Below are 72,089 nucleotides of genomic sequence, written 5' to 3'. Positions count from 1 at the left end.
CTACTAATGTACCTTTATCAATGTGTTTAGTCACATCCACAAAAAATTCAATCAGGCTCATAAGGCACCATCTGCCTTTGACATATTATCATATTATCTTAATCATATTATGCCACTCTAAATGTTCATAAATCCTGCCTCTCAGGATCTTTTCCATCAATTTACCAACCACTGAAGTAAGACTCACTAGTCTATAATTTCCTGGGCTATCTCTACTCCCTTTCTTGAATAAGGAAACAATATCTGCAACCCTCCAATCCTCCAGAATCTCTCCCGTCCCCATTGATGATGCAAAGATAATTGCCAGAGGCTCAGCAATCTCCTCCTTCACTTCCCACAATAGCCTGGGGTATATCCCGTCTGGTCCCGGTGACTTATCTTTTTTTAATAGATTAGATTAGATTAGATCATGAGGACACTCAGTCCTCATTTATCGTCATTTAGAAATGCATGCATTAAAAAATGATACAACATTCCTCCAGAAAGATATTACAGAAACACAGGACAAACCAAGACTAAAACGGACAAAACCACATAATTATAACATATCGTTACAACAGTGCAAAGCAATACCGTAATTTGATAAAGAGCAGACCATAGGCACGGTGAAAAAAAGTCTCAAGTCACGACAGCCCCATCATCTCATGCAGACGGTAGAAGGGAGAAAGTCTCCCTGCCATGAACCTCCAAGCGCCGCAAACTTGCCGATGCAACACCATCGGAACACCCAACCGCAGTGGACTCTGAGTCCGTCCGAAAACTTTGAGCCTCCGACTAGCCCTCCGACACCAAGTACCATCCTCTGCCGAGCGCTTCGACCCCGCCCCGGCCGCCGAGCAACAAGCAAAGCTGAGGACTCGGGGCCTTCTCCTCCGGAGATTCTGGATCATACAGTAGCAGTGGCAGCGAAACAGGCATTTCAGAAGTTTCTCCAGATGTTCCTCCGTGCTCTCACATCTGTCTCCATCAAATCAGGATTGTGCATGGCACCCTACTTGACAGATAACAGACATCACCACCGGAGTGGCTGCTGTGAGCTGCGTTGCGCCGCCATCTTCTCCTCCCGCCTTTATACAGTATTTCTGTTTTTGCATATTTTTAAAAATCTATTCAATATACATAATTGATTTACTTGTTTTATTTTATTTAATTATTATTATTATTTTCTCTCTCTGCTAGATTATGTATTGCATTGAACTGCTGCTGCTAAGTTAACAAATTTCACGTCACATGCTGGTGATAATAAACCTGATTCTGATTCTGATCATCCAAAAGCTCCAGTGCATCCTTTTTCTTAATGTCTATATTCTCAAGCTTTTCAGTCCACTGTAAGTCATCCCTACAATCACCAAGGTCCTTTTCTGTGGTGAATACTGCAGCAAAATAATCATTAAGTACTTCCACTACCTCCTCCAGTTCCACATACACTTTTCCACTGTCACACTTGATTAGTCCTATTCTCTAATGTCTTATCCTCTTGCTCTTCACATACTTGAAGAATGCCTTGGGGTTTTCCTTAACCTGCTCGCCAAGGCCTTTTCATGACCCCTTCTAGCTCTCCTAATTTCATTCCTAAGCTCCTTCCTACTAGCCTTATAATTTTCTAGATCTCTATCATTACCTGGTTTTTTGAACCTTTCACAAGCTTTTCTTTTCTTCTTGACTAATTTTTCAACTGCCTTTGTACACCATGGTTCCTGTACCCTATTACCCTTTCCCTGTCTCATTGGAATGTACCTGTGCAGAATGTCAAGCAATTATCCCCTGAACATTTGCCACATTTCTGCCGTACATCTCCCTGAGAACATCTGTTCCCAATTTATGCTCCTGCCCAATAGCTTCATATTTCCCCTTACTCCAATTAAAGCCTTTCTGAACTTGTCTCTATCCCTCTCCAATGCTATGGTAAAGGAGATGGAATTATGATCGCTATCTCCAAAATGCTCTCCCACTGAGAGACCTGACACCTGACCAGGTACATTTCCCGATACCAGATCAAGTACAGCCTCTCCTCTTGTAGGCTTATCTACATATTGTGTCAAGAGACCTTCCTGAGCACACCTAACAAACTCCACCCCATCTAAACCCCTCATTCTAGGGAGATGCCAATCAATATTTGGGAAATTAAAATCTCCCACCACAACAATCCTGTTATTATTACACCTTTGCAGAATTTGTCTCCCTATCTGCTCCTCAATATCCCTGCTACTATTGGATGCTTTATAAAAAAACACTCAGTAGAGTTATTGACCCCTTCCTATTCCTAACTTCCACCATTGAGACTCCATAGACAACCCCTCCATGACTTCCTCCTTTTCTGCAACTGTGACACTATCTCTGATCAGCGTTGCCACGTTCCCACCTCTTTTGCCTCCCTCCCTGTCCTTCCTGAAACATGTAAAGCCTGGCACTTGAAGTAGCCATTCCTGCCCCTGCACCATCCAAGACTCTGTAATGGCCACAACATCATTGCTCCAAGTGCTAATCCACACTCTAAGCTCATCCGCTTTGTTCATAAAATAGACACATCTCAATCCATCCGTCTGAGCTCATCCGTTCTCTATCACCTGCCTATCCTCCCTTTCCCACTGTCTCCAAGCTTTCTCTATCTGTGAGCCAACCTCCCTTTTCTCCATCTCTTCAGTTCGGTTCCCTCCCCCCAGCAATTCTAACTTAAACTCTCCTCAATAGTGTTAGCAAACCTCCCAGCCAGGATATTAGTTCCCCTGGGATTCAGGTGGAATCCATTCATTTAGTACATGTCACACCTGCCCCAAAAGAGGTCCCAATGATCCCAAAATCTGAATCTCTGTCCCCTGCTCCAATCCCTCAGCTACGTATTTATCCTCCACCTCATTCTATTCCTATACTCACTGAAACATGGCACAGGCAGTAATCCCAAGATTACTATCTTTGAGATCTTGCTTCTCAACTTCCTTCCGAATTCCCTATAATCTGTTTTCAGGACCTCCTCCCTTTTCCTACTTATGTCGTTGGTACCAATATGTACCACGACCTCTGGCTGTTCTCCTTCCCACTTCAAGGTTTCGTAGACGCAATCAGAAACATCCCGGACCCTGGCACCTGGGAGGCAAACTACCATTTACCAGCACACGTGGCAACTTCGGTGGTGATGTCTGTTATCTGCCAAGTAGGGGACCGTGCACAATTCTGATTTGATGGAGACAGACGTGAGAGCATGGAGGAACATCTGGAAAACTTCTGAAATGCCCGCTTCGCTGCTGCTGCTACTGTGTGGTAACCGGAATCTCCGGTGCTGAAGGCCCTGAAATCCTCGGCTTTGCTTGTTTCAGCGGCCGGGGTGAGGTCGAAGGTGCTCGGCAGAGGATGGCGCTCGGGAGGTTGTATCGGAGAGGCTAGTCGGAGGCTCAAAGTTTGCGGATGGATGGACTCAGTGTCGGCTGCTTCCAAGGAATCGGCAAGTTGACGGTGCCTGGAGATTTATGGCAGGGAGTTTCTCCTTTTTGCCGCCTGCTATCGGGGACTTGGGAGTCGATCGACTCGGGGACTTTTGAGACTTTATTTACCGTGTCCATGGTTTGTTCTTCATCAAATTATGATATTGCTTTGCACTACTGTAACTATATGTTATAATTATGTGGTTCTGTCAGTGTTAGTCTTTGGTTTGTCCTGTTTTCTGTGATATCACTCCGGAGGAGCATTGTATCATTTCTTAATGCATGTATACATTTCTAAATGACAATAAAAAGAGGACTGTGTGTTCTAATAATCTAATCTAATCTAATCTGTGTTTCTTTCCTGCATCCACAGAATCGCCTGTCTGGCCCCCTGTCTATAGAGTCCCCTATCACTGCTGCCACCCTCTTCCTTTCCCTACCCTTCTGAGCAACAGGGCCAGACTCTGTGCCAGAGGCACGGCCACCGTCGCTTCCCCTAGGTAGGCCGTCTCCCCCAACAGTACTCAAACAGGAGTACTTATTGTTAAGGGGCACAGCTACTGGGGTACTCTCTAGCATCTGCCTCTTGGCCTTCCCTCTCCTGACTGTTACCCACTTGTCTGTCTCCCCAGGCCCTGGTGTGACCACCTGCCTATCGCTCCTCTCTATCACTTCCTCACTCTCCCTGACCAGACGTAGGTCATCGAGCTCAACTCCAGTTCCCTAACCCGGTCTCTAAGGAGCTGCAGCTCAACACACCTGGTGCAGATGTGGCTGTTCGGGAGGCTGGGAGTCTCCCGGACCTCCCACATCTGACACCGAGCAGAGAAAACTGGCCTCACACACATACGTTCTGTCTGTATTCTATACAGATAACCTACCTCGTCTCAACCCATTATCGCCGAAGCCCCGTTGAGCCAAAGCCCTCCTACTCTATCTCTATCTACTCCGACGCCCGCTGTGTAAATCTGTCTTCTTTTTAAACTCTTCTCACTGTTCTCGCTGGCTGATGTCCACATGTTTGCACGGTCGTTCCCCGTTCAAACCGCTGAAGAAACAACTGTCACCTTTTGAACTCTTCTCGTTTTGAAGTTCCCTCCATCTATGAATTGATTGGTCCACTGCTAATGCACCGGGCTCCGTGAAACGTTCCTTTTTAAAGCTCTTCTCCCCGACCTGTGAGAAGCTCTTTTTCTCTCTCTGCGAATCAATTGTTCCTCCACTAATGCAGACTTGATGGGCCAAATGGCATTATTCTGTTCCTATATCTTATGGTTTATTACAGAAAATATGTTATGAGGAAAGATTGAGCAAACTAGGGCTTCTTGGAGCAAAGGAGATGAGAGGTGACTTGATAGAGGTGTATAAGAGGCAGAGATAGAGTGAAGACACAGTGCTGTTTTCCCATGGTGGAATAAGTTAATATGAGAGAACATAATTTTTTTGTGATTGGAGGAACATATAGGGAGGGGATATCAGATATAGGTTTTTTACACAGAGAGAGGAGGGTGGGTAAGGAACTGTAACAGCAGTACCGGACAGACTGCAGGAAGAAAGACATTTCCCTTGGCTGAGAGTCTCGAGACAGGGCTCATGTGGTCAGAATACAGTTCGGCAAAAACGAGGAAGAAGTTTTCACCCGAAGAGTGGGGAATTGGCGGAATTCTCTGCCTCAGAGGGCTTTGGAGCTTCAGAGAAACACACACAGAATGCTGGTTGAATTCAGCAGGTCAGGCAGAATCTGTGGAAATGAAATTTGGATATGTCATAGTCATAGTCATACTTCATTGATCCCGGGGGAAATTGGTTTTCATTACAATTGCACCATAAATAATTAAATAGTGATAAAACCATGAATAGTTAAATAGTAATATGTAAATTATGTCAGGAAATAAGTCCAGGATCAGCCTATTGGACACCCTGAGCCAATAGGCTGGTCCCTTCAGCGCTTTGTGAGTGGCTACTGACAGGTGTTTTATGCTCCTACCCTCAGTGGTAGCAACTATTGGGATGGAGTAAAGCTCACACAAAGGACCAATTCTGCATTTATTATGCTCACCCTGCTTGTGAGATCAACATGCTTTTGTGCACTAATCAGTTGAACTTGCATCAGGCCTGTTTACATTGAGAGTGTAGCAGTCTTTAGGGAACATTATAATTCCATCCTGTGCCACCCTTCCTCAAGATTTCAATCTTCCATCCCAGTGCCATTCACCTGTCCTAACACCCCACAGTATTCAGAGCTCCAACCAACTGTCTGTTAACAAAGACTGAATCTTCAAATCATCAACACAAGAGGTTCTACAGATGCTAGAAATCCAGAGTAACACACACAAAATGCAGGACGGCAAATATGCAGTTGACATTTCAGACTGAGATGCTTTAACAGGACTGGACAACTATTCTGGTTACCCTCTTACCTCTTCTGCTCACCTGTCTATCACCTCTCTCTTGTGCCCTTCCTCCTTCCCTTTCTCCTATTGTCGACTCTCCTCTCCTAATAGATTCCTTTATCTTCAGCCCTTTCACCTCTTCCCCTCCAAGGGGACCACAACCTTGTCGTGGTTTGGAGACTTGTGTGCCTCAATGACCCAGAGAACATTGTTGGCTGGCTGGATTCAGGGCTTCCTGCTTTGGCTCTTGGTAGGGTCAACCAAGCCAAACAGGACAGAGGATAGAGGATTGACTAAGAGTGGTCCAGCGGTCCTCCAGGTTCAGGGGCTCAGCTCAGGGCTAACAACCCTGACTGGTAAAAAAAAATTGTTACAGAAACAGCAATGAAGAATCCTTCTAACATCTGAGTGTGGCCGTATTCCTGAGTCTCCACCTGGACTTGCACGACCAACAGTAGTGAAAACCGAGAAGAAGATGCTGACATGATGAAGGAAGCCTTGAGTACCACCAGCGTACGGGCAGTAATCTAATCTTTATCTCTTCCAGCTATCACCTCCTAGTTTCTTATTTCATTCCCCCATCCCCTAACTGCCCACCTAATTGCCCCCTCATCTGGTTTCACCTATCTCCTGCCACCTTGTACTCCTTCCCCATGACCCTCCTCCTTATTCTGGCTTCTTTCCCCCTTCCTGTCCAGTACTGATGAAGTGTCTTGATTCAAAATGTCGATTGTCTATTCTCCACAGGGGAATAAGCAGTCCACTTTTTGGGCCAAGATCCCTCATGGAGGCTAGAAGGGAAGGGCAGAAGCCAGAAGAAGTAGTCAGGAAGGAGAAGGAGTACAAGGTGACAGGTGATAGGTGAGACCAGGTGAGGGAATGAAGGAAGAAGCTGGGAGAGGATAAGTGGTTGAAATAAAGGGCTGAAGAAGAAGGAGTTTTAGTCTGGCTTCTGTCCTTTTCCTTTCCCGTCCCGAAGGAAGGTCTCAGCCTGAAACATGGACAGTTTATTCCTCTCCATAGATACTGCCTGACCTGCTGAGTTCCTGCAGCATCTTGTGTGCATTGTTTTGGAGTTCCAATTTCTGCAGAATTTCTTGTGTTTATGCTTTCCTGTGACCCCGGGTTCTCTGGTTTCCTCCCACAATTCAAAGAGGTACGGTTGGGGCTAGTGAGCATGTGATATCGGCACTGGAAGTGCGGTGGCTCTTTTCCTACTGCTTTGAATCAGTGGACTAGACAGTATTCAGGGACTCATCTTCGAATCTGGATGAGTATGCTGCAGTTGTTAGCAACTTCATTAAAACCTGTGTGGATGTGTCTGCCTACGAGAACCTGCTGTACATTCCTAGCCTAAAGCCATGGATGAACCAGGAAATTCATATGTGGCATTTAAGTCTGGTGACCCAGGTCTGTATAAGAAAATGAGGTATGACTTTTGCAGGGCTATTTCAAGAGTGAAGAGACAATTCCGAACAGGGTTGGAGGTTATATCAGATGCACGGCAACTCTACCAGTGTTCGCAGGACTACAAAGCAAAACCCAACAGCATGAATGACAATGATGCTTCACTACTAGATGAGCTCAACACCTTTTATGCCCATTTTGAAAGGGAAAATATAACTACAGCTGTGAAGGTCCATGCTGCACCCTGTGATCTTGTGATCTCTGTCTTGGAGGCCAATGTCAGGCTGTCTTTCAGGAGGCAGCAGGCCCTGATGGAGTACCTGGTGAAGCTCTGAAAACTTGTTCCAGACAACTAGCATGGGTATTCAAGGACACTTTCAACCTCTCATTGCTACGGTCAGAAGTTCCCACCTGCTTAAAAAGGACAACAATTATACCAGTGCCCAAGAAGAGCAGTGTGAGCTACCTTAATGAATATCATCCAGTAGCACTCACGTCTGTGGTGATGAAATGCTTTGAGAGTTTGGTCATGGCCTGAATCAACTCTTGCCTCAGCAAGGACCTGAACCCACTGTAATTTGCCTATCACCTCAATAGGTCTACAGCAGACGCAATCTCAATTGCTCTTCACATGGCCTTAGATCACCTGGACAATCCAAACACCTATGTCAGGATGCTGTTCATTAACTATAGCTCAGCGTCATTCTGACAGTCCTGATCAATAAGCTACAGAACCTGGGTCTCTGTACCTACCTCTGCAATTGGATCCTCGACTTCCCAACCTGAAGACCACAAACTGTGCAGATTGGTATTACTAACTCCTGCTCACTGACGATCAACACTGACACACCTCAGAGGTGTGTGCTTAACCCACTGCTCTACTCTCTATATACACATGACTGTGTGTCTAGGCACAGCTCAAATGTCATCTATGAATTTGCTGACAATTGTTGGTAGAATCTCAGACGGAGACAAAAGGGTGTACAGGAGAGAGATGCACCAGCTAGTGGAGTGGTGTCACAACAAGAAGCTTGCACTCAGTGCCAGTAAGACCAAAGAGCTCATTGTGGACTTCAGAAAGGGTAAGATGAAGGATCACGAACCAATCCTCATGGAGAGATCAGAAGTGAAGAGAGTGAGTAATTTCAAGTTCCTAGGTAACAATATCTCTGAGGCTGTAACCTGGTCCCAATATATTGATGCAGCTATAAAGAAGGCAAGACAGTGGTTATATTTCATTAGGAGTTTGAAGAGGTGTGGTTTGTCACCTAAGACACTCAAACTTCTACAGATATACTCTGGAGAGCATTTTGACAGGCTGCATTACCATCTGGTTTTGGGAGTGGGATGCTACTGCACGGGATCTAAAAGTTGTAAATTCAGTCAGCTCCATCTTGGGTACTAGCTTCCATAGTATCCAAGGCATCTTCAAGGTGTGGTGCCTCCGAAACGTGGCGTCACTGATTAAGAGCCCCTGTCACCAAAGACATGCGCTCTTCTCATTGAAACCATCAGGTAGAAGGTACAGAAGACGAAGACTCACACTCAGTGACCCAGGAACAGTTCCTTCCCCTTTGCCACCTGATTCCTAAATGGACATTGAACGCATGAACCTCACTTTTATTATTTCTGCTTTTGCACTATTTTAATTTAACTTCTTAATATGCATATATACTGACTGTAATTGGTGTACTTATTTTGTCCTATATTATCATGTATTGCAATGTACTGCTGCCACTAAGTTAACAAATTTCATGACATATTTTGTGTCTCTGATTCTGATTCTAATCTTATCTTCTGTTAGCCACTGGAACATGCTGTCAGTCCTTGGGTGAGTTGGAGGGTGAGAAAGAAAAGATAGTTTAATAGTTCCATTTAATAGAAATACATCCTGAAATAATTCTTCTTCATAGACATCCATGAAAACATAACAAAAGAATGAGTGATAGTTAGAACCCCAAAGCCCCACTTACTCCCCCTCCCACACACATGCAGCAGCAAAGCAATGTCCCTCCCCAACCCCTACCCACTTCCACAAAAAAACATCAGCACCCTCCACTCACCAAGCCACCAATAAAAACCATGATCTGCAGTACATGAAAAACTAATCATTCACCTGACAATTCGACATACCACAGGATCTCTCTCTCTCTCCCTAATAAAGGAAAAACGAGGTGTCCCCTTTCACAGCAAGAGGAGAAACAGCTTGCTGATTTACAGTGTTAGAAGTCTGTTGCAAACATTTTTTTCCGAGTTCTGTGACCCGAGAATTGGCACCAAACTCTCACCCACCAATGTGAGAGAGAGAGAGAGAGAGAGAGAGAGAGAGTACAACTTGAGAGAGAGAGAGAGAGAGAGAGAGAGAGAGTACAACTTGAGAGAGAGAGAGAGAGAGAGAGAGAGTACAACTTGAGAGAGAGAGAGAGAGAGAGAGAGTACAACTTGAGAGAGAGAGAGAGAGAGAGAGAGAGAGTACAACTTGAGAGAGAGAGAGAGAGAGAGAGAGAGAGAGTACAACTTGAGAGAGAGAGAGAGAGAGAGAGAGTACAACTTGAGAGAGAGAGAGAGAGAGAGAGAGAGTACAACTTGCTGAGAACAGAGCCTCCGACAGCTGATCAGCTGTTCCCGATGTTCCATTCTCTGTTGCGACTCTTCAGTTGACGAGAGCGTGGAAAAACTAATAGATTAATGTAAAGAGGTGGTTACTGGACAGCACAGACCCTGTGGGCTAAAGGTTCTGCACCAATGTCAGGCACATCAATATGTGTTGCAATAATTTCATAGGCAGGAAACAGAGTGCTAGTGCATGATTACCCTCGCCCACTATCCCTCCCTTTCACACAACTCTAAATGCTGGAGAAGTTTTGATAGTAATGCTTTGGAAACAAAGTTTATATTTAGAGACATCTTGAGTCACAGCAAGGAGAGACAGCTATGTTTCCATTCTGGATCGACTTGCGTGCTGGTGGCTTTGGAAAGGAAATGCCAGCATTGCACTGCTCTTTATTTGAAGCCAGATTTTCCTTCCCTCCATCCTCTTGCCAATAAATATTGTTTTAATGAAGTGGAAAGTGTGACTCAGTGTAGGGGAATGCCTAGAAATGATTATCTCTGCAACTATTATAAAAGAAAAAGCCCTGATTTCTTCAGAAAATGGGAGTGTGATAGTCACTAGGGAATGAAGAGTTTTTTTTTAATTAACCATCAACGTTTTTTAAAAATTAGCAGAGATCCTTAAGATTCTGTCCACAAATTATAAAATACAAAACACAATGTGGCATCCACACACAGAGCTGCTTGTGGGAATGTGTGTGCAACACTTTATGGGAGCTCATACACTCATACTCTACGAACACACAAGAAAGCCGGGGACCACCAGTCCCCACTTTACTAGCTCCATCTCTACCACTTCTCCTTAATCCAAATCTCTAATCAGCCCATCATGTTGCAACAACTCAATGCATAAAAGCATGCAGACATGGTCATGAGGTTCAGTTGTTCTTCAGACCAAACATCAGAAAAGGGAAGAACTGTGATCTAAGCGACTTTGACTGCAGAATGATTGTTGATTTCAGACAGGACAGTTTGAGTATCTCGGAAACTGCTGATTTCCAGGGATTTTCAAACATAACGGTCTCTAGAGCTTACAGAGAGGGGTACAAAGAAACAAAAAGCATCCAGTGAGTGGTAGTTCTGTGGATAACAATTATTTGTTAATGAGAGATGTCAGAGGAGAATGGCTAGACTGATTCAAGCTGATAGGAAGGCAACAGTAACTCAAATAACCATGCACAGAAGAACATCTCCTGTTTGAGTACTGTTGGGGGGGGACAGCTTACCCGGGGGAAGCAACAGTGGCCGTGCCTCCAGCACAGAGTCTGGCCCTGTAGCTCAGAAGGGTAGGGCAAGGAAGAGGAGGGCAGTTGTGATAGGGGACTCGATAGTAAGGGGGTCAGATAGGCGTTTCTGTGGATGCAGTCCAGAGACCCGGATGGTAGTTTGCCTCCCTGGTGCCAGGGTCCGGGATATTTCTAATCATGTCCAAGATATCCTGAAGTGGGAGGGTGAGGAGCCAGAGGTTGTGGTACATATAGGTACCAATGACATAGGTAGGAAAAGAGATGAGGTCCTGAAAGGAGAATATAGGGAGCTAGGAAGGGAGTTGAGAAAAAGGACCGCAAAGGTAGTAATCTCGGGATTACTGCCTGTGCCATGCGACAGTGAGAGTAGGAATGCGATGAGGTGGAGGATAAATGCGTGGCTGAGGGATTGGAGCAGGGGGCAGGGATTCAAGTTTTTGGATCATTGGGGCCTCTTTTGGCGCAGGCGTGACCTGTACAAAAAGGACGGGTTACACTTGAATCCTAGGGGGACCAATATCCCGGCAGGGAGATTAGCGAGGGCTACTGAGGTGACTTTAAACTAGAATGGTTGGGGGCTGGGAATCAAATTAAAGAGGCTAGGTGAGAGGAGGTTAGTTCACAACAGGGGGATGGGAACCAGTGCAGAGAGACAGAGGGGTGTAAAGTGAGGGTGGAAGCAAAAAGTACTAAGGAGAAAAGTAAAAGTGGCAGGCTGACAAATCCAGGGCAAGCATTAGAAAGGGCCACTTTTCAACATAATTGTATAAGGGCTAAGAGAGTTGTAAAAGAGCGCCCGAAGGCTTTGTGTGTCAATGCAAAGAGCATTCATAATAAGATGGATGAATTGAAACTGCAGATTGTTATTAATGATTATGATATAGTTGGGATCACAGAGACATGGATCCAGGGTGACCAAGGATGGGAGCTCAACGTTCAGGGATATTCAGTATTCAGGAGGGATAGACATGAAGGAAGGGGAGGTGGGGTGGCGTTGCTGGTTAAAGAAGAGATTAACGCAATAGAAAGGAAGGACATAAGCCAGGAAGATGTGGAATCGATATGGGTAGAGCTGCGTAACACTAAGGGGCAGAAGACGCTGGTGGGAGTTGTGTACAGGCCACCTAACAGTAGTAGTGAGGTCGGAGATGGTATTAAACAGGAAATTAGAAATGTGTGCAATAAAGGAACAGCAGTTATAATGGGTGACTTCAATCTACATGTAGATTGGGTGAACCAAATTGGTAAAGGTGCTGAGGAAGAGGATTTCTTGGAATGTATGTGGGATGGTTTTTTGAACCAACATGTCGAGGAACCAACTAGACAGCAGGCTATTCTGGACTGGGTTTTGAGCAATGAGGAAGGGTTAATTAGCGATCTTGTCGTGAGAGGCCCCTTGGGTAAGAGTGACCATAATATGGAGGAATTCTTCATTAAGATGGAGAGTGACATAGTTAATTCAGAAACAAAGGTTCTGAACTTAAAGAGGGGTAACTTTGAAGGTATGAGACGTGAATTAGCTAAGATAGACTGGCAAATGACACTGAAAGGATTGATGGTGGATATGCAATGGCAAGCATTTAAAGGTTGCATGGATGAACTACAACAATTGTTCATCCCAGTTTGGCAAAAGAATAAATCAAGGAAGGTAGTGCACCCGTGGCTGACAAGAGAAATTAGGGATAGTATCAATTCCAAAGAAGAAGCATACAAATTAGCCAGAAAAAGTGGCTCACCTGAGGACTGGGAGAAATTCAGAGTTCAGCAGAGGAGGACAAAGGGCTTAATTAGGAAGGGGAAAAAAGATTATGAGAGAAAACTGGCAGGGAACATAAAAACTGACTGTAAAAGCTTTTATAGATAGGTAAAAAGGAAAAAACTGGTAAAGACAAACGTAGGTCCCCTACAGACAGAAACAGGTGAATTGATTATGGGGAGCAAGGACATGGCAGACCAATTGAATAATTACTTTGGTTCTGTCTTCACTAAGGAGGACATAAATAATCCTCCAGAAATAGTAGGGGACAGAGGGTCCAGTGAGATGGAGGAACTGAGCGAAATACGTGTTAGTAGGGAAGTGGTGTTAGGTAAATTGAAGGGATTGAAGGCAGATAAATCCCCAGAGCCAGATGGTCTGCATCCCAGAGTGCTTAAGAAAGTAGCCCAAGAAATAGTGGATGCATTAGTGATAATTTTTCAAAACTCTTTAGATTCTGGACTAGTTCCTGAGGATTGGAGGGTGGCTAATGTAACCCCAGTTTTTAAAAAAGGAGGGAGAGAGAAACCGGGGAATTATAGACCGGTTAGCCTAACGTCGGTGGTGGGGAAACTGCTGGAGTCAGTTATCAAAGATGTGATAACAGCACATTTGGAAAGCGGTGAAATGATCGGACAAAGTCAGCATGGATTTGTGAAAGGAAAATCATGTCTGACGAATCTCATAGAATTTTTTGAGGATGTAACTAGTAGAGTGGATAGGGGAGAAGGTGGTATATTTGGATTTTCAAAAGGCTTTTGACAAGGTCCCACACAGGAGATTAGTGTGCAAACTTAAAGCACACGGTATTGGGGGTAAGGTATTGATGTGGATGGAGAATTGGTTAGCAGACAGGAAGCAAAGAGTGGGAATAAACGGGACCTTTTCAGAATGGCAGGCGGTGACTAGTGGGGTACCGCAAGGCTCAGTGCTGGGACCCCAGTTGTTTACAATATATATTAATGACTTGGATGAGGGAATTAAATGCAGTATCTCCAAGTTTGCGGATGACACGAAGCTGGGTGGCAGTGTTAGCTGTGAGGAGGATGCTACGAGGATGCAGGGTCACTTGGATAGGTTGGGTGAGTGGGCAAATTCATGGCAGATGCAATTTAATGTGGATAAATGTGAAGTTATCCACTTTGGTGGCAAAAATAGGAAAACAGATTATTATCTGAATGGTGGCCGATTAGGAAAAGGGGAGGTGCAACGAGACCTGGGTGTCATTATACACCAGTCATTGAAAGTGGGCATGCAGGTACAGCAGGCGGTGAAAAAGGCGAATGGTATGCTGGCATTTATAACGAGAGGATTCGAGTACAGGAGCAGGGAGGTACTACTGCAGTTGTACAAGGCCTTGGTGAGACCACACCTGGAGTATTGTGTGCAGTTTTGGTCCCCTAATCTGAGGAAAGACATCTTTGCCATAGAGGGAGTACAAAGAAGGTTCACCAGATTGATTCCTGGGATGGCAGGACTTTCATATGAAGAAAAACTGGATGAACTGGGCTTGTACTCATTGGAATTTAGAAGATTGAGGGGGAATCTGATTGAAACGTATAAAATCCTAAAGGGATTGGACAGGCTAGATGCAGGAAGATTGTTCCCGATGTTGGGGAAGTCCAGAACGAGGGGTCACAGTTTGAGGATAAAGGGGAAGCCTTTTAGGACCGAGATTAGGAAAAACTTCTTCACACAGAGAGTGGTGAATCTGTGGAATTCTCTGCCACAGGAAACAGTTGAGGCCAGTTCATTGGCTATATTTAAGAGGGAGTTAGATATGGCCCTTGTGGCTACGGGGATCAGTGGGTATGGAGGGAAGGCTGGGGCGGGGTTCTGAGTTGGATGATCAGCCATGATCATAATAAATGGCGGTGCAGGCTCGAAGGGCCAAATGGCCTACTCCTGCACCTATTTTCTATGTTTCTATCTCTGAATGCATAACACATCGGACCTTGAAGTGGATGAGCTACAGCAGCAGAAGACCTCAGATATACAGTCAGTGGCCACTTTACTAGGTAATATTATTAGGAAGTACCTAAAAAGTGGCCACTGGATGGAGACACACAGGTGTCCATAAAGCAGACATTCATAACTTAGTATATAGATTAGTAACACAGTATCATGAAACCGGTTGTAAGACTGGGATTTGATTCCCACTGATTTCTGTAAGGAGTGTGTACATTCTCCCTGTGACTGTGTGGGTTTCCTCCATGTGCTCCAGATTCCTCCCACATTCCAAAGACATAAAAGTGTGTGTCAGCGAGTTGTGGGCATACTGTGTTAGCACTGGAAGTGTGGTGATACTTGTGAGCTGCCGCTAACACATACCCAACGCATGTTTCAGAAGACAGGAGGCTCATCGTTAGCAGTTTGATTGGCAGGTAAAGTAACCAATCTGCAATCTGCCTGGCTCTTTCATCATCAAGGGGCCTTAGGACCCACGTCACCAGGTTCAGGAACAGTTATTACCCCTCAACCATCAGGCTCTTGAACCAGAGGGGATAACTTCACTCACCCAGCACTGAACTGTGCCCACAACCCATGGACTCATTTTCAAGGACTCTTCATCTCATGTGCTAGCTATTTAGTGCTTATTTATTTATCATTATTATTATTTTGCCATTTTTCCTTTCTGCATTTGAACAGCTTGTTGCTTTTGCATGTTGATTGCTTGCCTGTTTTGTGTGTGTTTTTTTCATTGATTCTACTGCTTTCCTTTGTATTTACAGTGAATTCCCACAAGAAAATGAATCTCAGGGTGGTATATGGTGACATACATACTTTGATATACACTTGCTTTGAACTTCGAAGTTTCACTACTGTCCAGTTCGATCTTTGAAGGCAGGGATTACCAAGAAATATAACTAATGCCCTGTAATTACATAACAAATGAATAATGCAGAGATCTGGACTAAACGTAAGGCATCCTCCACTCTGACCCCAGTTTGAATTCCCCCACATATTGCTGTGGAATCCAAAATTTAATTCCAGAGCAATAATTTTTAACATCTCAGTCATTAGAATAACCAGATGTCCATTTACACGGATCCCATTTTATTCTCTCCACATGCGCATTGGAGTGAGTGCACAACTCATTTATATATCAGACACAATTTACAACAGCTACATTGCAATATAAGACCATAGGAGCAGTATTAGGCTATTCAGCCCACTGAGTCTTCCCATCACGGCTGAGTTATTATCCCTCTCAACCCCATTCTTCTGGCTTCTCCCTGTAACCTTTGATGCCTGAACTGATCAAAAACCTGTCAACATCTGCTTTAAATATACTCAATCCATTGGCCTCCAGCACCAAATGTGGCAATGAATTCCACAGATTCACCAACCTCAGGCTGAACAATTGCCTCCTCATCACCATTCTAAGTGGATGTCCCTCTGTTCTGTGGCTGGGTCCAGTGGTGCTGGATTCCCCCACGATTGGAAACGTTCTCTTCACTTCCACTCTGTCTTGGTCTTTCAATATTTAATAAATTTCACTGAGAACCCCCCCCCCCACCCATTCTTCTAAACTCCAGCAAGTACAAGACCAGGGCCATAAAATGCTCCTCACACATTAACTCTTTCATTCCCAGAATTCACAAGAATGATTCCAGGACTGAAAAGGTTACCATATGAGGAACATCTGGCAGCCCTTGGGCTGTATTCCCTGGAGATCAGGAGAATGAGGGGAGATCTCATAGAAACATTCTGAATGTAAAAAGGGCTGAACAGATTAGATATGGCAAAGTTATTTCCCACCGTAGGGGATTCTAGGACAAGAGGGCACACATTCGGGATTGAAGGATGTCCATTTAGAACTGAGATGCAGAGAAATTACTTTAGTCAGAGTGTGGTAAATATGTGGAATTTGTTGTCACGAGCTGCTGTGGAGGCCAAGTCATTGGGTGTATTTAAGGCAGAGATAGATAGGATCTTGATTAGCCAGGGCATCAAAGGGTATGGGGTGAAGGTGGGGAGTGGGGATGACTGGAATACTGGATCAGCCCGTGATTGAATGGGCTGAATGGCCTACTTCTGCTCCTATATCTTATGGTCTTATAGAATCATTCTTGTGAACCTCCTCTTAATCCACTCCAATGCCAGCACGTCTTTTCTTAGATAAAGGGACAAAAACTGCTCAAAATACTCCCATGTGCAGTTTGAACCATGCCTTATAAAGACTCAGCCTTGTTCTTATATTCTAGTCCTCTCAATATGAATGCTAACATTGCATTTATCTTCTTCACCAATGACTGAACCTGCAAGTTAACCTTTAGGGAATCCTGCACGAGGATTCCCAAGTCCCTTTGCATGTCTGATTTTTGAATTTTTCCCATTTAGAAACCAGTCTTTATTCCTTCTACCAAAGTGCATGACCATACACTTCCCTGCACTATATTCCATCTGCCACTTCTTTGCTCATTCTCCCAATCTTTTATGTCCTTCTGCAGTCTCCCTACTTCCTCAATACTACCTGGCCTTCCAACTATTTTTGTATCATCTGCAAACTTGGCCACAAAGCCAAAAATTCCACCATACAAATCATTGATTTTACAAAATCACTTAAGCCCTAAACCATTGGCAATAGCTGAGAGGTTTAGATTTTACAAAAGGAATCAGTCAAATAATGACAACATTTCAAAATAGATTGCAAAACTGCTCAAACTTTCCCAATACTGTAACTTTAGAGGTGGGCTTTCTGATGTATTAAAGGACAGGCTTGTATGTGTCACACATTGTCAAAACACTCAAAAGAGGCTACTCTCAGAAAAGACCTAACCTTAGAACAGGCATTGACCATTACAATATCGTTAGAGACCGCAGCGGAACTACAAAAAAAAAGTTTTGAATGTGAAACATACAAAATGTTCCCTGTATGATACAAATAGCTCAAAATGTTAATGATGTGGTAAATCCTCCCTTGATGCAAATGATTGTTGGTTGAAAGAGAAAGTTTGCAGCAAGAGTCACAGACAATGTCACACAGAGAGAGTGTGCAAGTCAGACATAAAGCACAACCAAAGAGAAAAACCACTCAGAATGGAAAGTTTTAAAGACACAATTGAACAAATGCGTAAAGTGACTAAATGTGAAACAGAATCAGACAACACAGAGTCTGACAAAAGTGAGGTGTCATGCCTAGAACTGCATAGTATTACCGAAGCAGATCACAAAATCATATGGATCACAATAGACGTGTCTGGTGCAAAACAGAAAATGGAGCTGGATACAGGGTCAAATTTGTCTATATTTTCAGAGGCTGACTGCAACACTGTTTTCTAAGGTACCGTTTGAAAAGACCTCAGTGATGCTAAAGACCTACACCGGTGAAAGAGTGTCTCCCAAAGGCAAACTGAAATTTGGAGGCCAAACACAGCAGTTAGAGCTTTATGTCTTGAAAAGTGGAGGGCCAGTGCTTTTCAGATGTGAATGGTTGAGAAAAATCAAACTAGACTGGCGCACAATCAAAGCTCTTAATGTGTCATCATTAGGCAACTACAGCCCAAATGGTAGCACTACCTAGAGTCAGTCACAGCTGCTTACTGCTAATGAGAAGGTGTTTGAGAAGGGTATTGCTAAACTCAAAGGCAGGAAACCCAGAATTGAACCGGATGAAGCAGCAACACCAAGATTCCATAAAGTGCATCCAATGCCTTATGCAGTACATCCTAAAGTGCTGAATTGCAGAGCTTGAAGGTATCTGGCATTCTTTCCAAGGACGAGTGGAGTAATTCGGCCACACCCATTGTCCCAGTGATCAGGAGAGGGAAGGCTGGAGCTGTTCACATATGCGGGGACTTCAAAGTGTCATATGGGGGTGGCTGGGAACGGACCCAAGTGCAAGACACAGACACTGAAGTACTAGGATACAGGGCGATGGCAAGGACATGGACAGGAAAACCAGGAACCTGGAACAGGACTGGACAAGAGAGCTAGGAGACTGGGCTTGGACTCCGAACCAGAGACTGGACAAGGACCCAGTACCTGGGTCTTGCCTCTGGCTCGGACGCCAGAACTAGGCAAGGATGAGGCTAGGCTGGCAGGCAGGACCAGGCTGGAGTCTTCAGGCTTGAGGCTAGAGACTAGAGGCGAGGCTTGGCAGGAGGCAGGAGGCAGGAGGCTGGAGTCTTCAGGCTTGAGGCTAGGCAGGAGGCTGGAGTCTTCAGGCTAGAGGCTAGGCAGGAGGCTGGAGGCAGGAGACTTGAGGCAAGGCTTGGCAGGAGGCTGGAGGCAGGAGACTTAAGGCGAGGCTTGGCAGGAGGCTGGAGGCAGGAGACTCGAGGCGAGGCTGGAGGCAGGAGACGATGTGAGGCGAGGCTGGAGACAGGAGACAAGGCGAGGCGAGGCTGGAGGCAGGAGACTTGAGGTGAGGCTTGGCTGGAGGCTGGAGGCAGGAGACGAAATGAGGCGAGGCTGGAGACTGGAGGCAGGAGACTGGAAGCTCCTCCTTGGCAGGGTGCGGATCTCCACCCGACAGAGGCAGGGGACAGGAAGGGACAGAACCAACCGCAGGTAATGGCAAGACGTCCTGGCTTACCCGACGGAGGCAAGGGACAGGAAGGGAGCTAGGTACGGTGTGGCTCCAGGACAAAACAGCAAGTCAAGGCTTCAGGCAATACAAGGCAAGACAGAACTTCTGGCGAGGTGAGAGTTACCGGCAAGACAAGGCAGGGCTTCAGGCATTGCAAGGTGAAATGAGAACTTCAGGCGAGGCAAGAGTTACCGGCAAGGCTTCAGGTGAGGAAACAGAAGGCAGAGGAAGGGATACAAGGAGTAAGGACAAGAACAATCCAGCAGCCATGCCCTGGTCTCAAGGTAACATTGTATTTATGAAGGTATTTATGTAGCCAGCCCCAACGAGCATCAGCTGCCTCAATTAGAGCTCAACAAGAACAGAAACAGGGTAGACAGGAATACCTGGAGCAAGGGTCGATGGACCGGACCATGAACCAGAATACAGACTTCACGGACTGGACCGTGACACAAAGTGAGCATCAATCCTGTGCTGCGTACTGTGCAGTATCCCCTGCCACAAATAGAAGACATATTTGCACCTTTGGCAGGAGGGGAGAGGTTTTCAATGGTTGACTTGTTACAAGCGTATCTGCAAATGGTGATTGAGGAGTCAAGCAGGAAGTTCATCATAATCAACACTCACAAGGGACTGTACCAGTACAATCATCTTGTCTTTGGCATCGTATCTGCTCCAGCAACTTGGCAAAGAGCAATGAACCAAGTGCTCCAAGGTATCCCAGGAACACAATGTTACCTTGATGACATCATTCTGACTGGCAAGAATAATGAAGAGCACCTCCAGAACCTTGGGAAAGTGCTTACCAGGCTGAGTGAGTTCGGTCTGCGTGCAAAGAGAGAGAAATGTGTTTTTTTTTCAAGAATTAAATCTCATATTGTGAACAGGTCATTGATAAGCAGGACTTACATAAGTCACAAAAAAAAAAACTGAATTAGTGCTGCAGGCACCCAAACCAGAAAATGTGTCACAACTCGGGTCATACTTGGGCCTTGTAAACTACTACCACTGGTTTCTCCCAAGCACTGCTACAGTGCGGCATCCATTGAATGCACTGTTGCAGAAAGGATCAAAGTGGGAATGGTCAGAAAAATGTGAAAGAGCATTCAAGGAAGCAAGGAACTAATAACATCAGATGAACTGCTCACACATTATGACCCACCTCTGCCCATCACAATGGCATGCAATGCGTTCATTATGGCACTGGAGCTATTTTGTCACACACGATGAAAGATGGATCTGAACGCCCGATTGCATTTGCTTCAAGATCACTGACAAGCACAGAACACAGCCTTGCACAGGTCGACTGAGAGGCTCTTAGCCTAGTATGGTGAATAAAGAAGTTCCACCATTACCTCCATTGACTAGTTTACTCTAGTGACAGACCACCGGCCCCTTGTGTACATTTTCAATCCCAGGAAGGAAATCCTGGTGATGACTGCTACCCAGTTACAATGGTGGACCCATTTCCTAGAAGCCCACTCTTATAGCAATATCCTTGCAGGTAGGTTTGCTAGCATGGTTCGGGAGGGTTTAAACTAATTTGTGAGGGGGGTGGGACCCAGAGCGATAGAGCAGTGAAAGAAGTGCATGGAGTTAAGCCAGATCTAACATACAGAGAGGCTTTGAGGAAAGAGAAGCAGAATAAACGGTGTAAAGAGAGTAAGTTAGAAGGGCTGAAATGTGTGTACCTCAATGCAAGAAGCATCAGGAACAAAGGTGATGCTTGGATACATACATGGAATTATGATGTAGTGGCCATTACAGAGACTTGGCTGGCACCAGGGCAGGAATGGATGCTCATATTCCTGGATTTCAGTGCTTTAAAAGGGATAGAGAGGGCGGAAAAAGGGGACGAGGGGTGGCATTACTGGTCAGGGATACTATTACAGCTACAGAAAGGGTGGGTAATGTAGCAGGATCCTCTTTTGAGTCAGTATGGGTGGAAGTCAGGAACAGGAAGGGAGCAGTTACTCTACTGGGGGTATTCTATAGGCCCCCTGGTAGCAGCAGAGATACAGAAGAGCAGACTGGGAGACAGATTTTGGAAAGGTGCAAAAATAACAGGGTTGTTATCATGGGTGACTTTAACTTCCCTAATATTGATTGGCACCTGATTAGTTCCAAGGGTTTAGATGGGGCAGAATTTGTTAAGTGTGTCCAGGATGGATTCCTGTCACAGTATGTGGACAGGCCGACCAGGGGGAATGCCATACTAGATCTAGTACTAGGTAATGAACCGGGTCAGGTCACAGATCTCTCAGTGGGTGAGCATCTGGGGGACAGTGACCACCGCTCCCTGGCCTTTATAATTATCATGGAAAAGGATAGAATCAAAGAGGACAGGAAAATTTTTAATTGGGGAAAGGCAAATTATGAGGCTATAAGGCTAGAACTTGCGGGTGTGAATTGGGATGATGTTTTTGCAGGGAAATGTACTATGGACATGTGGTCGATGTTTAGAGATCTCTTGCGGGATGTAAGGGATAAATTTGTCCCGGTGAGGAAGATAAAGAATGGTAGGGTGAAGGAACCATGGGTGACAAGTGAGGTGGAAAATCTAGTCAGGAGGAAGAAGGCAGCATACATGAGGTTTAGGAAGCAAGGATCAGATGGGTCTATTGAGGAATATAGGGAAGCAAGAAAGGAGCTTAAGAAGGGACTGAGAAGAACAAGAAGGGGGCATGAGAAGGCCTTGGCAAGTAGGATAAAGGAAAACCCCAAGGCATTCTTCAATTATGTGAAGAAAGAAAGGATGACAGGAGTGAAGGTAGGACCGATTAGAGATAAAGGTGGCAAGATGTGCCTGGAGGCTGTGGAAGTGAGCAAGGTCCTCAATGAATACTTCTCTTCGGTATTCACCAATAAGAGGGAACTTGATGATGGTGAGGACAATATGAGTGAGGTTGATGTTCTGGAGCATGCTGATATCAAGGGAGAGGAGGTGTTGGAGTTGTTAAAATACATTAGGACAGATAAGTCCCCGGGGCCTGACAGAGTATTCCCCAGGCTGCTCCACAAGGTGAGAGAAAAGATTGCTGAGCCTCTGGCTAGGATCTTTATGTCCTCGTTGTCCACGGGAATGGTACTGGAGGATTGGAGGGAGGCGAATGTTGTTCCCTTGTTCACAAAAGGTAGTAGGGATAGTCCGGGTAATTATAGACCAGTGAGCCTTACGTCTGTGGTGGGAAAACTGTTGGAAAAGATTCTTAGAGATAGGATCTATAGGCATTTAGAGAATCAAGGTCTGATCAGGGACAGTCAGCATGGCTTTGTGAAGGGCAGATCGTGTCTAACAAGCCTGATAGAGTTCTTTGAGGAGGTGACCAGGCATATAGATGAGGGTAGTGCAGTGGATGTGATCTATATGGATTTTAGTAAGGCATTTGACAAGGTTCCACACAGTAGGCTTATTCAGAAAGTCAGAAGGCATGGGATCCAGGGAAGTTTGGCCAGGTGGATTCAGAATTGGCTTGCCTGCAGAAGGCAGAGGGTGGTGGTGGAGGGAGTACGTTCAGATTGGAGGATTGTGACTAGTGGTGTCCCACAAGGATCTGTTCTGGGACCTCTACTTTTCGTGATTTTTATTAACGACCTGGATGTCGGGGTAGAAGGGTGGGTTGGCAAGTTTGCAGACGACACAGAGGTTGGTGGTGTTGTAGATAGTGTAGGGGATTGTCAAAGATTGCAGAGAGACATTGATAGGATGCAGAAGTGGGCTGAGAAGTGGCAGATGGAGTTCAACGCTGAGAAGTGTGAGGTGGTACACTTTGGAAGGACAAACTCTAAGGCAGAGTACAAAGTAAATGGCAGGATACTTGGTAGTGTGGAGGAGCAGAGGGATCTCGGGGTACATGTCCACAGATCCCTGAAAGTTGCCTCACAGGTGGATAGGGTAGTTAAGGAAGCTTATGGGGTGTTAGCTTTCATAAGTCGAGGGATAGAGTTTAAGAGTCGCGATGTAATGATGCAGCTCTATAAAACTCTGGTTAGGCCACACTTGGAGTATTGTGTCCATTTCTGGTCACCTCACTATAGGAAGGATGTGGAAGCATTGGAAAGGGTACAGAGGAGATTTATCAGGATGCTGCCTGGTTTAGAAATTATGTATTATGATCAGAGATTAAGGGAGCTAGGGCTTTACTCTTTGGAGAGAAGGAGGATGAGAGGAGACATGATAGAGGTGTACAAGATAATAAGAGGAATAGGTAGAGTGGATAGCCAGCACCTCTTCCCCAGGGCACCACTGCTCAATACAAGAGGACATGGCTTTAAGGTAAGGGGTGGGAAGTTCAAGGGGGATATTAGAGGAAGGTTTTTTACTCAGAGAGTGGTTGGTGCGTGGAATGCACTGCCTGAGTCAGTGGTGGAGGCAGATACACTAGTGAAGTTTAAGAGACTACTAGACAGGTATATGGAGGAATCTAAGGCGGGGGCTTATATGGGAGGCAGGGTTTGAGGGTCGGCACAACATTGTGGGCTGAAGGGCCTGTACTATGCTGTACTATTCTATGTTCTATAACAAGGTTAGCAAACAACACAGCAATGCTACGGCTTGTCATGTCTTCCACTGTTGGCAATTGAAGAAGAAAAGTCTTCGTACCCAGCAGAAGTGTTCCACACGGTATTGGTGGACCAGTTGCTGGGAACAAATTCTGAAGTACAAAGGGAAACAAGGAATGACCCGACATTGTCAAAAGTCTTTGACAGCACCATGCAAGGATGGCCTGCTCATGGTAATCCTATGTTTCCAGAATTCTCTGTGAGATGAGAACAAATGACTGTATGTCAAAGAACAATGATGTGTGGATCATGCATTGTGGTTCCCTCTAAAATGCACACCAAAGTGTTGGAGAATCTGCATGAAGGACACCTGGGTACAGTAAAGATAAAGAGTCTCACCTGGAGCTATGTGTGGCCGCCAAGAATAGATAGACCACGTGACGACAAATCAAACACCTGCAATGCTGTTCATGAGCAGGAGTCAGAAATCTCACATAGATCTCCTGAAACCAGATCTACGGAGGGAAGTGCAGAATAAACAGTTCTGCTAGTTGCCAGGTGAATCGGCAAGGAGCTTCAAAGTTGGACAGGAAGACCTAGCATGTGATTACTGAGAAGACAAGTGGACACCCAATAGGATGGCTGCAAGAACCAGTGCATTGATGTACACTGTGAATGTTAGAGATCATACATGGAGATGTCTTGTGGACCAGATACTGGATGCTCAGCCAAAGAACACACCTAAGTCAACTGCATCCAACAAAACAGACATATTACAGTCACTGGACTTACCTCCCAGTGGTGAACATGTCACTAAAAGCAACATGACACTTGCAACAGAAAAAGTTGTCTTTGACAAGACACCAGCCAAACATGATGCCACTCCACAGGTCCAAAGGCGCTCTCCTGAAAGAAACAGAGCACCACCCAAAAGACCGAATCTTTAGTATAGTGAAGTTAGTTAAGGACTGTTATTGAGAAAGCATCTTTATTTGAATATGGTCTGTTGAAGAGAAATTGAATGTTTTGTATATGTGCCATTTAATGTTACATTAATCTAAAGGATTAATAACTTACCTATATGTATTGATCTGTTGCCTGTGCCTGCGCGTGTATTAAACTACACAATCTTTCTCGTTCCAGCTGTTGTCTATGGCTGCGTATTTATCTGCTCTCCCTCTCTCTTTCTCGCTCTCTATCTCACTGCAATGTAAATACACCAGTTAAAGCCATCTCCTGCACGCATGCCTCTATTTTAATTGTTATGTAGTTGCACAGACAGAACAAAGTTCATTTTATGTTAAACCAGCTACCTCATCTTCAGCACCATTATCCACATTTCTTACGATATTTCTTGCAGTGAAATGTATGCAGCTCAGGATACTAGTTGCATCATGCCCAACCATTTGAATCCTAACTTTGAGAACTTGGCAACATCTGCCTCCACAACCTCTCCACGAACTGTTCTTGCACTTTGGTTCCCATCCCCCTGCAACTCCAGTTTAAATCCCACCATGCAGCATTAACAAACTTCCTGCTAGGATATTAGTCGCCCTCCAGTTCAGGTGCAAACCGTCCCTTCATACAGGTCCCACCAACCCTGGAAGAGAGCCCAATGATCCAAAATCTTATTCCCACCCTTCTACACCAACTGTTTAACCACATATTAAACTGCATAATCTTCCTAGTTCTACAATTGTTGTGTCATCGGCAAACTTATATATTGAGTTTGATGGAAACTTGGCTACACAATCATGGGTGTACAGTGAGTACAGCAGGGGGCTGAGTACACAGCCTTGTGGGGCACTGGTGCTCAGAGTGATTGTAGAGGAGAGCTTGTCCCCTATTTTTACAGCCTGGGTCCTGTCTGTGAGGAAGTTGAAGATCCAGCTGCAGATCTGAGTGCTAAGGCCCAGGTTCTGGAGCTTAGGAATCAGTTTATTTGTTAAAGGCAGAGCTGTAGTCAATGAAAAGGAGCCTTACGTATGCGTCTTTATTCTCCAGGTGTTCCAAGGAGGAATGTAGGTAGGGCCAGAGAGATGGCATCTGCCATTGACCTGTTGCTCCGGTATGCGAGTTGCAAAGTGTCGAGGTTGACCGGTAGGCTGTGGTTGATGTGTGCCATAACCAATCTCTCGAAGCACTGCATAGCAATCTGTGGAATTCATTGTCGGAGACAGCTGTGTAAGCCATGTCATTGAGGTTCATAGGTCCACAGAGCCTCCATCTTCCTCCCAACCCACCTTCCCTGAACACCACAACCCTGCTCTATCCTCAGACACTCCCAACCCTCTTCACCCCTCTGATCCCTGCTTTTATCCGTGCCAGGTCCTCACTATTCCCTCTGAACTTTCCCTAAGGCAGAGCTCTCTGTTCTCAGTTAATGCCTCTTCTTTGTCCAACTGTGCCCTCACCTCAGTGAGTTCCACACTCGTCACAACGCTGAGCTCTTCTTCCATCGCCTCTGTCTCCATGCCTACTTCTTTGGCAAGGACACTCCAGTCCACACCAATGACCCCCATCTCTTGTCTTCATCCCGGCTCCTCTTCCTGGACACCTCAACTCATTGACTCTCACAGCAATTTGGACAAAACCTCTTCCCACCCAGTCACCTGTAAAAATGCCATCCCCTTCTCTCAGGTCAGCTGTCTCTACTGCATCTGCTCTCAGGATGAGGCTTTACATTCCAGAACAACTGAGATGTCCTCCTTCTTCAAAGAAAGCAGCTTCCTTTCCTCCACCATCAACATTGCCCTGACGTGCATTTCTTCCATTTTGCGCACATCTGCCCTCACCCCATCCTCCCATTTCCACCCGAGGGATAGGGGGTCTCTTGTCTTCATCCCACCAGCCTCCGCATCCAGCACATAGTTCTCCATAACTTCCGCCATTTCCAACGGGATCCTACCAACAAGCACATCTTTCCCTCTCCCCTATTTTCTGCTTTCCGCAGAAATGGCTCCCTGTGCAACACCTTCGTCCACTTGTCTGGCCCCACAGATCTCCCTCCTGGAACTTATCCTTGCAAACGGAACAAGTGCCACACATGCCACACCTTCTCCCTCACTACCATTTAGGGCCACAAACAGTCCTTTCAGGTGAGGCAACACCTGCAAGTTTATTTAGGTTATCTGCTGTATCCAGTGCTCTTGCTATGACCTCCTGCACATTGGTTAGACCTGACGTAGTTTGGGAGACTGCTTTGCTGAGCACTTTCACTCCGCCTGTCATGAAAAGCAGGATCACCTGGTGGCCACCCATTTCAATTCTACTTCCCATTTCCATTCTGACATGTCAGTCCATGACCTCCGCTACTGCCATGATAAAGTCACACTCAGGCTGGAGGAGCAACACCTTCTATTCCATCTGGATAGCCTCCAATCTGATGACATGAACATCAATTTCTCAAACTTCTGATAATTACTCCCCCCTTCACCATTCCCCATTCTTGTTTCCCTCTCCCTTCCTATCTCCTTAATTGCCCATCACCTCCTTCTGGTGCTCCTCCTCTTTCCCTTTTTTCCATGGTCTTCTGTCCTCCCCAATCAGATTCCCCCTTCTCCAGCCCTTTATTTCTTTCACAAATCAACTTCCCAGTTCTTTGCTTCAACACTCTGCCCCTCCCAGTTTTATCTATCACCTACCACCTTGTACTTCTTCCTCCAGTCCTGACAAAGGGTCTCGGCTCGAAACATCGACTCTTTTCCATAGATGCTGCTTGACCTGCGGAGTTTCTCCAGCATTTTGTGTCTGTTGCCACTGATAGGTTCTTGAATAGTCAGTGCGTCAAAGGTTATGGACAGAAAGCAGGAGAATGGGGTTGAGAAGGATAATATATCAGCCATGATGAAACAGCTGAGCAGACTCAACAGGCAGATGGCCTAATTCTGCTTCTATATGTTACGGTCTCACCAGAGTCATCGGGAGACCCTGTGATGTTCACACATACCACTCATGAGGTCAATATTGAATTGGGCTGTGGGGCAGAGAAATGACTTGCAAAAGAGTAATAGATCTGCATACACCATATAACCAACAAATTAAAACAGGTATTAATAAGGATTAAAATGTTTTAATGGTCATTTATAAATTTATACAAATCATTGCAATTCATACTGTTATCAAGAAATTCTCTGCTAACATTCATTTTATTCCCAACATTTGACACCTTCTTTTCAAGCAATCTGCAAGTACCCATGGCTATTACATATTCAGATCAGTTATTCAGCATCACAGAAATGAAGAACTTTTTTAAAAAGTAGCAATCATTTTGTACTGACAATTATAGCACGCATTTAAAAGAAGTACATTAGAAATCTCATTGCATACAAAATTATAAAACTGGAGTAAATGAGCGACAAAAATAAAAATGGGGATTGAAAGGGAATGAAAAATCACCACAGCAGGCCACGATCATCTGAATAATCACCACAAAGGGTTAAAAGCTTCATTTATTCTGAGGCACTGTGTGGGTCTCTGAACACAGAATTCTTCAGCATAAAGACAACCATCTTTTTGTCTGATGATTATAAGATGCGACTGTTACCTGAAATATGCAGGAACCTCCCCAATTTTCATTAAAACTTCAAGGAAAGAGAACTAGTAATGGGCAAAGCCACCCCCTTAACACCTTGTACAGCACCCTCGACTGAGTACCAATCTGCCCCATTTAAAATACAAGTAGCAGGATGCAAACAAAAAAACACAAAGAAGAGACAAACTTTGTGCAAATGCTGCGGTTATTATGGACAACTAAATGTAACGTGAAGGAATATTAGTCTTTTGAAGGAGTTACACTAATCTATTGGTATCCCACAAACCAGGCAAGAACCATGACGGAGATAGCCAGTACGGATAGTTGAGCTGCTGTGGCACCGTTGCAGTAATCGAAATCACAACATTTCGTCAGCAGAGTAACCGTTACACCAGCATATGTTTCAGTGATTGGTTTCCCACACTTGATCTTGTCCAGGCATCCAGAGGCGAAGACAGTTGTTTTACCTGAAGAGGCAAAGGAAATGGATGAGTGGTCACGGTATCAGTAATGGAATCACGGGAAGGCTTGGGAGATGGGGAAGTGGCAGAAGGAAGGTGATTGTGGGCTCACTTAGAATGGAGACAAATTCAATTTCCAAAAGAATTCTCCGTTTCACTCTACCTCCAGATAGACACTGATGGTCTCCACATCAAGATGGCCATCCCCAACAAGGTTATTCTCTGTTCTCTTCTATGCATTTAGGACACAGAAGGAAGCCATTCAGCCCATTAAATGTATGCCAGTGCTACTGAGCAATCCTCTTCCCATGCTCTTCATTCCCCTATAACTTGTTCCTGTTTAGTGAAAATGAATCTCAGTGTAGTGTATGGTGACGGATGCTCTTTGATAAAATATTTACTTAGAATTCATACACTCCCCTAAGATTCAATAGACACCAAAAGAGATGTCAGCAGGTTAACCTACTGGTCCTTTCCTGTAGAAGGAAAGGAGAGTACCCTCAGACACAGGGAGAATGTGTAAAACCCAAGGTGGAGAGTATTTGAGGTCACCATCGAACCCAGGTGGCTGGAGCAGAGACAGCAGTACTACCTGCTGTCCAAACCCATGTTGAACAAACTCTGAAATATCATTACTGTCCGTAGAGGACAAACAACATGTTAGACACCTGTAATACCTTTCCTCATAGATTTCAAAAAAGAGCAATGAACTGGGGATGTTTGACTCCATCACACTGAGCCCCATGGTGGGTGGTGGTGGGGGGGGAGAAGAGAACAGCATGAGAACCATTGTGCTGAACTAAACTAGTATTTAAATAACCAATTCCTTCTCCCTACACAATATCCACATTGCTCCATTATCTGCACATACACATGCCCACCCGAGAGCCTCATAACTCAGGAAACTGATGGTGTTCCACAGGTTCTGTACTGGGACCTCTGTATTGGTGAAGTAGATAAGTGACCTGAATGAAAATGGAGATGGGTGTGTTAGTAAGTTTGCAGATAATGCAGAGATTGATGGTGTTGTGGATAGCGTAGAAGAATGGCAAAGAATAATTGGCAGATGGAGTCTAACCTGGCCAAATGTGAAGAGATGCACTTTGGTAGGTTACATATTGAGATAGTACATTGTTAAGAGCAAGACCCTTAACATTGTTTTTAAATAGAGGGATCTTGGTCTCCAAGTTCATAGCTCCTTGAAAATGGCTACACTGGTTGATAGGATGGCTATGGAATGTTTGCCTTTATTCGTTGAGGCATTGAATTGAAAAGACATGAATTTACAGTATGTTGCAGCTTTATAAAACTTTAGTTAGGCCACAGTTGGTCACCCCATTTTAGGGAAGATGTCAACGCTTTGAAAAGGATGTAGAAGAGGTTTACCAGGATATTACCTTGATTAGAGAGCATGCACTATAATGAGAAGTTGGACAATCTTGTGGTGTTTCCTCTGGAGCTGCGGAGGCTGAAGGGAGCTCTGACAGAGGTTTAAAAGATTATGAGAGGCACAGATCGAGTAGACAGACAGTACCTTTTTTCCCAGGTAATGCTGTCAATATAGCGCCAAAAACCCCTACCCCAAAAAAATTACAAACAAAATGTTTTATGGTCATTTCTTGTACTTTCAGACATACTGAACAATATATCAACAATTGGACAGAAACAGAGCACGGGAAAGTTAAAAAAATCTGACGTTTAAAAAATGGCCGTCAATGAAAAGAATCGTACCTATACCTGTCTTATTTTGCTATATTTCACTGCTTCTGACAGTGATAGTGCCATAATTGTGGTATAAAATGTGAATGTGAATACCTGCAGGGTGCATTTTATTGGCAGCACACTGTGGGTCAACTACCAGCACATGGTAGAGATTGCGAGGGCACTTGTTGCGGCCGATCGAATGCGGTCATGGGAGATGCACCTCAGTGCCATCTCAGCTTGCTAGCCGATATTCACGGCTATCCGAATTACCTGAAGTTGGCTTGTCTCTATCTCCAGAAGATGCATGCATTGGAGGATGACAACCCTGAGGTTCATCAGAAGTTCCAGTCTGGGTTCCATGTAATCAGACGCAGCAGCCAATACGGGGCTGGCCTTGGCTCTGATCTTGTGATAGAACAGACAGAAATGCGCTCACTAAAAAGCCAAAGGGGCCTAACGTGAGGAAGTGGGATGTCAGAGCACCAGGGAGCAGTTTGGACTATGTTTTCCACTGAGTCATCCACTTATAACCTTGCCATGCAAGAACTGACCGAGAATAGTTACACAACAGGTGAACAACATAAGGAGTTGTCCACCTCCATAGTGAGTAGAAGTGAGGCTGACATTGAAAAAGTCGCAGCAAAACTGGACTGTTTCACGCCATTTTCAGGGTGTTGCACAACATCATCACAGGGGTTTATGCAAATGAGGATGTCAACGTACATGACCTGTTCGCAATAGGAAATCACATAGTTAGGAAGATGGATGGACACTCTGTTTTCTCGTATTCACACAAAAGGAGTTCGAAGGTCAAGACACTAGCATCCAGCAGGGCAGTCAAGGTTGCTGAAGACCGTACCATAGACCCAGCGTTGTTATTCCAGAGGTTCCTGGTTGTGTCACAGACAGGTGATCTCCGGCTAGACGAAGTGATGAACTATGAACTCAGTCTATATCCAATGTCTTTGTTTGAAGCAAAGAACATCTTGTGCCAGCCAGATAAGCCACAACTGGCAGAAGTGATAAAGAACAATATCACCTCCAAATCGGACAATACTGTCACACAGACAGGCCTGGTGACAGATCACTATGTTCCAGATGGGGGATCACTTCTGCGCCACTTAAAATGGATGGAGGAGTGCACCTACAGTTCAATTGCAGATGTTTACGCCTCATTCACTGTCAAACACTATGCCAGAGCCACTGTAGTGTTTGATGGTTACAGGGTGGGCCAAGCATAAAGAAGGCGAATGCAATGTTGGCATTCATTTCTAGAGGAATAGAGTATAGGAGCAGGGATGTGATGTTGAGGCTCTATAAGGCGCTGGTGAGACCTCACTTGGAGTACTGTGGGCAGTTTTGGTCTCCTTATTTAAGAAAGGATGTGCTGACGTTGGAGAGGGTACAGAGAAGATTCACTAGAATGATTCTGGGAATGAGAGGGTTAACATATGAGGAACGTTTGTCCGCTCTTGGACTGTATTCCTTGGAGTTTAGAAGAATGGGGGGAGACCTCATAGAAACATTTCGAATGTTAAAAGACATGGACAGAGTGGATGTGGCAAAGTTGTTTCCCATGATGGGGGATTCTAGTACGAGAGAGCATGACTTAAGGATTGAAGGGCGCCCTTTCAGAACAGAAATGCGAAGAAATTTTTTTAGTCAGAGGGTGGTGAATCTATGGAATTTGTTGCCACGGGCAGCAGTGGAGGCCAAGTCATTAGGTGTATTTAAGGCAGAGATTGATAGGTATTTCAGTAGCCAGGGCATCAAAGGTTATGGTGAGAAGGCAGGGGAGTGGGACTAAATAGGAGAAAATGAATCAACTCATGATAAAATGGCGGAGCAGACTCGATGGGCCGAATGGCCTACTTCTGCTCCTTTGTCTTATGGTCTTATGGACTGTACTCATTAGCATCTCAGTAGAAATTTGAATGCTAACAAGGTGAACATTACATGGGCGACAAAATTTGTTGGTAAAAAGGAGTACTTCTTGTCGAATGAGGCAAACAAGCAGGTAACTATCTAGCTCATCATGGAACGTTTGCGACAGAGAGGCTGCGAAGTGATTCAAGCTGAAGGAGATGAGATCACAAAAGCAGCTGTCACAATGTCTGCTTTCAAATCTACCACCCTCGTTGGAGAAGACACAGATCTCCTTGTACTCTTGCTCCACCATGTAGTGGTAACAAACTGCACTGTACTCTATTTCCACTCGGACAAGGCGAAATCAAATGCCTATAATATCAAGGTCCTTAAGCAGATACTCGGAGAAGCAGCTTGAAATGACCTATTGTTTCTCCATGTCTTTACCGGATGTGACTCAACGTCCAGAGTATTTGGGATCAGAAAGAAGTCGGGGTTCCAAAGAATCATCAAGAAAAAGGAATCAGAGACTGTTCAAAAGCATTCTGCTCACCAAAGCAAAGTCAAGATGTTGTGGAAACCAATGGCTGTAGGGCAATGGTGGCATTGTTCAATGGAAATCAGAACGACTCCCTAGCATCTAACAGATACAGTAGGCACTGCAAGAAAGTTGCGAGAGCTAAGACTTTCGTCATGCCTGAAAGACTGCCACCAACCACCTTGGCCTGTAAACTTCACTTCCTGCAGACTTACTACCAGGTCATGGAGTGGATGAGCTGTAGTGATGAAATGGAGCCATCTGAGTGGGGATGGAGGGTTCCAGTGATGACAGACAAAAGGCCTGCTCCAGAGGTATTTATTCAGATGATTCACTGCAACTGTTCGGGAGGGTGCAATATGCTAAAGTGTACCTGCAGAAAGCATGGGCTGGAATGCACCAGTGCATGTGGGCATTGCCAAGATGGCAGCTGTGACAATATGACAAATGAGCCAGTGATAGAAGAGGATGATGAACAAGACTGCATCTGAGAAGCCATAAGGTAGCATATTATGTGTCATGACGTCAGTACTTAGTACCAGAGTTGTCCCTTGATTACATCATGACGTCAGTACAAATGCAACTTTCATTCCAGGAACTACTGTTATTTGAAAAACATTGGTGAAAAGAGCATTCAGTAAAACATCAGCCTTAAAAAACTTGCAATTTGATGGTTATCAGTCAGATTTTTGAGGTTTTTCTGCTGGCGGCCACCTTGTTTTTTTATGTAATTTTTGGACTCTTTCCCATGTGTCGAAATTGTCCCAACTTTTGATATGTTGGTTGTTCTCCACATAGAATAGTACAATAAACAATAATAAAATGTTTCTTTTCAATTTTTGGTGGGTTATTGACCCGCCTAAGGGTTGAAATATCTAGGACAAGAGGGCAAGCATTTAAGCAGAGTTTCCCCATCTGGGGTCCATAGACCTTTGCCTAATGGTATTGGTCTATGGCTTAAAAAAGGTTGGGAACCCCTGAGTTAAGGTGAGAGGAGGGAACTTTAAAGGAGATATGAGGGACAATGTTTTAAAACAGAGTGGTGGGTGCCTGGAATGTGCTGCCTGGGGTGACAGTAGACACAGAAACATTAAGGATTTTTAAGAGATTTTAGATGAATGTGAGGAAAATGGAAGGATGTTGATATTGTGCAGGCAGAAGACATTACTTTAACGGGCTATTAGATCACTAATTAAAATGGTTCAGCAACACCATTGTGGGCCAAAGAGCCTGTGAAATGTGCTCCAAAAACATTTGCCCTAAACATCCCCCTTGAACTTGCCCTCTTGTCTTGCTGTCTATTACCAGACAACAGTCAAATAATGTGGTAAAGAACAGGGTGAACCAAAATGTTTCGCTCCCGCATGCCCCCTTCCACCGATCCTGAGCAAAATAGGCATAGGTACAACCAGCAGGACTTTACAGCAACATGTTTCTCCTAAGGACAGTACAGGATGGGAATGTAGGGGCAACAAATAGAGTGGATTGGTATTTGAGGATTGGAAAGAACTTGATGGGCGGACGAGCACAAACCAGGCCTCATTTTAATACTAAAGCTATCAGAATGGCCATAGCACAGGAGGCCATTTGGCCCATTGAGAGCAGAACAGCGCAGGAAAAAACCTTTCACCCCATAGTGTCTGCATAAAATATGATGCTGAATTAAAGTAAATATCTTCTGCCTCTAAATGATCAACTTCGCTCTATGTCTGTGTCTAACATCCTCAAATACCACTATGGTGTTTACTTCCACTACTACCCCTCACAGCCCACTCCACTTTTTCACAATACATACTTGCACCACACATTTCTTTTGAACTTCATCCACACCCCCCCCCCCCACACACACACATTATGTATGCTCTCCAGTATGGGACATTTTACCTTGGGTATTAAAATAAGATGCCGCCATCTGTTCTATCTGTGTCTCTCAATCATACAAGCTTCTGTCAGATCTTCCCTTAGCCTCTTGTGTGCAGAGTGAACATCACAAATGTGTCCAATATTTCCTTATAGCACTCTCTAATCCTGGCATCATCCTGGTGAACCTCTTCTGCACAGAGTAGCTGACATGGAAAGAAGTGGGAGGAAAGTGGGTGTACTATAAACTCCATGTCATCGGGGGGGGGAATTGGGGGCAGAATCTCTTGCAACTGAGGATAGGGAAGTAGTTCATGGTATTGCAGAGAGAAAACTATCCACTAGGATCCATGAACATCAACCGGCTGTAAAGCAACACGACCATCTCTCCTCAGACACTACCCATGAAGATCGAGAGAGGCACAAATTCAACTGGGCATCTGTGAAAGCCATGCTGCAAGCAAACATATGGCACGCAAGAATTCCTAGAAGCATGGTTTTCTGCAAACAATTCTGTAAACAAACAAGAGGACCTCTATCATATTTATGAGCCATTGTGGGCAAAACTCCAGACCACAATGCACAAAGTTCCCCACACAGCCAATTAGCAAGGTGATTTCCTCCACACATCACAATTGAGTTTCCAAAAAGGTGACCAATCAGCGGATTGATTGGTATCTAAAGGCCAAGCACTCGGAGGACACACCACAATTAACAGAGCGCTGCCAATGTCTCCTCATAGGGTGATGAAAAAATTCCCAAGATCATAGAACAACTCAACCCAACCATCAACCACCAGAGCTACACATTTTCCAAATTATTTCCAACCCTTCCAGCCCAGTCTGGATGTGCCAAATGGTCTGCTCTGCCTCCCAATTCTAAAAAAATAGTTTTTGACAAGCACCTTACCTACAGTGGCATTTCCAGAGAAACACGTCTCATCATTATCGCAGGTTGCCTTGATGAAACACAGAGATGGATTGATGACACATCGGAAACACTTCAAGGCAGTACCTGCAGCATCAAGAAAATTAAAAAATTAAAAATCCAATACAGAGTCAATTTTCATAATGTAAAGACAGATCAAAAAATACTCAATGCCGATTTTTCTGTTCCAGAAGTTTATACCAATCAAGACTTGTTTTGGCTTTTCATGAGCCCGATTTTTTTTTGGTCCTGTCTAGGTTCCTGGAGCCCATCTTAGAAGAGCCAAATTTCTCTCTTCAAGTGACACTGTGTCATTTCCCTACATATTGTCAGTCTTGCCACAGTTTCTACTTTGAAATTCATTGCCTCAATCTCCAATTTACATTAACACGATTATTTAAAGAAAAAAAAGCAGAAGACTTTTTAAAAAAGAGGACAATTGGATTCAGAAAATCTATCGAATCTGAAAGAGTATGTTTACATAGTATGGTCAGTAATATTTGACGCATCCCTGTACATATACTGGTTGGGAAGTAAACCCATTTGAACATTTGAAAAAGCATACAATTAGATTATGGAAATCCTACGGTGCCCCAAGATCACAATTTGAGTGCTGTGGGTATGCTATGTTGATGTCTTTCTTTTCCCGCCCTGATCTCGGTCTGAAATGTAGACTGTTTATCCCCCTCCATAGATTGACTTGCTGAGCCCCTCCAGAATTTTGTCTGATGTTCATGTTTACTTCATGTCTTTCTTGTGAAATTTGTGTATCCAATGCTACGTGCCTGTGTTGTGGCTGCAAACAAGTTGTATTGGTCACATTCATAAGACATTGGAGCAGAAATAGGCCATTTGGCTCATCGAGTCTGCTCCACTATTCAATCATGGATGACTCTTTTCTCCCCTCCTCAGCCCCACTCCCCAGTCTTCTCCCCATAAACTTTGATGCCATGTCCAATCAAGAACCTGTTGATCTCTACCTTAAATACACCCAACAATGTGGTCTCCACAGCTGCCTGTAGTAAGAAGTTCCACAAATTCACCACCCTCTGACTAAAGAAATTTCTCCGTAACTCTGTTTTGTTTGGGCACCCCTCTATCTTGAGGCTTTTCACATTTGTCCTAGACTCCCCCACTATGGAAAACATCCTTTCTACATCTACTCTGTCTAGACTTTTCAACATTCAAAAGGTTTCAATGAGATCCCCCCTCATTCTTCTGACTTCCAGCAAGTATAGACCCAGAGCCATCAAACATTCCTCGTATGATAACCCTTTCATTCCTGGAACGGTCCTTGTGAACTTCCTCTGGGCCCTCTCCAATGCCAGCACATCTTTTCTAAGATGGGGAGCCCAAAACTGTTGACAATACTCAAGGGGAGGCCTCACCAGTGCCTTATAAAGCCTCAGCATCATATCCTTGCTCTTGTATTCTAGACCTCTTGAAATGAATGCTAACATTGCATTTTTGCCTTCCTCACTACTGACTCTACCTGCAAGTTAATCTTTTAGGTGTTCTGCAAGAACTCCCAAATTCCTTTGCATCTCAGATTTTTGGATTTTCTCCCCATTTAGAAAATAGTCTGCACATTTATTTCTACTGCCAAAGTGCATGACCATGTATTTTCCAACATTGTATTTCATTTGCCATATTCTTGCCCATTCTCCTAACCTAAGTTCTTCTGCATCCTATCTCTTTCCTTAACACTACCTGCCCCTCCACCCCTCTTCGTATCATCTGCAAACTTGCCGACAAAGCCATCTATTCCATCATTTAAATCATTAACCTACAGCATAAAAAGAAGCAGCCCCAACACCTGCGGTATTCACTAGACCCTGGCAGCCAACCAGAAAAAGATCCTTTTATTCCCATGCCAAAGTTCAAACACAACTTTGACTTTATCCAACCACCCCCCCACCACTCCCTGTACTCTCTCTCAGTCTTGACACAGCCTCCAACTAAAACGTCCATAATTCCCCTCCACTCCCCTACAGATGCTGCTTGACCCACTGGATTCCCTCCAGTAGGAATGTTTCAGAAAGACTTGGGAGCAACTACAGTAAGCCTCCATAGGTCCTGACGAAGGGTCTCGGCCTGAAACGTCGACTGCACCTCTTCCTACAGATGCTGCTTGGCCTGCTGCGTTCACCAGCAACTTTGATGTGTGTTGCTTGATTTTCCAGCATCTACAGAATTCCTGTTGTTTGCCTCCATAGGGATGATGTTTTCTGAGCGGTTCTTTAAATAGAATGTGTATTACTCAATATTTGTACACCACACCCATTGTTCCTAGTGTATTAATTTCGAAAGAAGGATGCTGTTGAAGATTAAAAACAGATTTGCTTTATATCTCAGTTGTACACCAAAAATGTGTCATTTGCTTCTAATCAGCTTGGTAGCCAACAAGCGCCGCCAAGCTTCCAGCGCCAACGTAGAATGCCCACAACTCACTAACTCTGACTGTACATGTTTGGCATGTGGGAGGAAACCCACAGTCACTGTCTGAGACAACATACAAACTCCAGACAGACAGCACCGGGAATCAGAATCAAACCCCAGGTGGCGCTCGAAAGCGATGCGCTAGCGGCCATGCTACCGTGCCGTCCCGGTAGCGCTAGCGGGTCTGAGTTAGCCATACAGTACTGGCTCTTTACTCTTCGGAATGCAAGAGAATGAGAGGCAACAGTAATGATTTGTTAAGATTTATGAGAAGCATAGATAAAACGGATGGCAACAGTTCCCCCCCCCGCCCCCCCCGGGATTATTTATTTATATTTAGAGCCAGATATACGTTCCAACCTCACGAGCTGAATTCCCAATTGCATTCTACTCTCATTCTCGATCCGGACTGAATATAGACACTTGGAACTAGCCGGGTTAAGTTTAAATGCCATAAACAGCTAAACTAAACACACACAGTCACAAAATCACATTAGTACAAGTTCCTGACTGGCACGGCCTGAATCGGCCCTGAAGAAAGCTCTCGGTCCAAAATGTTGACGGTTTATTCTTTTCCTTTGATGCTGCCTAACCTGCTGAGTTCCCCCAGCATTTTGTGTATGTGGCCTGCCTATTGGTCGTGCATGGGATGTAGTGCTGGAGCTATTTTTCTGCAAGAACAAACATGCAGCATTTCTTCATCTTGTGCTCGATCAGCTGCAGAGAAAAGGCAAATCATCTCGTCTTGCTCTGAATCAGCTGCAGAGAAAGGCAGTTTGCCCTCCAGAGAGCGAACATTGGCGAGCAGCCCGAGGCGAGAGCGAGCCTGCAAGGGCCACGCCTAAGCCACAGAGCATGGATTTGTTCGGTTGAAGGGCATACTGTATTGCTCTACAACTCTAAATATTTTTCATTGCAAAGTCATTCAGCATTTTGTACCCAGAAGGATATTTTAACAAGCCTATGCATTTTATTTCACACCTCTGAAACATTTCTTCCCCTGTTAATACATCTTTATGCCGAGCACTGTGGGGTATGCTATGTCCATTCCAGACTGTGTGGTGACACTTGCCGGCTGCCCTCATCACATCCATGTTGTTTGTTAACCCAGATGACGCATTCCACTTTATGTTTTAATGTAAACATGATCAGTAAATCTGAATCCCTTTTGAGAGGGGATGACACTGTTCCAGTTCAATTCACAGCCAGTTAATAAATAATAAAAAGATGCAGATGCTAGAAAACCAAAATAAAACACATGGTAAACACAAACGATTCTGTAGATGCTGGAAATCCAGAACAACACACACACAAAATGCTGGAGGTATTCAGCAGGTCTGGCAAATTATGGAAGGGAATAAACAGGGCCTTCATCAGAATTGGAAAGGAAGTGGGGGGGAAGCCGGAATAAGTTGGGAGAAGGGGAAGGAGTCCAAGATGGAAGGTGATGGGCAGGACCAGGTGAGAGGGAAGATTGGTAGGTGGGGAATGAAATGAAAAGCTGGGTGGTGATAGATAGAAAAGGTAAAGGGCTGAAGAAGAAGGAATGTGATAGAAGAGGACAGTGGGAGAAAGGGATGGAGGATGGGAAGCAGAGGGAGGTGACAGGCAGGTGAGGAGAAGACAAGGGGTAAGCCAGAGTGGGAAATGGGAGATGTTGAAAATACTCAGCAGGTCAGACAGCATCTGTGGAAAATACAGCAGGTTAATGTTTCAAGTCCAGCTCTGACAAAGGTTCCTGCACCTGAATTATAATCATTTCTTACTCCGGTCAGGCAGCATCTGAGGTGAGAGAAACAAACAGTTCGACATCTCCCCTTCAACTCCTGTGAGCCATTGAGCATGGTGGTGACTTAAAGACCCCTTGATTGAGCTGAACCCAAAACACGCACTCATCATCTTTCACCAGTACAATCTTCAGACTGCATTGGTCAATCCGAACGACACATTTCACTGTATGCTTTGATTTCCATATGACAAATAAAGCTAATCACCTTGTGTCTCTCCCTCTCCTCCCCACACCTTTTCATTCTACTCCTCATCGTTTTTTTTGTCCAGTCTTGCTGCAGGGTCTCAGTCTGAAAGGTTGAGTATACTCTTTTCCATAGATGCTGCCTGGGCTTCTGAGTTCCTCAAGCATTTTGTGCCTGTTGCTTTGATTTCCAGCATCGGCAGATTTTCTCGTTTGTGATGTGTGTAGGCGTTGAAATGAAAATAATACTCAATATATTATTTTCAGGATTGTTTAATGTAATTTCCAGAACAATAGTGTAAAGGAGACCGAAATAATTGTTGCTCTGAATCCAATGTAGCACAAAAAGAGCAGAATAAAAATACAAATATAAATACATACGACAGTTTATATACATAGATTGATTGTGTGTCCATAAAGTGACATAAAGCTCAGGAGTGTCCAAGCTTGTTCTGGAAGTTTAGCACCACAGCCCAGAAAGGAGCAGATTGTTGGAGTTTTACTGTACAAAAACACAGGGGAGGGACATCAGGAGTAAGTGAGTCATCCTCACACGCCAGAATAGAGGGGTGGGGGCTCAGAGCTGGAGGGAACAACAGTCATCTTCTTGACAAATCGTTGCTGGGTCAAGGTGGAAAACAAAATATTAAACCTACTGTACTCAAGTTAAAGCATTAACAAAAACCCTCAAGCACCACTTCACTGTCAAAAATCTTTCCTAGAACTATATGGCTTCCAGAATCATTTAACATCTCGCTTAAGATCTGACTGTTTCGGAATAAAAATCTCTTTACTGGGAAAAGAAAGCATGTTAGAAGTAGAGGGTAAGTCATGAGATCCCAGAATGCTTGTGGGAGCAAAGTAAAAGAAAGCTATTCCTCTCCCTTCTTCCCAGACCCAAATGAAACCTGCAAGTCCGAGGCACCCCTGTGCTACACCCCCACCCCAGCACCACCATACACAAGTAAGCACAGAAAGAAATTGTTACGTTGTTGAATACTCAATATCACGGGTTCATACCCAACCCTGTCTCCAAGTCACAACTTTGAACTGAAAACTCAGGATATTTTTTACGCTTTGAGAGATGAGTCACAAACAAGAGCTTTAAGTTATCTTTAAATCATGCCTTATCTGATCAATGGGGGGGGTAATAACAAAAAATTCTTCTGATGATTTTTATGGAGTTGAACTTTAAAACTATTTTAAATAGCATAAAAGTGCCTCATAATTGTCAAAGCAGGTCTAAAAAATAGGATTTCAATGCCAGAAATGCATAAGAAATAAATTAAGCAATTCCAAAATGAGTGCTTGTGCTTGCCAAGGCTCACATAAAGTATAACGTTTCAAATAGTTTCTAGTGCTAGCTGGAGACTATTTCGAATGATTCCTTAGTATATGAATTTTTCCAATGGCTGAAATATCAACAACTTGTTGGGTTGTTGATTTCTGTTCTATCGTCTCGACAGGCAGATTTTGAAGTCCAATAGCCAAGACCCAAAACAAAATATTTTACCTTGCACCAACGAAACAGCCTCCAGAGTAAAAAAAAGAAAACGGACAAAAAGCTTGAAATAACAAAAGTCTTACCTGGGACAATAAAATAGGCAAGAAGTACTGAGAGGAATAAAATCTTCATTTTGTCCTATTCAAGGGGTAATAAAGGCGAGCAGTTATATGTTCACTTGCAACAGCCTTTGCCAGCTCTCTCCTCAATAGTGCCTGGCTGGCAGGTACCCAGTATGTTTATATATGCAGCAGAATTAACTCTTTCCTTTCTGCAAGGGTGTTGCTTGCCCAAGAACAGCAGCAGCACTGATGTCTGATCTGTAACTTCCGCCCACTTTCTCTCACTCAACCTCTGACTCTGTTTGCATCCACTAAGCAATTGCAGCATCTTGTTTTCTGCATTTTATGTCAGAATTTCCAGAACACTGTTGATAGTGTTAAAAATATAAAGTCAAACTCCCTTTTCTATTTGGCCTCTCACTAGCAGTCGGTTTAACCAAGAGTTGTAAACATGTTATTTTTAACCTCTTACTGGGGTGTTTGGTTACTGGGTATTTCAAGAGCAGTTGGACAAAAGAGCTGTATTTAATATACACAACAGATTCGGCAGGAAGTGGAAATCCAGAGCAATACACACATACGCGCGCACACACTCAACACACACAGACAACGCTGCAGGAACTCAGCAGGTCCGGTATATCTATCATAAGGATTAAACTGTGGACATATCTCACCGACACTTCACTGGGGCTGTGTGGAGCTCTGTTTAATAGACTCTTTCCAGCACCCAGCGGGTTGATGGTGGGGCGGCTTTCCCAGCTCTGGAGTCCTACGCTTCCCAGAACACCCCAACCCACCTCACAACAAATGTTTTTCTTTGTTTTTAAAGAATGAGATTTTTCAGTTAAAATTTGACCCAAATGGCAATTAACGCCATGACAGAAATTGTCGAGAAGCACAGGACATTTGATGCAAACCTCTTAAGACTCTCCAGCAATTAAAAATCTTTTTGTTAAGTCCAGTGTGGGATTGCCTGATTGGATCCATTCCTTTGAGACTGATCCTTAACATTCACTCTCCCAATGTCTGCTGTCACGAGCGGGAAGGAGAAGGGGAGAGGGATCAAAATTGGAATATTGAAGACAAATATCAGGTAGATAACCCCCTCCCTTTTCTGATAACTGTTCAGCATGATTTCTTGCTGGTTGAAATCTATTTTGGGATAGGCATGCAATGACTGTTCTCCTGTTGCCTTGACACGAACACTGTTCCAGGTCTGATGCTGACCTCGAGTGCTCTCTGTACAAGTCACAGAATGGTACAAAGTGAAAACAAGCCCTTCGGCCCAGCTTGTCCATGCCGATCAAGATTCCATCTATTGCATTTGGCCCATTAAGTTCAAGGTTATTGTCATTCATATACCATCAAACAAATCAACAGTCCACTGGACCAAGGTGCAGAACACAGTACATATAACTCACACACGAAGTAATATTACCACAAATAAATTAAAAAATAATAAAATATATTCGTGAGCATAAGGTGCATATAAACAGTAGAACACTACTGGTACTTCATATGTACTCAGATCTGGGTGGTGGCAGGGAATTCAGTAATCTTACAGCCAGAGGGAAGAAGGTGTTTCCCGTCCTGACGGTCCTTGTCCTAACACTATGTTATCTCCTACCTGATGATCAAAGAGATGGGAGGGGTCACTGACAGTGCTAAGGACTCTGAATGTGTAGCGTAATTGATAAATATCTCAAGTGGGTGTAAAAGAGATCCTGATGATCCTCTCAGCAGCAATCCTCTTTCCTATCCATGCACCTGTCCAGATGACTTTTAAATGTTGTTATAGTGCTTGCCTCGACCCCTTCCTACGGCAGCTCGTTCTATGTACAAACCAGCCGCTCAATTCCTATTAACTCCCCCCCCCCCAACAAAACCTTAAACCTATGTCCTCCCGTTCTTGACTTACCAGCTCTGAGAAAATGACTGTGTGTATTTCACCTCATCGATGCCCCTCACGATTTTATGCAGCTTCTATCAGTCTTCTGCATTCCAGGAAAGAAATCATAGCCATCCCAAACTCAGTCCCTTGAGCCCTGACAATGTCCTTACATGTGTCCTCCATCATTGCAGCTTTATGGCATCTTTCTGAAGACAAACATTTAAAAATTTGCTGTACGTTGAAACACACCGTGCCGTTTGCTTCAAATCAGCCATTGCATGTGGGATGTTGAATTGCTGGGTGAAATGGTTTGGTTGGACTGCAGATCATGGTTTCTCTTTGGGGAATTGCTCTTACTTGCTTGGTGGGTAGTGGGTGTTAATGCTTCCTGCTGGAACATGTGGGGGGGGGGAAGGGGTGATGTTTTCCTGCTGCTTGTGCACAAGAGGGGCTTGGAGTTCTAACGTTCTTCTGTTTCATGGATGTCTGTGAAGAGAAAGCAGACATTCTCTGATTAAATAGAACCATTAAAACATTGAACCTTTCAAGTCAAATCAGTCAGGATTGTTCTGGGGGCAACCTACATGCTCCTGGCACCATGTACCATGCTCACAACTTTCTAGGCCTAACCGTACATCTTTAAATTGTGGGAGCGAACTAGAGTGCCCAGAGGTAACTCATGCGGTCACAAGGAAATGTACAAAACTGCTTACAGACAGTGGCGGGAACTGAACTCTGACTGATGATTGCTGGCACTGTAAAGCACTTGCTCCATCTGCTACACTATTGTGTCTTCCTATAACAGGGTGACCGAAACTGAACACAACACTCCAAGTTTGGAGTACTGGAGTACGCACGTTCTCCCTGTGACCCTATGGGTTTCCCCTGGGCATTTCACTTTTCTCCCGCACCCCATAATTGTGTGGCTCAGTCGGTAGATTAGCATGGTAAATTCATCCCACTGTGTGTGTCAGTGGCAGAACCCATGAGGAAACAGCTGATGGCAATGTGCAGTTAATATATTGATGATATTAATGAAGGATTAGTGTAAATGGGTGGTCAGTGGTCAGCATGACTCAGTGGGCCAAAGGGCTTATTTCTGTGCTGTATCACTATGACACTACAGTTATAAAACCAAAGAAAAGGTAAAACAGAGAAGGAATTCCTTTAGCAAGAGAATACCGAAATAGTGAATTGCCACAGATGGCTGTGGAGGCCAAGTCACTGGATATATTTAAAGCAGAGAATGACAGGTTCTTGATTAGTAAGGATGTCAAAGGGTGCAGGAGGAAGGCAGAAGAATGGCATCGAGAGGAATAATAAATTGGCCATGATGGAATGGTGGAGCAGACTGGCCTGATTCTGCTCCAGTGTTTTATGGCGTAAACCCAAACCCCCAAACCACACCCAATTCTCTATTTGGTAAAGTTGTTGATTCATAGAGCATCCAACATGGAAACACTAGAAACTATAGAAAGGGTGTAGAGGAGATTTACAAGGATGTTGCCTGGATTGGGGGGCATGTCTTATGAGAATAGGTCGAGTGAACTCGGCCTTTTCTCCTTGGAGCAGCGGAGGATGAGAGGTGACCTGATAGAGGTGTATAAGATGATGAGAGGCAATGATCGTGGGGATAGTCAGAGGCTTTCTCCCAGGTCTGAAATGGCTAACACGAGAGGGCACAGTTTTAAGGTGCTTGAAAGTAGGTACAGAGGTAATGTCAGGGTTAAGTTTTTATGCAAACAGCTGCAGTGATGTGGACTACAAATTACTACAGGAAATAGAAAAGACTTGTCAGAAGGGCAGTGTTATGATAATTGTGGGGGACTTTAACATGCGAGTGCTTGGGAAAATCAGGTCTGCACTGGATCTCAAGAGAGAGAATCTGTAGAATGTCTGCGAGATGGCTTTTTAGAACAGCTTGTTGTTGAGCCCACTAGGGGATCGGCTGTACTGGATTGGGTATTGTGTAATCAACCAGAGGTGATTAGAGAGATTGAGGTGAAGGAACCCTCAGGAGGCAGTGATCATAACATGATTGAGTTCACTGTGAAATTTGAAAAAGAGAAGTCGCAATCTGATGAGTCGGTATTTCAGTGGAGTAAAGGAAATTACAGTGGCATGAGAGAGGAACTGGCCAAAGTTGACTGGAAAGGGACACTAGCGGGAAGGACGGCAGAGCAGCAGTGGCTGGAGTTTATGCGAGAAGTGAGGAAGGTGCAAGACAGATATGTTCCAAAAAAGAAGAAATTTTCGAATGGAAAAAGGATCCAACCGTGGCTGACAAGAGAAGTCAAAGCCAAAGTTAAAGCAAAGGAGAGGGCATACAAGGAAGCAAAAATTAGTGGGAAGACAGAGGATTGGAAAGTTTTTAAAAGCTTACAAAAGGAAACTAAGAAGGTCATTAAGAGGGAAAAGATTAACTATGAAAGGAAGCTAGCAAATAATATCAAAGAGGATACTAAAAGCTTTTTCAAGTATATAAAGAATAAAAGACAGGTGAGAGTAGATATAGGACCGATAGAAAATGATGCTGGAGAAATTGTAATGGGAGATAAGGAGATGGCAGAGGAACTGAATGAGTATTTTGCATCAGTCTTCACTGAGGAAGACATCAGCAGTCTACCGGACACTCAAGGGTGGTAGGGAAGAGAAGTGTGCGCAGTCACAATTACGACAGAGAAAGTACTCAGGAAGCTGAATAGTCTAAGGGTAGATAAATCTCCTGGACCAGATGGAATGCACCCTCGTGTTCTGAAGGAAGTAGCTGTGGAGATTGCGGAGGCATTAGCAATGATCTTTCGAAGGTCGGTAGATTCTGGCATGGCTCCAGAGGACTGGAAGATTGCAAATGTCACTCCGCTATTTAAGAAGGGGGCAAGGAAGCAAAAAGGAAATTATAGACCTGTTAGTTTGACATCGGTGGTTGGGAAGTTGTTGGGGTCGATTGTCAAGGATGAGATTACGGAGTACCTGGTGGCATATGACAAGATAGGCAGAACTCAGCATGGTTTCCTTAAAGGAAAATCCTGCCTGACAAACCTATTACATTTTTTTGAGGAAATTACAAGTAGGCTAGACAAGGGAGATGCAGTGGATATTGTATATTTGGATTTCCAGAAGGCCTTTGACAAGGTGCCACACATGAGGCTGCTAAACAAGATAAGAGCCCATGGAATTACAGGAAAGTTACATACGTGGATAGGGCATTGGCTGATTGGCAGGAAACAGAGAGTGGGAATTAAGAGAACCTATTCTGGTTGGCTGTCGGTTACCAGTGGTGTTCCACAGAGGTCCGTGTAGGGGCCACTTCTTTTTACATTGTACATCAACGATTTGGATTATGGAATAGAGGGCTTTGTGGCTAAGTTTGCTGATGATACGAAGGTGGGTATAGGGGCCGGTAGTGCTGAGGAAACGGAGAGTCTGCAGAGAGACTTGGATAGATTGGAAGAATGGGCAAAGAAGTGGCAAATGAAGTACAATGTTGGAAAGTGTATGGTTGTGCACTTTGGCAGAAGTAATAAACGGGCAGACTATTATTTATGTGGGGAAAGAATTCAAAGTTCTGAGATGCAGCGGGACTTGGGAGTCCTCGTGCAGGATACCCTTAAGGTTAACCTCCAGATTGAGTCGGTGGTGAAGAAGGCGAATGCAATGTTGGCATTCGTTTCTAGAAGAATAGAGTATAGGAGCAGGGATGTGATGTTGAGGCTCTATAAGGCGCTGGTAAAACCTCACTTGGAGTACTGTGGGCAGTTTTGGTCTCCTTATTTAAGAAAGGATGCACTGAAGTTGGAGAGGATACAGTGAAGATTCACTAGAATGATTCCGGGAATGAGAGGGTTAATATATGAGGAACGTTTGTCTGCTCTTGGACTGTATTCCTCGGAGTTTAGAAGAATGAGGGGGGACCTCACAGAAACATTTCGAATGTTGAAAGGCATAGACAGAGTGGATGTGGCAAAGTTGTTTCCCATGATGGGGGAGTCTAGTACGACAAGGTATGACTTAAGGATTGAAGGGCGCCCATTCAGTACAGCGATGCGAAGAAATTTTTTTAGCCAGAGGGTGGTGAATCTATGGAATTTGTTGCCACGGGCAGCAGTGGAGGCCAAGTCATTGGGTGTATTTAAGGCAGAGATTGATAGGTAACTGAGTAGCCAGGGCATCAAAGGTTATGGTGAGAAGGCGGGGGAGTGGGACTAAATGGGATAATGGATCAGCTCATGATAAAATGGTAGAGCAGACTCGATGGGCTGAATGGTCGACTTCTGCTCCTTTGTCTTATGGTCTTATGGGTAACCTTAGGTAGTTTCTAAGCAAGTACAGTACGTATATATTTGGCACGGCATTGTGGGCTGAAGCGCCTGTATTGTGCTGTAGGTTTTCTAGGCTTCTACTAGGAAAAGAATCAATCCATCAGATAAAATGCAGCCCCATTGGAATGAGACTCATTATAAGACCAGGCCATTCAGCCCATCGATTCTGCTCTGCCATTCCATTATGGCTGATTTATTATCCCTCTCAGCCCCATTCTCCTGCCTTCTCTCTGTAACCTTTGACACCCTGACTAATCAAGAACCTATCAATATCCGCATTAAATATACTCAGCGACTTGGCCTCCACAGCTGGCTGGGGCAATTAATACCACAGATTCCCCATGTCACAATGGGGGGCGTTGGGAACGGACCCAAATGCAAGACACAGACACTGAAGTACAAGGAACAAGACTTGACTAGAACAGGGACGTGACAGGATACAGACAAGGAGCAGGGACAAGAACGCAGACTTAGGCTAGGACATGGACTAGATAGGGAACCCAGACAATGGACTCAGAACTAGGAGTCTGGGCTAGGGAAAGCAGGACCAGGACTAGAAACCATGGACTAGGAGACAAGGCTTGGACTCCGAGCCAGAGACTGGACAAGGACCCAGAACCTGGGTCTTGCCTCGGGCTCGGACCCCAGAACTAGGCAAGGACATGACATGGCTTCAGGACAGGACATGGCTGAGGTCTTATCTCTTGAGGCTTGCAGGCTGGGAGCTGGGGTCTTGAAATGCGGAGGCTGATAACTCGGAGGCTGGAGCTCGGAGACAGACTGGGAACTGTACGTCAACATAGAGCCGGGACTCATTTTTAACACGACACTAACATGAGACTGGACAGAACACAGACATAGAGCTGGGACTTACCCTTAGACAAGCCGGGACTCAACTTCATCTCCACACCAAGGTGGGACAGGTCCCTTCGTCGGGCAACGGCAGAACAGCCTGACTTACCCTAAGGAGGTGAGGACAAGACAGATCCCCCCACAAGGCAATAGCAGAACGGCCTGACTTACCCCACGGTGGCGAGGACAAGACAAGACAGATCCCCCGCAGGGCAATGGGAGAACAGCCTGACTTACCCCACGGAGGTGAGGACAAGACAGATCCCCGCACAGGGCAACAGCAGAACGGCCTGATTTACCCCACGGTGGCGAGGACAAGACAGATCCCCCCGCAGAGCAATGGGAGAACAGCCTGACTTACCCCACGGAGGCGAGGACAAAAAGAGACAAACACCAAGGAACGACAGACAGTTCCATCTCTGCATCGGGGTTGCTCCAAGTCACAGTTCAGCCAGCAACCTCAGCTGGCTACAGAAACAGCCGGATCCCTACCTAGCACGGAGTGGCTGATGGCCACTCAGCTGGCCCAGGAAACAGCTGAATCCATACCGCAAAGACGGCTCCGACTACCGATAGCAAGGCTCCATGAAGCGATGGTTTTCTAACACGGCCTAAAGATGGCAAGTGGCCACTCTAGCCTTCCACCGGCAGGTTGCTCCCAGGGAATCTTGACAAGACAAACCAGCAGCCCACAGTCGTCCCCAAGACTACTTACATTCCAAGCCCCAAGATGGGAATCAGGTGTCTATGATTAACTCAACCAAAACAAGGGACAGCTGGAAGATCCGGAGTCCTGAGTCCACGGACTGGACCATGAACTGGAATGCGGATATCATGGACCGGACCATGACACCCCACCCTTTGGTTGAAGAAAGACATCCTTCTATTCTGAGACTCTGTCCTCTTGTCCTAGACTCACCCACTATAGGAAACATCCTCTCCCCATCAATTCTATCTAGGCCCTTCAATATCACATTTTTGGATATGTACAAATATTATGCCATGTAGAATTAGTGTAAATGTCTGGTTGATGGTTAGTAGACTTACTAGGCCGAAGGGCCTGTTACTGTGCCAAATTACTTTATTGGCACATCCTCGAAACTGGATATGTTTCATTGTGTTGCAGCCGAGAGCACAGAGTCTGTACTCTGGTACACGTGGGTACAGTATGTTGTCAGATTCTCCAACTTTATTTAATTCAGAAAGAGAACCTAATGGGTTAAGCGTCCAGTCAGAGATGTATCAAATGGATCTGCGTCTTGTACTCCAGTAAGATTCAGTGCCTGCTGAATGTTATCCAATGAGAGTTCTTGATGTGATATATCCCAACAAAAGTCTGGGTGGTAAGAGACTTGTCCATTCCAACCTCACTCCTTCGGAACGCTCCGCTCTCCACTCCCTCTGCACTAATCCTAACCTTATTATTAAACCCGCCGATAAGGGGGGTGCCGTTGTAGTCTGGCGTACTGACCTCTACCTTGCCGAGGCACAGGGACAACTCACGGATACCTCCTCTTATTTACTCCTCGATCGTGACCCCACTAAGGAGCACCAGGCCACAGTCTCCCACACCATCACCGACTTTATCCGCTCAGGGGATCTCCCATCCACTGCTACCAACCTTATAGTTCCCACACCTCGCACTTCCTGTTTCTACCTCCTACCCAAGATCCACAAACCTGCCTGTCCTGGCCGACCTATTGTCTCAGCTTGCTCCTGCCCCACCGAACTCGTTTCTGCATACCTCGACATGGTTTTATCCCCCCTTGTTCAATCCCTTCCTACCTATGTTCGTGACACTTCTCACGCTCTTAAGCTTTACGATGATTTTAAGTTCCCTGGCCCCCACCGCTTTATTTTCACCATGGATGTCCAGTCCCTATATACTTCCATCCCCCATCAGGAAGGTCTCAAAGCTCTACGCTTCTTTTTGGATTCCAGACCTAATCAGTTCCCCTCTACCACCACTCTGCTCCGTCTAGCGGAATCAGTCCTTACTCTTAATAATTTCTCCTTTGGCTCCTCCCACTTCCTCCAAACTAAAGGTGTAGCTATGGGCACCCGTATGGGTCCTAGCTATGCCTGCCTTTTTGTTGGCTTTGTGGAACAATCTATGTTCCGTGCCTGTTCTGGTATCTGTCCCCCACTTTTCCTTCACTACATCGATGACTGCATTGGCGCTGCTTCCTGCATGTATGCAGAGCTCGTTGACTTTGTTAACTTTGCCTCCAACTTTCACCCTGCCCTCAAGTTTACCTGGTCCATTTCCGACACCTCCCTCCCCTTTCTAGATCTTTCTGTCTCTGTCTCTGGAGACAGCTTATTGACTGATGTCTACTATAAGCCCACTGACTCTCACAGCTATCTGGACTATTCCTCTTCTCACCCTGTCTCTTGCAAAAACGCCATCCCCTTCTCGCAATTCCTCCATCTCCGCCGCATCTGCTCTCAGGATGAAGTTTTTCATTCTAGGACAAGGGAGATGTCTTCCTTTTTTAAAGAAAGGGGCTTCCCTTCCTCCTGTTACGTACCCCGTAACTGGGTTGCCAAACCAGCAGAAATGGATCACTCAGTTGGAGTCTGGAGTACTAGAACTAAGAAAGTTTTATTAAAGAAACAAGCAACACAGTAATCGAAAGGATAATAAATGCAACAGTTCAGCGATGATAAACACACATGTGCACAGAATTAAGATAACAGCATCAATCAAGCTCTATCGTTGTCTAGGGGTAAATGACCAAATTTCAAAGTGACTCAAAGTTCAGTCCAGTTTAGTAGTTCAGTTCGCAGTAATCGTTGCCATGGCGATGGACAACGTGGGGGAAGAGAGAGAGGGAACAGGAACAACTGATCATTCAGACACGGCTTCACTCACAGACCGGCGAGATGGCTCACAAGCAGCTTTTGGGCGGGTCCTTGGTGATGTCACCTGAGGTCACCGACTGTGACCCCTCCTCCAGATGCGGTCGATCCTCTGCAGTGAACCCGGCACCCAGGCAAGGGCGGACACACACCGGGTTCCCGCTGATCGTACCTTTCCACCCTGGCCGTTGTCTGGTACTTCCCACCGACTCGTGAGAAGCGTACCGCTTCCAGGGTCTCGTTACCTCGGGTGGCGTGTGTCCTGCCTTAGCAAACCGGTCCCTTTTTATCCCCCTGCTGGGGTATCGCCTGTCCATCACTTCAAACAGTTCAAGGTTCAAAGGGGGGAGCCACTCCAGACAGCTCTCTCTCCCCCGTCCCTTCATTACACATCTCCAGACGCTGCTCCATTGTTCCTTATCTCTCCTTCCCCTGAGGGCAGGTGGCAGACCAACTGCTGATGCCACTGATGCTAGCCCAGGCCAGCAAACATCTTAATTTTATGTGTATTCTCGTCACACTCCACTATCAACTCTGCTCTTAAATGCATCTCCCCCATTTCACGTACATCTGCTCTCACTCCATCCTCCCGCCACCCCACTAGGAATAGGGTTCCCCTGGTCCTCACCTACCACCCCACCAGCCTCCGGGTCCAACATATTATTCTCCGTAACTTCCGCCACCTCCAACGGGATCCCACCACTAAGCACATCTTTTCCTGCCCCCCTCTCTGCATTCCGCAGGGATCGCTCCCTACGCAACTCCCTTGTCCGTTTGTCCCCCCCATCCCACTCCACTGATCTCCCTCCTGGCACTTATCCGTGTAAGCGGAACAAGTGCTACACATGCCCTTACACTTCCTCCCTTACCACCATTCAGGGCCCCAAACAGTCCTTCCAGGTGAGGCAACACTTCACCTGTGAGTCGGCTGGGGTGGTGTACTGCGTCCGGTGCTCCCGATGTGGCCTTTTATATATTGGCGAGACCCGACGCAGACTGGGAGACCGCTTTGCTGAACACCTACGCTCTGTCCACCAGAGAAAGCAGGATCTCCCAGTGGCCACACATTTTAATTCCACATCCCATTCCCATTCTGACATGTCTATCCACGGCCTCCTCTACTGTAAAGATGAAGCCACTCTCAGGTTGGAGGAACAACACCTTATATTCCGTCTGGGTAGCCTCCAACCTGATGGCATGAACATCGACTTCTCCAACTTCCGCTAATGCCCCACCTCCCCCTCGTACCCCATCTGTTACTTATTTTTATACACACATTCTTTCTCTCACTCTCCTTTTTCTCCCTCTGTCCCTCTGAATATACCCCTTGCCCATCCTCTGGGTCCCCCCCCCACCCTTGTCTTTCTTCCTGGACCTCCTGTCCCATGATCCTCTCATATCCCTTTTGCCTATCACCTGTCCAGCTCTTGGCTCCATCCCTCCCCCTCCTGTCTTCTCCTATCATTTTGGATCTCCCCCTCCCCCCTCCAACTTTCAAATCCCTTACTCACTCTTCCTTCAGTTAGTCCTGACGAAGGGTCTTGGCCTGAAACGTCGACTGCACCTCTTCCTAGAGATGCTGCCTGGCCTGCTGCGTTTACCAGCAACTTTTATGTGTGTTGCTTGAATTTCCAGCATCTGCAGAATTCCTGTTGTTTGTCCATCAGTAATAGCTTTTGTGCCTGGGATACATCCCACAGTGTATGCTGAGGGCTCATCACCCAGAGAGGGTTGTTGTGTGTGGCACCCATCCCAAAGGGAGAGACCATGTGTGAGAGTGTGTGTGGGACCTGTGCCCTGGTGAGGGTGAGATAATGTGTGAGACCTGTGCCCCAGTGAGTTCAAGTGACATTTATTATCATTTAACTATATACATATATACCATTAAATGAGATGTTTCTGTGGACCAGGGTGTAAAGCAGAGCAGTACACATAACACACATATAATAATAATAATAATAATAATAATAATAATAATAATAATACTTAGTGATCCTGAGTAGGAAACACACAATAACTTAGGAAAGTAAGAATTAAATCTACAAATGAGTTACACATAGATAAACAAAGTAATGTGCATAATTTAAATATTGTAGGGTACAGTACCTCTCCTGGGTATGAGGATAGACTACATCCAGCTGTGGAGCATTTGCTTTGGGTAATGAGGTTACCATTAACCACAGCTACCTTCAGGTCACCCTTAGGCAAGGTGTAGTACCTGTTAGCCTCCCTACTTGGGTTACAGTGAAGCCACGGAATGCAGGTGGTGGAGGAAGCAGAAGGCAAGTTGTGAGTAACACAATCGATGGTTCCTGCTTCTCAGATGTTGAGCAGTAGATCCTTTTAATAGGACAATGTTCAGGGTCACCCGTCTTGTAAAGACACTGCATCGGAAGCAAGCAAGGGGAAGCTACTTCTTGTATTTTATCCCTAGTACAACCATGGTTAATACATACACAAATGTAAAAGACAACAGTGTAAATGGGAGCCCACTTCCAAATAGTGCGGACACCTCGCTCTGTACGGGATATCATGTAAACAGACAGGTGAACCCGGATCGTCATACCACTACTGTCTGCAAGAACAAGAGACTGCGAATTGCCACTTGGAATGTTCGAACCCTGCACCAAGCTGGTAAGCTAGAAAATGTAAAATTAGAAATGAAGAGGCTAGAAATCAGCATCCTAGGCCCAAGTGAAATAAGGTGGAAAGGCACTGGAGTATTCCAATCAGACGACTACAAGACAATATACTCTGGTGGAGATAAACATGAAAGGGGTTCTGCAATCATCTTAGACAAAGAAACATCCAAAAGCCTGCTAGGATACTGGCATATCTCAGACAGAATGATGCTAATCAAACTAAAAGGACAACAAAACAACATCTCTATCATCCAAGTATATGCACCCACAATGGCAAGTTCAGAGGAAGAAATTGATGCCTTCTACCACTCCCTAGACAAAGCACTAGAAGAATGCAAATCACAAGAAACCATCATAGTCATGGGTGACTTCAATGCAAAAGTTGGTGAGGGAAGAGAAGACCATATTGTTGGAGACCAGGGATTGAGAAAAAGAAATGAAAGAGGAGAAAAGCTTACATCATGGCATAAAACAAACAATCAGATAATCAGCAACACTTGGTTTAAACAACATCCAAGAAGGAAATGGACATGGAGAAGCCCAGATGGGAACAACAAAAATCAAATCAACTACATAACAATCAATAAACATAAGACCATAAGACAAAGGAGCAGAAGTAGGCCATTCGGCCCATCGAGTCTGCTCCGCCATTTTATCATGAGCTGATCCATTTTATCCTATTTAGTCCCACTGCCCTGCCTTCTCACCATAACCTTTGATGCCCTGGCTACTCAGATACCTATCAATCTCTGCCTTAAATACACCCAATGACTTGGCCTCCACTGCTGCCCGTGGCAACAAATTCCATAGATTCACCACCCTCTGACTAAAAATTTTTTTTCGCACTTCTGTTCTGAAAGGGCGCCCTTCAATCCTGAAGTCATGCCCTCTCGTACTAGACTCCCCCATCATGGGAAACAACTTTGCCACATCCACTCTGTCCATGCCTTTTAACATTCGAAATGTTTCTATGAGGTCTCCCCTCATTCTTCTAAACTCCAAGGAATACAGTCCAAGAGCGGACAAACGTTCCTCATATGTTAACTCTCTCATTCCTGGAATCATTCTAGTGAATCTTCTCTGTACCCTCTCCAACGCCAGCACATCCTTTCTTAAATAAGGAGACCAAAACTGCCCACAGTACTCCAAGTGAGGTCTCACCAGCGCCTTAACATCACATCCCTGCTCCTATACTCTATTCCTCTAGAAATGAATGCCAACATTGCATTCGCCTTCTTCACTACCGACTCAACCTGGAGGTTAACTTTAAGGGAGTCCTGTACGAGGACTCCCAAGTCCCGTTGCATCTCAGAACTTTGAATTCTCTCCCCATTTAAATAATAGTCTGCCCGTTAATTTTTTCTGCCAAAGTGCATAACCATACACTTTCCAACATTGTACTTCATTTGCCACTTCTCTGCCCATTCTTCCAATCTATCCAAGTCTCTCTGCAGACTCTCCATTTCCTCAGCACTACCGGCCCCTCCACCTATCTTCGTATCGTCAGCAAACTTAGCCACAAAGCCATCTATTCCATAATCCAAATCGGTGATGTACAATGTAAAAAGAAGCGGCCCCAACACTGATCCCTGTGGAACACCACTGGTAACCGGCAGCCAACCGGAATAGGATCCCTTAATTCCCACTCTCTGTTTCCTGCCAATCAGCCAACGCTCTATCCACGTATGTAACTTTCCCGTAATTCCATGGGCTCTTATCTTGTTAAGCAGCCTCATGTGTGGCACCTTGTCAAAGGCCTTCTGAAAATCCAAATATACAACATCCACTGCATCTCCCTTGTCTAGCCTACTGGTAATTTCCTCAAAAAATTGTAATAGGTTTGTCAGGCAGGATTTTCCTTTAAGGAATCCATGCTGAGTTCTGCCTATCTTGTCATATGCCTCCAGGTACTCTGTAACCTCATCCTTGACAATCGATTCCAACAACTTCCCAACCACCGACGTCAAGCTAACAGGTCTATAATTTCCTTTTTGCTTCAGATAACAGATTCAAAAACTCCATAACTCAATCTAAAAGCTACTCTGGAGCAGACTGTGGAAGCGACCACATACCAGTCATTTGCAAAATGAAAATAAAGATGAGAAAATTAAAGAAACCAAAAAGATCAGAACCACTGGATTATCAACAACTACAAAACAACCCTCACCTGAAAACAGAATACCCAATCAAGGTGAAAAACCATTTTCAATTGCTGCAAGATGAAGGAGGCAAATCTTCCTGGGACATACTGAAGGAATCCATGGTTGTAGCTACAAAAGAAACCATCCCACGAAAAGAACGGAAAAGTAAGAAGAAATGGATAACTGAAGATATAATACAATTGATGCAACAAAAACAGACCATCAAACTAAGAGACAGCGAAGAATACAAACAACTTGATAAGACAATAAAAAGAAAATGCAGAGAAGCTAAAGACAGATGGCTAAGTGAGAAATGCTCAGAGATAGAAATGCTACAAACCCATAACCCTGGAACAAAGTTGATGCACAATAAGATTAAAGAACCAACGGGGAAATTACCTTGCATCAAGGCTAAAGATGGCAGCTTAATTATGAACAAAGAGGAAATCCTAAACAGATGGACAGAATATATAAAACAGCTTTTTGAAGACCAAAGAGGAGAAAAACCGAACATAAAGAAGAATCTTGAAGGACCTAGCATTCTAAAATCAGAAATTTGAGCAGCCGTAAATGAAACAAAACATAACAGAGCAACTGGTCCAGACAACATCGCTGTTGAAATGATACTGGCCATAGAAGATTTTGGAATAGAGAAAATAACAGAAATAGCAAATGAAATCTATGATCATGGGGTGATACCTGATGATTTAAGTAAATCAGTGTTGATCACACTTCCAAAGAAAGAGGGAGCAACAGAATGTGAGTTACATCGTACAACAAGCCTGATGAGCCACGTGGCAAAAATTATTCTCAGAGTAATCACGATGAGAGCAAGACGCTGTATAAAACCAGAAATCAGTAAAGAACAATGTGGCTTTGAGGAAAACGCTGGAACCAGAAATGCAATTTTCATGCAACGGATGATCTGTGAACGAGCCATCCAAGTACAAAAAGACATCTACCTATGTTTCATTGACTATACAAAAGCTTTTGACGCTGTCAGACAGCAAGATCTTCTGGAAATGCTTCAAGATCTTGACATAGATGGGAAAGATATATGTTTTTTAAGAAACTTATACTGGGACCAGACAGCATCCATAAGAATAGAAGGAGAAGTGAGTGAGTATGTGAATATCATGAGAGGAGTCAGGCAAGGTTGTGTCTTTTTCCCAGACTTATTCAAGCTGGATAGTGAAAATATCTTGAGACAGCAAAGGATTCACAATTGGAGGCCATAATATAAAATAACATAAGATATGTTATTGGCTATGTTTAAGAGGGAGTTAGATATGGCCCTTGTGGCTACAGGGGTCAGGGGGTATGGAGGGAAGGCTGGGTTCTGAGTTGGATGATCAGCCATGATCATAATGAATGGCGGTGCAGGCTCGAAGGGCCGAATGGCCTACTCCTGCACCTATTTTCTATGTTTCTATGTTTCTATATGCTGATGACATTGTACTAATAGCTGACTCAGAAACAAAACTTCAAGAACTAATCACTATAGTGGCAGCAGAAAGTAATCACAGAGGCCTCTCAATCAACACCAAGAAGACAGAAAGCACGGTCATCTCCAGCTGAATTATGGTTCTACAGGAGAATGTTAAAAATATCATGGACCACATACACATCAAATGAAGTTGTTCTCAGAAGAGCCCAAGCAGTTTGATCATTCATACCAACAATAAGAGAAAGACAACTCAGATTCCTAGGACAGATCATGCAGAAAGATGAACTAGAAAAACTCATACTCTCTGGAAAGATTGAGGGGAGTAAACTTAGAGGAAGACCTCGGCTTATGTACATCAAAAGCATAGGCAGGTGGCTACACATCGAGGAAATGGAAGTCATCCAAAGAACGAGGGATAGATCTATATGGAAAACCATGGTCACCAAAGTCCGCATCGGATATGGTACCTAGACGGACAGACAGGGTACAGTACAGATTATCCAGTGACACTTTGAATGCGATGTGGCTGGGAGTTCAAAAGCCTGAGGGAAGAAGATGTTTCCCATCCTGACCGTTCTTGTCTTTATGCAATGCAGTCTCCAGTCTAATGGTGGAAAGTCAAGGAGTGTGCTGGATGGATGGGTGGGTTGGGATTGGGACTACAGAGCGTCATGGGAGCTGAATTCTGAAGGAACGCAGTTTTTGAAAAAAATTCTTCGAGTGCAAGAAGAACAAGACTGCGTAGGTGCGTGATGTCAACAGGACAGCGCAGAGAGCTTAAAAAGGAGACCACCCCATACAGTGGGCAGCTGTCGGAGCAGGCAGCAGAGTGTAGGGCTTTGGCTTCAACGGGCTTCGGCGGTAAACGGGAAGAGGCGAGAGCGAAGCACCAATTCTTTTTTTCTCCACCCCCCCCCACCTTTCGCGAATCGGCCCAGACAGACAGGAACAGCAGGGCTCTCACAGCTAACGGTACGAGCTAACGGTTTAAAAAGTTTGTCTGTTTGGCGAGGTAAGTGGGTGAGTAGACTTATTTTTCCTGTTTCATTCCTGTACAATTAGATAGCATGCCTGCAGGGTTAGTGCTTTGTTCAAGGTGTCAGATGTGGGAATCCTGGGAGACCCCCAGCCTCCCTGATGGCCACATCTGCGCCAGGTGCACCGAGATGCAGCTCCTCAGAGACCGTATCAGGGATCTGGAGCTGCAGCTTGATGACCTACTGCTTATCAGGGAAAGTGAAGAGGTGATAGACAGGAGCTACAGGGAGGTAGTCATGTCTAGGCTACAGGGGTCAGAAAACTGGGTCACTGTCAAAAGAGGGAAGGGAAATGCCCGGAAAGTGGAGAGCACACCTGTGGCTGTCCCCCTCAGCAATATCCTGTTCTGGATGCTGTTGAGGGGGATGACCTGACAGGGGACGCCCACGGTGTCCGGGTCTCTGGCACTGAGCCTGGCGCTGTTGTGCAGGACAGAAGGAGGGAGAAGAGGAATGTGATAGTCGTAGGGGATTCCAGAGTCAGGGGAACGGACAGGAGATTCTGTGAGCCTGATAGAGATACCCGCATGGTGTGTTGCCTCCCAGGTGCCAGAGTACGGGACGTCTCAGATCGGGTCCTGAATATTCTGAAGCGGGAGGGTGAGCAGCCAGTTGTCTTGGTACATGTTGGTACCAATGACATAGATAGGACAAAGGAGGAGGTCCTGAAGAGAGATTTCCAGGAGTTAGGAAGGAAGCTAAGAAGCAGGACCTCCAGGGTAGTAATCTCGGGATTGCTACCTGTGCCACGTGCTAGCGAGGGCAAGAATAGTAGGATCAGGCAGATGAATGCGTGGCTGAGAGACTGGTGCAGGGGGCAGGGCTTCAGATTCTTGGATAATTGGGATCTCTTCTGGGGGAAGTATGACCTGTTCAAAAAGGACGGGTTACACCTGAACCCGAAGGGGACCAATATTCTGGCGAGAAAGTTTAATAGAGCTGTTAGGGAGGGTTTAAACTAATTTGGCAAAGGGGATGGGAACCGGAATGACAGAGCGGAGGAAGGGGAAAACAGAAATAAATCTAAGATAGTGAGCAGTAAAGATGTCAGGAAAGACAGGCAGGTGATGGGGCAAATTTGTAGCCATTGGGATGAGTTGCAGTGCAATAAAGTTTGCAGTGAAATCAAAGCGAAAAGTACCAGACAATGGTCTTAAGGTGTTATACTTAAATGCACGCAGCATATGGAATAAGGTGGATGATCTTGTCGTACGGCTACAGATTGGCAGGTATGATATTATGGCCATCACTGAGACGTGGCTAAAGGATGCATGTCTCTGGGAGCTGAACATCCAAGGATACACAGTGTATCAGAAGGATAGGAAGGTAGGCAGAGGGGGAGGCGTGGCTTTATTTGTAAGAAATGATATTAAATCATTAGAAAGAGGTGATATAGGATTGGAAGGTGCAGAATCTTTATGGGTTGAGCTAAGAATTGCAAGGGTAAAAGGACCCTGATGGAAGTTATTCATAGGCCTCCAAACAGCTGCAGAGATGTGGACTACAAATTACAACAGGAAATAGAAAAGGCTTGTCAGAAGGGCAGTGTTATGATAATTGTGGGGGATTTTAACATGCGAGTGCATTGGGAAAATCAGGTCTGCACTGGATTTCAAGAGAGAGAATTTGTAGAATGTCTGCGAGATGGCTTTTTAGAACAGCTTGTTGTTGAGCCCACTAGGGGATCAGCTGTACTGGATTGGGTATTGTGTAATCAACCAGAGGTGATTAGAGAGATTGAGGTGAAGGAACCCTCAGGAGGCAGTGATCATAACATGATTGAGTTCACTGTGACATTTGAAAAAGAGAAGCCGAAATCTGATGTGTCGGTATTTCAGTGGAGTAAAGGAAATTACAGTGGCATGAGAGAGGATCTGGCCAAAGTTGACTGGAAAGGGACACTGGCGGGAAAGACAGCAGAGCAGCAGTGGCTGGAGTTTATGTGAGAAGTGAGGAAGGTGCGAGACAGGTATATTCCAGAAAAGAAGAAACTTTCGAATGGAAAAGGGATGCAACCATGGTTGACAAGAGAAGTCAAAGCCAAAGTTAAAGCAAAGGAGAGGGCATACAAGGAAGCAAAAATTTGTGGGAAGACAGAGGATTGGAAAGTTTTTAAAAGCTTACAAAAGGAAACTAAGAAGGTCATTAAGAGAGAAAAGATTAACTATGAAAGGAAGCTAGCAAATAATATCAAAGAGGATACTAGATGCTTTTTCAAGTATATAAAGAGTAACAGACAGGTGAGAGTAGATATAGGACCGATAGAAAATGATGCTGGAGAAATTGTAATGGGAGTTAAGGAGTTGGCAGAGGAACTGAATGAGTATTTTGCATCAGTCTTCACTGAGGAAGACACCAGCAGTCTACCGGACACTCAAGGGTGGTAGGGAAGAGAAGTGTGCGCAGTCACAATTACGACACAGAAAGTACTCAGGAAGCTGAATAGTCTAAAGTTAGATAAATCACGCGGACCAGATGGAATGCACCCGCATGTTCTGAAGAAAGTAGCTGTGGAGATTGCGGAGGCATTAGCGATGACCTTTCAAAAGTCGATAGATTCTGGCATGGTTCCGGAGGACTGGAAGGTTGCAAATGTCACTCCGCTATTTAAGAAGGGGGCAAGGAAGCGAAAAGGAAATTATAGACCTGTTAGCTTGACATCGGTGGTTGGGAAGTTGTTGGAGTCGATTGTCAAGGATGAGGTTACAGAGTACCTGGAGGCATATGACAAAATAGGCAGAACTCAGCATGGATTCCTTAAAGGAAAATCCTGCCTGACAAACCTATTACAATTTTTTGAGGAAATTACCAGTAGGCTAGACAAGGGAGATGCAGTGGATGTTGTATATTTGGATTTTCAGAAGGCTTTTGACAAGGTACCACACGAGGCTACTTAACAAGAGCGCATGGAATTACGGGAAAGTTACATATGTGGATAGGGCATTGGCTGATTGGCAGGAAACAGAGAGTGGGAATTAAGGGATCCTATTCTGATTGGCTGCTGGTTACCAGTGGTGTTCCACAGGGATCCGTGTTGGGGCCGCTTCTTTTTACATTGTACATCACCGATTTGGATTATGGAATAGATGGCTTTGTGGCTAAGTTTGCTGACGATATGAAGGTAGGTAGAGGGGCCGGTAGTGCTGAGGAAACGGAGAGTCTGCAGAGAGACTTGGATAGATTGGAAGAATGGGCAAAGAAGTGGCAAATGAAGTACAATGTTGGAAAGTGTATGGTTATGCACTTTGGCAGAAGTAATAAACAGGCAGACTATTATTTAAGTGGGGAAAGAATTCAAAGTTCTGAGATGCAACGGGACTTGGGAGTCCTTGTACAGGATACCCTTAAGGTTAACCTCCAGGTTGAGTCGGTGGTGTAGAAGGCGAATGCAATGTTGGCATTCATTTCTAGAGGAATAGAGTATAGGAGCAGGGATGTGATGTTGAGGTTCTATAAGGCGCTGGTGAGACCTCACTTGGAGTACTGTGGGCAGTTTTGGTCTCCTTATTTAAGAAAGGATGTGCTGACATTGGAGAGGGTACAGAGAAGATTCACTAGAATTATTCTGGGAATGAGAGGGTTAACATATGAGGAACGTTTGTCCGCTCTTGGACTGTATTCCTTGGAGTTTCAAAGAATGAGGGGAGACCTTACAGAAACATTTTGAATGTTGAAAGGCATGGACAGAGTGGATGTGGCAAAGTTGTTTCCCATGATGGGCGAGTCTAGTACGAGAGGGCATGACTTAAGGATTGAAGGGCGCCCATTCAGAACAGAAATGCAAAGAAATTTTTTTAGCCAGAGGGTGGTGAATCTATGGAATTTGTTGCCACAGGCAGCAGTGGAGGCCAAGTCATTGGGTGTATTTAAGGCTGAGATTGATAGGTATCTGAGTAGCCAGGGCATCAAAGGTTATGGTGAAAAGGCGGGGGAGAGGGACTAAATGGGAGAAAGGATCAGCTCATGATAAAATGGCGGAGCAGACTCGATGGGCCGAATGGCTGACTTCTGCTCCTTTGTCCGATGGTCTTATGGGTGGGAACATTAATAATACTAAGGGCCCTGTGTACGCAGTGCTCCTGATAAATGTCACCGATGGATGATGGATCCCCTATGATTATTTCGGCTGTTCTCATGGTCCTTCAGAAGGACTTCCAGTCTGATGCTCTGCTGTTCCCATGCCAGATGGAGATGCCGCTTGTCAGGACACGCTCAATGGTGCTCCTGTAAAATTCAGTTAAGATGGTAGGGTGGGTGGGGGGAGTCTTGTTTGCTTCAATCTCCTCGGAAAGTGTGACCCTAACCCGTCCTCCAGTGCAGGACTGCGTTTTCACGTTTCTCTTTTTATAACTGCACGGGATTTTGTGATTCACTGAAAAGTATGACTGTAAACTCCACTGATAAAAGGAACAATGAATTAAAGGAATAAGATTGGCAATCCAAGATATATCAAGATTTTAGCAAGTAATCTGACAAAGCCCAGCATGGGAGGTTGGTCAAGAAGGTTCAGTCGCTCGGCATTCGAGATAAGGTAGGATTAGACATTGGCTTTGTGGGAGAAGCTAGAGAGAGGTAGTAGATGTTTGCCTTGCTGACTGGAGGTCTGTGACTAGTGGTGTACTGCAGGGATTGGTGCTGGGTCCCTTATTGTTTCTCATCTATATTAATGATCAGGATGATAATGTGGTTAACTGGATCAGCAAATTTGCAGAGGGCACCAAATTGGTATTGTAGTGGACAGCGAGGAGCACTATTAGAGCTTGTAGTGGGATCCAGGCCAGCTGGAAAAATGGGTTGAAAAATGGCAGATGGAATTTAATGCAGACAAGTTTGAGAGCCTGCATTTCAGTACAACCAACTAGGGTAGGTCTTACACAGTGAATGCTAGGACACTGACAAGTGCTGCAGAACAAAGGGATCTGGGAATACAGGTCCATAATTCATTGAAAGTGGCATCACAGATAGATAGGGTCATAAAGAAATCTTTTGGCACATTGGCCTTCATAAATCAAAGCATCAAGTACAGGAGATGGGATGTTATGTTGAAGTTATATAAGACATTGGTAAGGCCTGAATAGGAGCATTGTGCAGTTTTGATCACCTACCTACAGGAAAGATGTAAATAGGGTTGAAAAAGTAGAGAAATTTACAAGGATGTTGCTGGGACTGGAGGTCCTGAGTTATAAGGAAAGATTGAATCAGATAGGACTCTATTCCTTGAAAGATTGAGAGGAGGTTTGATAGAGGTATACAAAATTATGAGGGGTATAGATAGGGTAAATGCAAAAAGGCTTTGTCATCTGAGGTTGGATGGGTCTACAATTAGAGGTCATGGGTTAAGGGTGAAAGGTGAAAAGTTTAAGGGGAACATGAGGGTCATGAGAGTATGGATTGAGCTCAATTTCAATGTTTAAGAGAAATTTGGATAGGTTCATGGATGGTAGGGGTATGGAGGGGTAAGGACCCGGTGCAGGTCAAAGGAAATAGGCAGTTTAAATGGTTTGGCATGGACAAGATTAGCTGAAGGGCCTGGCTCTGTGATGTACTTTTCTATGACTCTATGCTCTTTATCGACCAGAATTCAATACTGTCATCCCTTTAAAACAAATCAAGACCTTGGCCTCGATACATCCTTGTGCGCTTGGATCCTTAATTTCCTCACTTCAGACCCTAGTCAGCTCAGATTGGCAACAACATCTCCTCCACAATCTCCAACAGCACAAGTGCATCACAAGTCTGTGTGCTTCATCCCCTGTTCTATTGTTTTATACTTACGACTGTGAGGCTAAGCACAACTCCAATGCCATATCTAAACTTACTAATGGCATCACTGTCATAAGCTGAATCAAGGGTGGTGATGAATCAGAATATAGGAGGGAGACTGAAAATCTTTCTGAGTGGTGCCACAACAACAACATCTTACTCACCAAAACCAAGAGCTGATTACTGACTTCAGGAGGAGGAAACTGGAGATCCATGAGCCAGTCCTCATTGGGGGATCAGAGGTGGAGAAGGGTGACAGCTCTAAATTCCTCAGAGATATTATTTCAGAGGTCTTGTCCTAGGCTCAGCAGGTAAGTGCAATTATGAAGAAAGCATGGCAGCGCTTCTACTTTCTTAGGAGTTTGCGAAAATTCGACATGACATCTAAAACGTTGACAAACTTCTATAGATGTGTGGTGGAGAGTATATTGACTGGCTGCATCACAGCCTGCTGTGGAAATATCAATGGCCTTGGATGGAAAATCCTACAAGGAGTGAGTGAGGTCCTCAATGAATACTTCTCTTTGGTATTCACCAATGAGAGGGAACTTGATGGTGAGGACAATATGAGTGAGGTTGATGCTCTGGAGCATGTTGATATTAAGGGAGAGGAGGTGTTGGAGTTGTTAAAATACATTAGGACAGATAAGTCCCTGGGGCCTGACACAATATTCCCCAGGCTGCTCCGCAAGGCGAGGGAAGAGATTGCTGAGCCCCTGGCTAGGATCTTTATATCCTCGTTGTCCACGGGAATGGTACGGGAGGATTGCAGGGAGGCGAATGTTGTCCCCTTGTTCAAAAAAGGTAGTAGGGATAGTCTAGGTAATTATAGACCAGTGAGCCTTATGTCTGTGGTGGGAAAGCTGTTGGAAAAGATTCTTAGAGATAGGAGCTCTGGGCATTTAGAGAATCGTGGTCTGATCAGGGACAGTCAGCGTGGCTTTGTGAAGGGCAGATCGTGTTTAACAAGCCTGATAGAGTTCTTTGAGGAGGTGACCAGGCATATAGATGAGTGTAGTGCAGTGGATGTGATCTATATGGATTTTAGTAAAGCATTTACAGATTAGAAACTTTTTAATTACTGTCTCCCCTAATTTTCCATACCCATATCCAATGGACACTTTGGAAAAAATCTTAGATTTAAATCTCTCTCAGAAAAGTGTAGTAGTAATTATATATAATATAATTATGAATCTATGTCCTGATGCTTCTAATAAAATTAAAGCTGACTGGGAAAGAGAACTTGAGATTAATATACCGACTGAAAAATGGGAAAAAATTCTTCAGTTGGTGAATTCATCCTCTGTATGTGCTAAGCATAGGTTGATACAGTTAAGTGCACAGGGCTCATATGTCCAAAGATAAACTATCTCGTTATTACTCTTATATTAATCCAATATGTGACAGATGTCATTCCGAGATAGCTTCTTTAACCCACATGTTCTGGTCATGTCCCTTGTTGGAGAAATATTGGAAAGATATTTTTGATATTATTTCAACGGTCCTAAATATAGACTTACAACCTCATCCAATTACTGCCGTCTTTGGACTACCAATGGTAGACTTAAATAATTTAACCTCTTCATCACGAAGGATGATTGCATTTCTTACTTTAATAGCTAGAAGGTCCATTTTGTTGAATTGGAAAGAGATTAATCCTCCTACTGTATTTTACTGGTTTTCACAAACTATGGTGTGTTTGAATTTGGAGAAAATGAGAAGTGCAGTTTACGACCCTTCCATTAAGTTTGAAAAAACTTGGAGGCCATTCATTCAGCATTTTCATTTGATGTAATTTGATCATTTCCAAACTTGTTTTATCTCTCTGTACTGTTGTTGGAGGGGAATGGAGTCGTCGACACTGAGGTTCTCTTCTTTTCCATTTTAAGTTGTTAGTTTTGCCCAAGTCTTTTAGTTTAGTTGAGTAATTTTGTTTTTCTTTGGGGATGGGGTTTGCTTTTTTTTTGTTTTGTTTTTTTTTCTTTTTCATGATTTTTTTTCCAAGTTTTTTTTTTGCTTTGTATTATCCGTGGTTAGTTATACATGTTTGGGAGCTTTGTTAATTTATACTACTTGGTTTTGCAATTACTTTTTTTAAGTGTAACAACATATCTCCTACTATTTGTATTATTGTTACTTTTGTTTCTATATTTTGAAATTAATAAAAAGATTGAAAAAGAAAGAAAGAAGACATGCTGGATTGATTTTGACTGCAGACTGCTGCAACATTCATGGACTATATTTTTTTGAGTGACTGTTTTTTACTGTTGTCTTTTAAGTACTTTCTATCTTGTACTTTATGTGCTTGCTGTCTTATATGTGCCCTGTGCTGCGTGTGACTGCTGGTACTGTGTTTTGCAGCTAGGCTCTGGAGCAATGCTGTTTTATTTAACTGTATTCATGGGTAATCATGTATGGTTGAATGACAATTAAACTTGAACTTAAACTCTAAACCTTTCCCGTCTACACTCATTGGCCACTTTATTGAGTACACCTGTACACCTCATTAAAACAAATATCTAATCGGCCAATCATGTGACAGCATCTGAATGCATAAAAGCATGTCAGCATGGTCAAGAGGTTCAGCTGTTGTTCAAACCAAACATTAGAATGGGGAAGTGACTTGACCCTGGAATTATTGGTGGAATGGGGTGGGTTGACTATCTCAGAAACTGCTGGTCTCCTAGGACTTTCACACTCAACAGTCTCTAAAGTTTGCAGAGAATGGTGTGAAAAACAAAAAGGATCCAGTGAGTGGCAGTTCTGTGAGCAAAAATGCCTTGTTAGTGAGAGAGATCAGAAGAGAATGGCCAAACTAGTTCAAGCTGACAGGAAGGTGACAGTAACTCAAATAAACATGCGTTACAACACTGGTTTGCAGAAGAGGATCTCTGAACGTACAGCATGTCGAACATGGATGGGTTACAACAGAAGACCACAAACATACACTCAGTGGCAATTTTAGTAAGTACAGGATGTACCTAATAAAGTGACCACTGAATGTATAAGTACTTTGATAATAAATTTAGTTTAAGGATGTTTTCTGAGCAATGGCAGGAGTTGGGCAATGTTCCAGGACACTGAAGGAGTGCTGCGCTGACTTTCAACTGCTTCCCCTTTGGGTGCATCACACCTGAAACTGGTGCTTGTGTTCACCTAGCACAGAGCGGCATGCTGCTGACGATATTTTATAACTGATTAGTGACCCTCCTAATTCCTTACCCCCACTAATGAAAACAATTCAATTATATTCTGAGGTATCTGGTTATAAAATCAAGTGCAATAAATCTGAGGCTATGCCAATGTCAAAATTGTGTTATTCAAATTCTGTATCTCAGTTTAATTTCAGATGAGTGCTAGTTGGAATGAAGTATCTAGGGGTCAATCTCAGTCAGAATTTGGATGAAATAATTACTTTAAATTATGATCCATTATTGAGTAGGATAAGAAATAATCTGGATAAGTGGGGGGCACTGAGACTGTCACTCTGGGGTAGAGTCAATGTAGTTAAAATGGGCATAGCTCCCCAGTTTAACTATCTTTCTATGATGCTTCCTTTAAATATTTCAGATTTGATCTACAAGCAATACAACAGAATTATCAGTGCTTTTCTATGGGATAAGAAGAAGCCCAGAACTAAAATGAGTAAGATATGTATGTCCAGGGACATGGGTGGGCTCAGTCTACCAGACGTCAGGGCATATAAATTATCCTTTGAAATGACCAAGTTAGCTAAACACTGGGACAGGGCTGATGTTGATTTAGATTGGGTAATTATAGAACGGAGCCTGGCTGCACCACATTCTCCCCTTAACATCCTCTCACAACATGTGGAAAACAAGACTAATCTAAATCCTATACTATTTCACTTAAGGAGTGTGTGGAGTACAATTCATAAAGTTTGTAGAATGTCACATTTAAACCAGTTATACTCCTCGCTCTGGAATAAACCTGAGATATGCATTGGGAAAAGAACGGTGTACTGGAAAGAATGGAAAATTAAAGGTGTAAATACAGTAGGTGATCGCTATGAGAATGGGATTTTTATGTCATATGTAGATTTGCAGAGGAAATATAATTTTGTAGATAAAGGGAATTTTTGAAAGTATTTACAAATAAGACATTGCATTAGTAGCATCTTTAAGAATGGTGACCCACAAAGTAACTCTTTAACTGAATACTTTACATTAGTACAGGAAGTTCATAAAGCATCAGTGTTTTATAAAATGTTCAAGCACTCTGTGGGTGAGTCGTGTAACGATCTCAAAGCAGCATGGCAAAAGCATCTTGGAAATGATATTGAAGATAATGACTGGTCAAATATTTTATCAAATGTGGGTAGACATATTAGGGAAGTGAGAGGGAAATTTATTCAGTATAAGATAGTACACAGATATTATTGGACACCAACTAGACTGTACAAGCTGAAAGGGAGAATAAAATACTGTCTGAGGTAGTGTTAGTGCTTTTCAGGTTGTTTTGAGGTTCTGATGTCAGTGGGGAAGAAGCAGTTCCTCCATCTTGAGGTGTGGGTTGTCAGACAGCTGTACTTCCTGCATGATGGCAACATCAAGAAGAGGGGCCCTGTTAATGGAGGTTGCTCTCCTGAGACATTGCCTCTTGTAGATGTTTCCTATAGTTGGGAGTGCTGTCCCCATGATGGAATTGGCTGAGTCCAATCACTTACATTCCTGCACATTGGAGTTCCCACACCTGGCTCTGATACAACCGGTCAGAATGCTTTTCACATTCTGCGGCAACATCCAACAATGCCGTTTGACCTGTCCACTTCCTCCAACAGATGATGTTGTTTTCCCTCTTCCCCACTTTTGCTAAGGGTCTTCCACTTGAAAGACCAGCTGTATTTCTCCACAGATGCTGCCTGACCTGTCAAGACTTTGCAGCAATTTTATTTTTATTTCAGATTTCATAGAACATAGAACAGTACAACACAGTGCAGGGCTGTTGGCCCATGATGTTGTGCCAATCTTTTAGCTTACTCTAAGATCAATCTAACCCTTCTTTCCTACAGAAACCTCCATTTTTCTTTTACCTATGTGCCTACCTAAGAGTCTCTTAAATGTCTCTAAATTTGTCTGCCTCTACCACCACCCCTGGCAATGTGCTCCACACACCCCCCACTCTTTGTATAAAAACCTACCTCGGACATCCCCTCTATACTTTCCTCCAATCACCCTAAAACTATATCCTTTCTTATAAGCCATTCCACCCTTGGAAAATGTCTTTGGCTGTTCAATCTATCTATGCCTAGATCTACAGATCTACAGAAGACAGATCATGCAACAATATAGTGCTGGCTGGAACCAAACAGTGAAATACAGCCAATCAGTGAACCTACCGACCCTGTGGATTCCTCTTGAGGTATTCAAAACGATCTCGGCTTTATATGTGTAGTCAAGAACAATCTTCGGGATTATGAGTTGTCAATCACGCTAAATGGAAAAGCATAATGGTAGCTTGCCAAACACCAGCTCTCTCCTGACTAACATTCAGATTCCAATCTGAATCCTTGTCAACATAATTTTACCAGTGTGTTAATTTTTTATTTTAATTTAGCCCCATTAATGATGGATAAATACATGCGGTGTGGTCTCTATGAATCTGAAGGCAGTGAAGCCTTGAATTCTAATCCTGTGAAGAAATAGAAACTACAGAAAGTGCATCAATACTATGTTACATATGGGGAAAATGGTTTTATTCTGTTCCCTGTCAGATCAGCGCTGTCCCATGTGTCTTATTTGTAATACTGTACTGCCTAATGAAGCCATGAAACAAACCACCAAGATTGCAGGAACACTTCCGTAAAAGACACCCCGAAAAGGCTACTCATGGTATTACAAAACAATTGAAAAGCATTACACACTGAGTCATTTGCCAAGAAAGCTAAAAATGCCCTTGATAGTGGTCTCATTGTTTCTTATAACATTTCCAAAATGACAGTAAACTGTGAAATATCTCAAACAAATGGGGAAAGATTAAGAATGATTGCTGTATCAGAGGTGCTCACCACTGTTCTCAAAATGGATACCAGTATTTTAAAATCAATTCCTCTGAGTAATAACTCTGTATCTCATTAATTTGACGAAATGAGAGAAGACGTTGAGTATCAACTGTGCACAGAGCTACAAAAAACAGAACTTGCAATACAACTGGATGAGTCAACTATGCGAGACAATGAGGCATTGCCAATGGTATATGCGTAGTTTGTCAAAAATGGAAAAGCTTATGAAGAGAATCAATCTAGGACGAGCTCAAAATGTATATTGAGGATAAAAGTATTCTGATTAGGAACATGATTTCCTATGCAAAAGATGGAAGACTTTAGTAGAACTAGGGGACATTGCCTCAAGATTCAAGGGAAAAGATTTAGGACGGAGATGAGGAGAAACTGTTTTTCCCAGAGAGTGGAGAACCTGTGGAATTCTCTGGCCAGGGAAGCAGTTGAGGCTTCTTCACTAAATATATTTAAGATACAGTTAGATAGGTTTTTACATAGTAAAGGAATTAAGGGTTATGGGGAAATAGCAGGTAGATGGAGTTGAGTTTACGGACAGATCAGCTATGATCTTATTGAATGGCGGGGCAGGCTCGATGGGCCGGATGGTCTATGCCTGCTCCTATTTCTTATGTTCTTATGTGACACTATATAATGACAGAACCCCATGCTGGTTTAGTGGCATTTATGAAAAACTAATTCCAAATCTGTTTGCAAACCATTGTGTAATTTGTTGCCAGCATATCACAGTGAAAAACCTCAGCCAGCAACCTTTTTCAAGCATGATTCTTGTAATAGCTGCTATCAACAAAATTAAAGCACATCCATTAAATAGCAAAATATTTTGCCAGTTATGTCAGGATAACAATGAAGAGTTTGAACTCTTGCTTCTTCACACTGAAGTGTGTGGGCTGTCAAAAGGTTGCTGCTTAAAATGTTTCATTGATCTTTTTGACACTGTGGTTGAATTTTTGCTGAAAGTTGACAAGAGCTTGGGAAAGAAGGGTGAACTCCTACGTGGAGATGTGGCGTAACCTAGCCAACCTGTATGACAAAATGAACCTTCTGAATATGAAACTGCAAGGTGAGAATTTCAATTTAATCCAGGCAAAAAGTGCCGTGTCCACTTTTATTGAAAAATTGGAAATACATAAGCAAAACATTGGGAGAAGAATGTTCTCACAGTTTCTGCATGGAAAGTTTGGCACTCTTTCACAGATGGTGATTTGCAAGAGTACTGCTTATACCTGCAGTCACTGAAGTACGATTTTCAGAATGGATTCAAGGATCTGAACAATCAGGAAATTTCGATTTAATCCTTTTCTTTGCAAGGTGGAAGAATAGGAAGAAAGCTTGCAAGAAGAAATTATCGAAAT

The 72,089-nt window shown here is 44.2% G+C and overlaps 1 protein-coding gene across 1 annotated transcript; it reads right to left on the bottom strand.

The window, feature by feature from the left end:
- Nucleotides 1–27,929: 27,929 nt before the first annotated feature.
- On the bottom strand, nt 27,930–41,973 carry LOC134346116 (sperm acrosome membrane-associated protein 4-like). The gene is made up of 3 exons (XM_063047415.1): nt 41,762–41,973; nt 35,746–35,850; nt 27,930–28,874 (listed from the first exon to the last, which is right to left on the bottom strand). The coding sequence occupies exons 1-3, from the start codon at nt 41,808–41,810 to the stop codon at nt 28,675–28,677; spliced, it is 354 nt and encodes a 117-aa protein (XP_062903485.1). The 5' UTR covers nt 41,811–41,973; the 3' UTR covers nt 27,930–28,674.
- Nucleotides 41,974–72,089: the final 30,116 nt, after the last annotated feature.

This window comes from Mobula hypostoma, chromosome 5 (genome assembly GCF_963921235.1).
Source record: "Mobula hypostoma chromosome 5, sMobHyp1.1, whole genome shotgun sequence".
Classification (NCBI taxonomy): domain Eukaryota; kingdom Metazoa; phylum Chordata; class Chondrichthyes; order Myliobatiformes; family Myliobatidae; genus Mobula; species Mobula hypostoma.
Note: the sequence above shows the minus strand (reverse complement) of the source record. Positions and strands in the feature narration are given on the sequence as shown.

Bases quoted from the DNA above. Each gene is read 5' to 3' on its own strand.
- LOC134346116 (XM_063047415.1), bottom strand. From the start codon at position 41,810: ATGAAGATTTTATTCCTCTCAGTACTTCTTGCCTATTTTATTGTCCCA. The intron at 35,851-41,761 runs GTAAGACTTTTG...TTGATGCTGCAG, and splicing joins TGCCTATTTTATTGTCCCAG to GTACTGCCTTGAAGTGTTTC. The intron at 28,875-35,745 runs GTAAGGTGCTTG...TTGCCTCTTCAG, and splicing joins CTCTGGAAATGCCACTGTAG to GTAAAACAACTGTCTTCGCC.